Consider the following 72,089-nt stretch of genomic DNA (forward strand, 5'->3'; position numbering starts at 1 on the left):
ACCTATTTCTTCTTAAGCCATAGTGCTAGGGGGCGTGTAAGTTGCTATTGATGCATTTACATGATCAGTTAGAATAAAAGCCTGACTGCGGTAAATTGAGAAGAGGCCGTATTTAACCGGTTACGTGTGACCATTTGCCAGCTATCACACTGTCGTCGCTGTTCTGGTTTTACTGGTTACGTGTGACCATTTGCCAGCTATCACACGTTCGTCGCTGTTCTGGTTTTACTGGTTACGTGTGACCATTTGCCAGCTATCACACGGTCGTCGCTGCTCTGTTCTTACCCTCTATGCTGTAAGTCTTCAATTATATATTTAATATCAGTGCATCATTGAATACCAATGAAGGGTTGTCTCTTATATGCTTTGAGCTTATTTTAAACTTTTTTAATTTAAAGTTTATGTATTTTTATATTATTTCTTACAAATTTCTTTGGGAGCTGGAGATTTAGATTCCTTTGGAAATGGGTCGCACGATTATATTTGACTCGGAACGTCCCTTTATAGTCTACGAGTGATACACGAATGCCGGATTTCAATCTTGACACGCTCCCTCTTTAAACATATAAAACGCAGCTCTGTACCTTTAAAACTGTTCAAGCAAACACCATTGTTGCACAGCATCGATTGTAGTTCAGACTAGCTTGTCCTCATGCTTGTCCTCATGTGTAACAAGTGTTTCATATTTTTATGGTTAATACTGTATCATTCCTCCATTGCTCAGTTGGTTAGCGCGTTAGTGTAGCGTAATGACCCAGAAGTCCAGCTTCCTCTCTGGCCGTACGTGGGAAGGTCCTCCAGCAGCCTGCGGATGGTCGTGGGTTTCCTCCGAGCTCTGTCCGATTTCCTCCCACCATAATGCTGGAAGCCGTCGTATAAGTGAAATATTCTTGAGTACGGCGTAAAACATCAATCAAATAAATAGATAAATCAATCAATACTGTATCCAATACTGTCATCTGTCTTCGTTTTTATGGCGAAAGAAAGGGTAGTTTGTAATTTGTTCTCGGCTCTAAGACGTCCTACAACAAAATGAGTAAGCCGAAATGTGAAGCGGAAGATACTTTTGATGGTAACATCTCACTGCAGCGAGACCATAATGCTCTTCACGTTGGTGTAATCATGTATCTAATTCCCTCTAATGGCATTTACTTTTCGTCTTCTTCACGCTGGTAATCCTGACGCTCTGCTTCATAACGATGTTTAATTCCACTAACTGGCAGGGCTAAGGACAATGCCTTGATCGTGCTGAATTAGATGACCACGTTGGATATCTAAACAGTGGCAATCTAAGCGCAACTGACTTACATGGTGACATACATCACCAACGTATTAACTAACATAGTACATGATTTGGATACTGCATAATTTCATCCTTGGTGTAGAACATTCCTTGCGTCCTGCTGTCATCACAGAAAACTGCTGACTTCAGGGAATGATTGGGTTTAATGTAAGCACTTAAAGTGCTTCTTCAGTGCATCGTATGACGTCACAAGTAGACAACCGATCAGATCAGATGTGAAGCACAAATACTGGTGAATTTTGACATGGCATAACTCGCATTCCTGAGAAGCCATAAAATGCCAGCCTATCATATTCTTTTATATTTAAGATTTGCCTTTCAGAAAAAATATATTTTTAGAAACTCTCATTTGTGAGTATCTTCAGATCGTTTGAATTTTATAGAACTACCATCGCCTGACTCCTTCCTGTGCCGCCCATGGGCTCCTTTGGCTTAGGCAAAGTCTGCATGTGATTAACTTTGCCTTTGTATGATGTCTGGTCCTTGTGAGTTGGAAATTACTCCAATCCGTCGTTTTACCGAGGACAAACGAGTTTTATTTATTTATTTGATTGGTGTTTTACGCCACACTCAGGAATATTTCATTTACACGACGGCGTTAAACAACTGATGTAGTGAGCTGGGACATTCTCCTGGATGAGGAAAAACAACCGATGTATTGAACTGGGACATTCCCCCAGATGAGGAACAACAACCGATGTAGTGAGCTGGGACATTCCCCCGGATGAGGAACAACAACCGATGTAGTGAGCTAGGCCATTCCCCCGGATGAGAAACAACAACTAATGTAGTGAGCTGGGACATTCCCCCGGATGAGGAACAACAACCGATGTAGTGAGCTAGGCCATTCCCCCGGATGAGAAACAACAACTAATGTAGTGAGCTGGGACATTCCCCCGGATGAGGAACAACAACCGATGTAGTGAGCTAGGCCATTCCCCCGGATGAGAAACAACAACTAATGTAGTGAGCTAGGACATTCCCCCAGATGAGGAACAACAACCGATGTAGTGAGCTGGGACATTATTTCGGATTAGGAAAACAAGAGATATAGTGAGCTGGGACATTCGCCTGGATGAGGAAAAACAAACGAAGGTAGTAAGATGGATCGTTCTTCTGGATAAGAAAAACATTTTTCCGAATAAGAAAAACAACCGATGTAGTAAGCTGGGACTCCCCCGGATGAGGAAAACAGTCGATGTAGTGAGCTGGGAAATTTTTCCGGATGAGAAAAACAATCGACCTTGAGAGCTGGGATATTCCCCTGGACGAGAAAAAACAACCGACGTAGAGAGCTGGGATATTCCTTCGGATAAGGAAAACAAAAGAGGTACCGACCTGGGACATTCCCCAGATGAGGAAACAATAGAGGTAGCGACCAAGGATATTCCCCGAGTGAGAAAAACAACCGAGGTAGTGAGCTAGGACATTTCCCTGAATGGGAGAAATAACAGATGTAGCGATCTGGGAATATTCTCTTGGATGAGGAAAAACAACCGATGTATTGAACTGGGACATTCTCCTGGATGAGGAAAAACAACCGATGTATTGAACTGGGACATTCTCCTGGATGAGGAAAAACAACCGATGTATTGAACGGGGACATTCTCCTGGATGAGGAAAACAACAGATGTATTGAACGGGGACATTCTCCTGGATGAGGAAAAACAACCGATGTATTGAACGGGGACATTCTCCTGGATGAGGAAAAACAACCGATGTATTGAACTGGGACATTCTCCTGGATGAGGAAAAACAACCGATGTATTGAACTGGGACATTCTCCTGGATGAGGAAAAACAACCGATGTATTGAACGGGGACATTCTCCTGGATGAGGAAAACAACAGATGTATTGAACGGGGACATTCTCCTGGATGAGGAAAAACAACCGATGTATTGAACGGGGACATTCTCCTGGATGAGGAAAAACAACCGATGTATTGAACTGGGACATTCTCCTGGATGGGGAAAAACAACCGATGTATTGAACGGGGACATTCTCCTGGATGAGGAAAACAACAGATGTATTGAACGGGGACATTCTCCTGGATGAGGAAAACAACAGATGTATTGATTGCGTTCAGCCACTGAGAATCTTCAATACCTCTGCAATGTTTGCTGGTTAACATTATGATATGCATGTACAACAACCGAAGTGGTTAACTGTGACATTCTCCCGGATGAGGAATCAGCATAGCAACCTTTGCCGGTTAACATTACGATATGCATGTACAACAACCGAAATGGTGAACTGAGTGAGTGAGTGAGTGCTTGGGGTTTAACGTCGTGCTCAACAATTTTTCAGTCATACGACGACGAAGGAATCCTTAGGGTGCATGTAGGTGTAATGTGCCTCCTTGCAGCAGGACGGATTTCCACCGCTCTTTTATCTAGTGCTGCTTCACTGTGTCGACTTACCGAAGGCAAGTAAGCCGCCCCGCCCGAGCCATTATACTGATACGGGTTGCACTATCCCCTTCATGCTGAACGCCAAGCAAGGAAGTTACAACTTCCTCTTTTAAAGTCTTAGGTGTGACTCGATCAAGGATTGATCCTGGATCTACCGGTCCCGAAGCGGACGCTCTACCAGCTGTGCTATCCGGGCCGGTAAATGGTGAACTGAGACATTCTCCTGGATGAGGAAGGAGTGTAGCAATCTTTGCCGGTTAACATTACGATATGCATGTACAACAACCGAAAAGGTGAACTGAGACATTCTCCTGGATGAGGAGACAGTATAGCAATGTTCGCCCGTACAAGATGTGATGTTTTATAGTCTATTTTTTAGAGATTCGCCTATATTCAGCGCTCTGTAAAATTCTCCCTACCAAAAATGCCTTTAGTCAGTGACACATAACAACCCAAGCTGTACACATGGATATGTTGGAAGTCCATATTCTTGCAAAGAAAATCAAATTCGAACACTTTTGTAATTTATAACGTTAAACTGTATAAGCTTAGTTTCGACACCAAGAGCTCACTGCCTCGGGTGACGTCATAATTATTTTTTAAAAAAACAGTGGCACGTTGGGTAATGGTAAGTTATTTGTTTTCTAATAGGTGCACCAACATGCGGTTAGAACAAACTCCACGCAGTAACACAAGGTACACTACACCCTCAGCGAATAGGCTACATTGTGTTTCAAACAAAATTTCCTAACATCCAGCTTTAAAGCCATACTACCATGAGATCATATACTGCAAGAGATAAAACAAAATTCATTTATTAACGTTATATTAAACGTGTTAACAATTTCAAATATGACAGTTTTAGAAACAGAGTTTACAGAAACACCGATAGCAGTTTAGGTAACTGGTGTCGACCTCCGTCAAAACATGTTGAACTCCGCCCAATAGCCAGCATGCCACTGATTTTTTTAATATTTATGACGTAACCCGAGGGAATGTGTTCTTGCCGTCGAAACCGGGCTTATGGACTTTAATTAGAAAAGGTATTCTAACTTCATTTTCCTTACAATAACATGGACGTTCAACATGGACGAGCTTATGTTGTTACGTTGAATGTGGGGGGCTCTCAGAAAGAAATAGACCACAGATGCATCGGATGGATGTAGGCTAGATTACTATCTGTCCACGTTTAAACTGAAAACTGTCTTTCTACATATGTACATGCATTGGCCCATGCGTATATACAGTTGGAATAAATTGGAACATATCTACAACTCCCAGAGATCGATGTGTTGTCGGTGGAGAAGTACGAAGCCTATATAATGGTTATACACCTTTGAGTTACTTGTGTACATAAATACAGACAGACAGATGTGTGATAATGGTTGGTACAAATGACGCCATGTGCACCAATTACATCGGACTAACGAGGTAAATATAGTGAACAGATATATGCACAGTGACGAGTCCAATCTTGCCTCTCACTTAAACGCACACACACTCAGATATAGTTGGTAGAGAGATAGAATAATCAATGACAATCGTTGTTACGGGCATACGCCGGGTGCAAGGCCAAGAGAAGGGGGCAAAGCCCATGGGCTGTATGTGTTCTGAACAGTGCGTCATTGGAACCATATCAACCCACAAGAGGCATTGATTTTTCTATGAGAGTCCCAAGCACGCGATTTAGCCGTAATCTCCGCAGGAGCACGAAATCTAGGGCTTTCTCGTTCCGTACAAACACAGAGGTTTCCGCTTCTGATAGCTGTATAAACGTCCATACGTATAACATAGCAGGTCCTTCTAGTGTAAACATGCAACAGTACTCATAGCATAATTAAGATGTTTATAACATCCCATGCATACATTCATTATTTTGTGCTTAACACATCATAGAGCCATAATCGTTGAGGGAAGCAAACCAAATAGAGAGGATTAAAGCACTCTCAGGCTCATGTCTAATGTAGATTGACAGAATTTTCACCTAAGCAGCAATACAACAATTTTTTTAGAATCTCTGTATAGAACTGTATATATCAAGTTCGAGTCCAGTTGATATACGGATGTTAGCTTCCTTCCCGTTTGGGCATAAAAGGATAATAAAATGAAAACCTATCGTTTTCGTTCCGCCTATAAATTACAATGTATACACCGGGCAAACTAAACTGGAAATTCGGGCGCTTTCGCCTTATAGGATCCAGTACACTGGGTAGCCGTGGCAGAATGGTGTGCCCATATACACGTGAGGATTTCCCCGACAAAAATAGACCTATACATACATGTATATCTATGGCAGCGTCTTCAAGGTAGCCATACATGAGCTGGTATAATGTAAACGAGTAAAAAGGGTATATATAATAAAAATATAACACAGCATAATGGTTTAAAAGACTGCAGGATAGAGAACAAAACCCAAGCAGTGACAACAGCGTGGTATGTCGGTAAACCAATGAAATATACGGCGTCTTGCCCATTTACCTCAGTTAGAATTCACAGGTTAGTCATTCTTTTGTACTGTTAGAGAATAAACATTGTCTTGTTATGTAAATAAACAGACTTTTCTGCGTCACAAGTTATCATCAAGGATACTCCGTCCAAGGCCTTCACAAAGTCCATGCATCCCAGAATGAGTATAGTATAAAAGATTCACAGCATCTGCGTGGAGAGGAAAAAATTGGTAGTTTGTGTTGGAATATTGCGTATGGCAACAGCACAGAACATATAGTCCTTTTCTTCAATCACATCATGTAAAATACTCCGGATTTATAGGCCTATATTTGAACTAGTTTGTGCTGTTTTAGTTTTTCTCTGCATACTTCTTGCAATACAGCTTTCTTTCGATCCATCGGGAATGTAGTTATATTCATCCGCAGTAGTATTAATAAAAAAAAAAAAATTTTAGGCCCATATACATAGCACGAGTCAATCCGCGAGCCTAATTTTACATATACATATAGTAATGACGTATGTCACACGTGCGCTGTGCATCATATACACAATTTAACATACAGCATGCCTGCAGAGGGGAGGTAGTGGGAAACCAAACACCCTATAGCAAAAACACAAACAAACATTTAACAATTTATTGAACAAACAACAAGACACGTGACGTCGCGATGGAATAAAAAAGAGACACACACATAAAGGAAAAATAAACGCAAATGTTACATGTAACATAAAATGTTATGCGAATACGTTTTACCAAATTTTAGTGAAACTTCTGCAGCATGACTGTCATTGCAGTAATTAAGCGCCAATCAATCAGTTAATGTCATTACATTCATGCGCAGAGCACTAGCTGGGTATCTCCTATCTGCATGTAAATATGGCATACATATAGCTCAAAGTTATTTTTTCCGAGTGTGGAGACGAAAACTAAATTTGACATACCGGCACTCCCTTTGTAGGGTAATTTAACTAAAAAAATAAATAAACTTATCTGGCGTTTGTGAATTAATACGGCTGGATACCAGCCATCTATTGGGCCTTAATTGGGCTTATAGCCTATCTTGAATAACCAGTAGCCTAGCGTAGCTATATAGGCTTATACACTAAAATGTTCATATATGTTCCTACTGTTGTTATTGTTATCAATATTATCAACACTTATTCGACCTGATCTGTGCATCGTTCTCTCACTGTAGTACTGCGCCACCGGCCTATACATATGTACACATGAACATTATAGGCCAATATTAATTTATTCATTTGATTGATGTTTTACGCCTTCCTCAAGAATATTTCACTTATTCGACGTGGTGGAAGGAAAACAGGCAGAGCCTGGGAGAAACCCACGACTATCCGCAGCTAGGCTGCTGGAACACCTTACCACGTAGGCCTCGGGCCGGAGGAGAAGCCAGCATGAGCTGGGCTTGAACTCACAGCGACTGCATTATTGAGGGGCTCCTAGATCACTGCGTCGCACTGATGTGATAACAACGTCGGCTGTGGAGGCTCCATATAGGCCGATATAACCTACACCGGTACAGCATGTAGGCCGCTATACGGCATACTGTTAGATCAGGAGTTTAGCTACATTGTAATCAACTTCTACTTATAGGGCTTTCTGAGGTGTCCATCCCAGTTCTTTGACAAATGACACAAAAACAAATAAATTATAGATAGGGTCAATAATAAATGACAGGGTCGTTAAATTATATGCATGTGACGTCGCTCGCACAGGTATTTAGACCTACTTTAGGCCTATTATTATCATATACATCCTATGCGTAGTATGAATCTGCCTACAAATAGGTCTATACATAGGCCTATGACTTCCGCGTAATTTCTGAACGGTATATAACTGATCTGTCCTTATACTGGACCATGCACCTGTGTGGTGAATTGTTGACGCGCCTGCCTCAAATAGCTCAGTCGTCTTTTCACTTGGCTGTTATTTCAGTGGCGTGACGTCACAGCTGTGACTAACAGTCGACACGTGTTCTCACTGAGGACCGGCATGCTGACCCGCACGTCACGTGTGAAGCGACAGCACTGCCTCTGCTAGCTGACAGGTGACAATCGCTATTACAACTGAACTCAGATTTATGGGTGAAAATCAAACTAAGCCACAAAATCACTATTTACATCGTATACATCATTATATAGATCACGGTGCTACTTCCTAATTAAGTAATGTGTAAATTAAACATTTTAATCAGCATATTTATCAAAAGAGACTGAGGATAAATGTCAAGACTGACAAGCACTCTGCATGACGTCCTCCGTGATTTCCAGCCGGCATCCCCAATCTTTGTACTCCCCTCGCGGAGGGATCCGACACAGCGGAAAACGTAGTTCTTGTCAAATCGAGTTATTCCCACGGTTTGGCCTGTATGGACACAATGGTCACGGGATTGGTGCAATAATTAACATTGAATTTGTTTAATTCGAAAATATGTGATTCATAACAACAGGAACAATTATTTCCTCACTTCACTCTTCGGCGTATTTAGTGACGAACTATTTTTTTATTCATCAACCCGGTGGCAGCCATATTGTGTACTTCGGGAGGTTTGGTCTGAAGAACTAAGCCACCGGTCAACCGGCAAGATAAACGAGTTGGCCACAAACGGTCATAGGCAAGGTTCTGTGAAAGGCAAGAGGACGTCAACATGGCGCAGATATTGCCTATTCGTTTTCAGGAGCATTTGCAGGTACGTATATTTGATGGCCATTTGCAGTTCCACGTCTGCGTACCCATGATTTTATATACACGCCCCTCAATAATTTCACGACATGGCTGACAGATGCTCAAGGATTATTTGCAGAAGTGATATGTTTCCCGGTTGTAAGACCTTGATAATCAAGATCTGTGCTAATCAGCCTAAGGTTATGTAATAGACCATATTCTGTTTGTATGGTTTTGTTAGTTCTCCCGAGCAACAACATCGATGATGTTGAGGCTTCTTTATGCTGTAAATCCCAAACCGGAAGCAGTGAATCTCTAGTTGTGGTCACCTGATTATGATGCCAAAACCGTCTAATTAACACATTTTGTATGTCAACTATGCCATCTTGATAGAAAATACATATTTATATATCGATGCTGGAGAAACTTCTCATATGTTAGGTACATTTTCTGTTACTGGTTGATTATTGAAGTAAACTGTAGATGCAGAGTTTACATGTAGGATAACTTTACACGACCAGTTGTGGTTCAAGACTGAAGTAATAAAAATTACGACCAAGCTATGAAGATTCTTGTGTATGGGATGTTAGCATTCCCACTCACATGTGTAATGTTGTCGGCACAAATGATGATGGTTTCCTTTATCAGCTATTCACTCATAATCAATTCACTCTGTGTGGGTGGGAGTAGGCGGTTATGGCTTAAAGCCACTGTTCTGGGAGATCACTGACTGACCATACTGGACTGAATGGCAAAAAAAAAAAAAATAGAGATTAAAAGCTGTCATGTTCATATTGGTTCTTAAATTTCTGGTAATCACTTTGCAGTGTACAGATTAGCCTTTTGTTTCTGTGTATGCATGTTATTACTGCTGAATGGGAGGGTCAAAGGTAGAGGGGGTGTGTTATCCTGAAAATTTCACTGTGAATAGACAACATTGAATTTTGTTTTATACCATCTGACTTGTAGTTTGCCTGCTAAATGTGGACTAGTCAATCGACTTGGCAACCAAAGTTTTAATTAGAAGTAGAGTATTAAAGCACTGAATATTAAATATAATGTCTATATGTAGTGACAAAATGGGCTGAAACATCACTTTAGACAGATCGGGTTTACTCCCGGATCTAGTGACACCCAAGTACAGTGTACCTTTAATCTGTGCTCCAGATAAATATCCAGGCCTGTGTCCTTGACAGTTCAAAGTTATCAAACTGTTTTTGGAACTATTTGTTATTGTAGTGAAATGATATTTAATATTGACTTGGGTGGTGATCCAGATGAAAATTTATTTCAGAATCATTCACAGATTTAAGAAAATAGGCAGATAAGAATTTTGGGGAATGTAGTGAGGACTGGTATGTGATCCTCGTTGGTGTGGATGTGTAAATGTCAGAATGATTTAAGTATCTAGCAAAGCGAGATGGTTTTCTTGGGCTGTAACCAGTTGCTTGCAGTCATGAACATACATATAACTGCCGTCTTATAAACACAGTTCATGCTTTCCCCTTGTGAAAACGAAGGCAAAAGTAAATTGCTTTTTGTGTGTGCGTGTAGGAAGATCTGCAGCAAACCTGCAGATGGTCAGCTTAGCTTGGTTTCCTCCAAATGTGCATTGAAATATTTTTGAGTATGGCATAAAATGCTAATCAAATAAATTCTCTGTGTGTCAGCTTTTGTTACGCCCATTACGTGCAGTGTAAAAAATGATTTGGAGGCATGATTTTACCACATTTACTGCTGTAAGTTGATAAGGCTAACTGTATACATGATAGAAAGAAGTGCTGTTTTAATAACAGGTGTCCAAAGGATTGTGTAACAGTTTACCTTATACTTCACAATAGTGTGAAGTCCAGTGCAGGCTGTTAACCTACATATAACACGCTGCTTTGGTGACAGGTTTCTCAGCACTTTATAGGCTACCTTGCACTATAATGAAATTACCTTGTGATCCAGTTTATATGGCTGCAGTCCGTCTAACACACAGGTCATGATTTTGACATTGAACAAAGTTCTATTAATGCAAAATGTATTTTGTCAAATATTTCGGTTTTGTTAGTTTAATATAAATGCAAGAGATTTTTTGTTACCTAAGGATTTCACTAGTATATTCTACGGTACACAAGTTTTCATGTTAGGAACACAAGCATTTCAACACTGCCCTAAGAGGTATATCCCGCGAAGCTGGCGTAATCACAGGCCTGAGCTGATCTACAGAGCTCGGTGCATGTTAATCATTTCCATAAGCAGAATTCAAGCAGCGTAGCTTCGTCCACTTTTTAAATAAAAGCCAGAATTAACTAATGGAACTTCACATGCTTCACATTCAAAATGGCAGACAACTGTCAACAATCACTTGACAGCGATATGTCTACTGAACCAAAAAATATAATGTTCACAGTTTTAATGTATGTCCTGCTAAATCAATGTATTAAGTGGAGGAAAGAGGAAAAAAAAATGTAGACGCCATTCTCAAACGTTTGAGTTCATCTCAACTCCCTCATGTCAGCATGCCGGTAAGCCAAATCTCACTCCCGGCAGTTTCACACTTCGCTTTATAGCCAATCAATAATTTGATTAAAGTTATCAACTTTTACTGAAGGTGTACAGATATTACTTGCTGTATAAGGTATGCCTGTCACAGGGAGCAAAATGTGTTCTGGATTGCTGACGAAGCCACACACACACACACGCAGAAGTAATGCTGCAACAACAACATCCCACATGCATTTGGAATGAAACTCGTTCTCAGGGAAATGAATCTAGTTACAAGCTCTTCAATTATTCATGGGAAAATCCATTTCTTTTGCTTTTAGTCACGTAATATTCAAAAGCTTAAGCCTAAAATGTCAAATAACACATCAAACGTCACATATCAAACGTAGGAAATGAAGCAAATGACATTTACATATGTTTCTTGGTAAAAAATCTTTATTCCTTTGCAGTTTTAGCTGTTCTCACATGAAAGTACACAACAGATTTTTGGGGACAAGAGTTGGGTCATGTTATATCGGATTGCGAGCTATATCGAGGCGTCTTATAGCAATGCTACACTGTACTTTCATTTGCTGATATTTGTGCACACAGACCATAAGCCAAATATATTTTAAGCCATGATAAAGCTTATTATTTGGTTCTGATTTGGACAAGTGTGTGAGTTATATTGCATCTGGTCAGGTCGTGTCAGTATTTCATCTCACCAATGCGGTCGCCATGAGTTCAAGTCCAGCTCATGCTGTTTTACTCTCTGGTCGTACATGGAAAGGTCCGCTTGCAACCAACAGATGGTCGTGGGTTTTCTCCAGGCTCTGCCCGGTTTCCTCCCACCATAATGCTGGATGCCGTTGTGTAAGTGAAATATTCTTGAGTACGGCGTAAAACACCAATCAAATAAATAAATCAAATAAATCCATATTTCATTGAAAAAAAAAGAAGAAAAACTATAAAACTTGATATGTATTCATAGCTTTGAAGTTTTTTGCAGAAGTTTGATCTTTGCTCCTGTGATTTTGAATGAAAAAATTAAAACTTGAGTCTGTGTTTATGAAATTGATGGAATGTTCGGTTTTTTTTACATTTCAGCTCCAAAATGTTGGAATCAATGCAGCCAACATTGGCTTCAGCACCCTCACAATGGAATCTGACAAATTCATATGTGTACGTGAGAAAGTGGGAGACTCCAACCAGGTGGTCATTATAGACATGAATGACCCAACCAACCCAGTGAGAAGACCAATCTCGGCTGACTCGGCTATCATGAACCCAGCCAGTAAAGTTATTGCTCTGAAAGGTAGATATTGGTCTTGAGATGGGCTGACTATGATAGTGGTGCACCGTGTGTGTGTAATATATTTTATGGTTGAAGCTTGAAATTCCCACTGGCCTCATTGACCATCAGGTGTTTATGCTAAGTTGTTTAACTTGCTCTAAAAATATATGGTAATATTTAGGGTCCCTGCATCAGGGGAAGCCTCCAATGTTCAATAGATGCACAGATTTCTTTTCATTTTTTATTTTTTTTGCTCATATACAAACTCAGCCAAAAAAGAAAAATGTTTTATTTTTTTTGGCCAGTCTGTCATCAGACATAGCCTGAATGATCTGTTACTGCAGGCACATTATCTTGCTGGTCGTGAAAGATAGGTCTTCGCAGTAGTAACTATAGCCAAGGTACATTACCCCATGTCCCCAGGTGAAATGGGCTCTTATGCAAAATAATGTGCCAGCTTGCAACGAAAATCTTTTTGAATATCAACCGATATTAATTTGTGCCTGTCAAGCTTTGACTTCCGTTCAACCAAATAATGTCTGATTTTGATAAAATTGCATGTTGAAACTGATTTCCATAAACATCGTATCAATTTTGAAGACCAGTCTCGTGTTTTGAATACCAACTTGATTTATACAAGAGTTTTGCATATTTGGCATGGGATATAAATTTCTGGATTTGCTGGTTTCAGTTTTGTTTTTTGTTTTTAAGACCTATCGTCTTGCTTGCAAAGCTCTTCAGGTCACTGTGGTAATTTCAGTATATTTTTACATGCATTATTGTGCAACACAAAAACGAAAATATTGTACAGATACTTAGAATTCGTTTAGTCTGCCAGCAACCTGCGGATGGTCGTGGGTTTCCCCCGGGGTCTGCCCGGTTTCCACCCACCATAATGCTGACCGTCGTCATATAAGTGAAATATTCTTGAGTACGGCGTAAGACACCAATCAAATAAATAAATAAATACATTTCGTTTACTGTTTCAGCTGGAAAGACATTACAAATTTTCAACATTGAGATGAAAAGCAAGATGAAGGCTCACACCATGCAGGATGAGGTACAGTTCTGGAAGTGGATTTCTGTGAACACTGTAGCCTTGGTGACAGATACAGCTGTCTATCATTGGAGCATGGAAGGTATGTGGTTTAAATCACATTGATATTTACTCACACTTTCCTAAGGGTTATTGTTGCAGATACTGTGGCTTTTGAACATGGGAGAATGTGTTCAGTCTTGTTGATTTCCCAATTCCTCATTGTTTGGAGAGGATATGGTGGATTGTTTCATGTTTGTGTTGATTGCTCTCTGTAAAAATATTAAAGCAGAATCATTGAAATTGTACTTAAATGTACGCCCTGGCAGCCATTGGTGAAGACCTATACCATCATGAAGATGCTGGAGAAGGTATTACTGTATAAATCTCTAGGTCTACCATGTTATTAATATGGGCAATTCAGTGGACAAGGTGCCTTGGTGCAAAATGTTAGATGTTTTGATTTGCACTTGGTTTCTTGAATGGCTAGGACATGCGTAAAATTGCTGACCAATACTGAGGCGGTAATTTTTTTGGTATTGCAGGAGACTCTCAGCCTCAGAAAATTTTTGACCGTCATTCCAGTCTCTCTGGCTGTCAGATCATTAACTATAGGGTAGATGCAAAGCAACAGTGGCTCCTGGTCATAGGGATATCAGCACAGGTAAGCATTCTACTGATTACAGGTGAGATGAAAATTGTATCATTTTTACAAGGTAAAACACGCTGTATACGCTGCCATGAAGTAATTGTAATGTAACTACTATAGAAAACAACCAGATTTGTTAGCTCCCTATGGCTTCCAGCACCTTGGACCATTTCTGTCAGTCGATCATAGGCCGTACGTGGGAAGGTCTGCCAGCAACCTGCGGATGGTCTGTCAGCAACCTGCGGAGGGTCATGGGTTTCCCCCCGGTCTCTGCCGGTTTCCACCCACCATAATAATGGCCGCCGTCATATAAGTGGAATATTCTTCAGTATGGCGTAAAACACCAATCAACAATCAAATAAATAAATAAATCAATCCATCATAGTTTTCTGAAAGTACTGTAGAGGTTCATTGTATCGATTTTCAACAGCATTACACCATTTTTGTTTTTGGACTATTACATCTTATTACACTTTTTGCCAAAACATCTTCTGATTGGGAATTGACACCTGGTACACCATGTTCTTTGCCTATCCAAGACAATTTATAGACTTATTTCAAGTTTCGGACTGTTTTTTCCATATTCGCAAAAGTTACATGTAGGGCATTATCCAGCTCTGAAGTGGACTTTGACATAAGTATTTTCCTGATTGTAACTGATATGGGCATATTTATTGCAGAAACAATACTTTCAGAATGCTTGTTCAGTAAAGGTGACATTTCAGTGCCAACATATTGCGCACAATAATCAGTTTGGTTGATTTTAAGCTTAAACATGCGCACACATCTTCTGATTAGTTTGTGCTCTGTGAACTTCATCTCTTGCCTTTTTTGTATGTTTGTAGCAAAATAGAGTAGTGGGAGCCATGCAGCTGTATTCAGTGGAGAGAAAAGTGAGTCAGCCAATTGAAGGTCATGCTGCGGCCTTTTCGCAGTTCAAGATGGAGGGAAATTCCCAGCCTTCCACCCTGTTCTGTTTCGCTGTGCGTGGCGCTCAAGGAGGAAAGGTTAGTGTTGAATGCTCACACCGAAAGAACACAGCAATTTAGGGCAGCAAATCTGTAAAGTAGTGCTCTGTTGTTCTGACGTTTTCACATAAGCCACAATTGCTTGCCCTAAATCTCATAATCTTGACTAAAGACCCTATGTTTAAGACTATTTCATGTGATCTTCTTGTGAACAGTTACACATAATCGAGGTTGGAGCCGCCCCTCAAGGAAACACCCCATTCCAGAAGAAGGCTGTGGATGTATTCTTCCCACCAGAGGCCCAGAATGACTTTCCTGTGGCCATGCAGGTGAGCCCTTGTTGAATGACCCTGGGTTAGGGAAAGTGGGAAAACCTTTTTTATTGATAATAGGGGTTGAAATTAGCAAATGTATGCATGCCCCATGTTATATTTCTTCAGCAGAGATGATTTTAGCAGTGGTAGGGTCATGGGATCAAGAGGCCAAGTGGTCAAGGAAGTTTTGGCCATCTACACCTTATGCCATATCTCATGTAGAGTTTTGCAGATATTGACAAAAAACCACCAGGGCCCAGTCTCACAAAGAAACATGTATGATAATCCCAAATATATGACAATAACGACAATGGTATGCTAATAGCGACGTACAAAATATCCTGACAAATGTACGATATAAAATGCTGGACGCTGCTTTGTGAAACTGGCTGCAGCATTCACTGTCCCCGTGGTATGCGTTTTGAAGCATGGTTTATGATAGGTGGTGTACTTTCCACGCTGACACGTGTTAAAGTAAGGGTGATGCATTCTAATCCTGTACATGTACCTTGGCTGCAATGATTGAATTCTTTTTTTTTTAATACATGGTTTAATTGTATGCTCAGTTTCTATGACATTGTCAATTCAATGTCAAATGCATGACTTTGATTGAGGTATGTATTCAGGTATCCTCTGGTGTATTCAACTCTTTGTCCGTGCATTTTTAAGTTCTTTGACCTCACTTCAGTTGAAGTGGCCTTATAAATCGGTAACATTGGCAAAGGTTGATGGTTTACTCCAGTCTCTCCAGTTTTCTCTGCCCGACAAAATGTCACCATTGTATGAGTGAAAATTCTTGTCTTTAACATTTAAAAACAAATAAATAACAGGTGAAGGTGAGTGTTTAGCGTTATGTGATCAGGTCATAAATTTAGCTGTTGTTCATTGTTTTCTGCGTAGGCAAGTTCAAAGCACGATGTGATTTACCTGATAACAAAGTACGGCTATATCCACCTGTATGACCTGGAGACGGGCATCTGTGTGTATATGAACAGGATTAGTGGAGAGACCATCTTTGTGACGGCTCCTCACGAGCCCACGGCCGGCATCATCGGGGTCAATAGGAAAGGCCAGGTGAGTGCTGGAGCAGATGTGCGCTTGGCACTGTGATAGACATACGAGCTTTAGGGAAACTCTCATTGTGAAAGTGAATCCTGTTGAAGACATAAAATCAAATTGAATGCTGTATTTGAGCCAAAAGATTTCACAAGAGGTGAGTTTTAAATTTTAGGTTGGTGTACATGTCATAAAATCAGTATGATATTGTTGTATCATTAAAACAAATCATACAGCACCTTTCTGGGGGTGAATAGAATTCTCATAATCAGCAAAATTAGTTGTTTATTAACGGGTGAAATTTTAGGTCCAGTAATGTATATTACGAGCTATTTAATGTTGATTGCCATGGCTCAGGATTTCTTTTGAAAGGAATCTTTGAAAAAATAAACACGTCAAGAATTCTACAAGGAAAGCTGCCCAAGAAATTAAATAAATTATTGTTAAAGAAGTACAGAAATGATAAGACCACATGTGTGAAATACAATACAGAAAAGAAGAGGTTAATTTGTCACATTGCATTTTTTTTGTATACATCCTGTGTCATACAGGGTTGTCATCTATGAGGACTGAGAGTACATTTATACATTGGTGTTGTGCAGGTGTTGTCAGTAAGTGTGGAGGAAGAGAACATTGTTCCATACATCACCAACACTCTGCAAAACCCAGACCTGGCTCTCAGAATGGCGTCGCGCAACAACTTACCTGGGGCTGAGGATCTGTTTGTGAGGAAGTTTAACAACCTCTTCCAGGCTGGCAACTATGCTGATGCGGCCAAAGTTGCTGCCAGTGCTCCCAAGGTAGGTTACTGTTAAGTTTGCCTGATCATTTTTGTGTTATGTATCAAAGCAAAAAGTGTGGGACTCTCCTATTTAACTTGTAAAATTGTTTCCTGGCTTTACTGTCCCAGAACAGAGCCATATATAGTTGCTGAAGCTCGTGTCAGGACCCGAAATTAATACTGGTCTGCTAGATCGTTTCCAGTGGAATTATGGTCAAGCGAGTAAAGGAGTGGTCCAGCTGTTTTTCAACATTTAACAGTGACCGTATTCAGTATTATTAACAATCGTCAAACATGTGGCCTCTACAAGATGAATTAGACGAAAATATATCAGTTTAAATGGTGTGAAGGTGTACTCCATCATACATGCATAACTGAAGGACCACCCCATATCGAGGAACGGTGGATCGCAAAGGATCTATGTTGGCCAGAGACATTTTCCAGTTAATTTTGACCATTTGATTGTCCTGCAAACGAAAACTGTTGCAGTCTAATGGCATGATATAACATGGGGCCGTCTGGAATTTTCAGGGCATCCTGCGTACCCCTCAGACCATCCAGAGATTTCAGATGTTGCCAGCCCAAGCTGGTCAGACGTCTCCTTTGCTCCAATACTTTGGCATTCTCCTGGACAAGGGTCAGCTGAACAAATACGAGTCCCTGGAGTTGTGCAGACCTGTCCTACAACAAGGACGCAAGCAACTCCTAGAGAAGTGGCTCAAGGAAGACAAGGTGAGACACGGCATTACATAAGGGGCTAACTCCTAACTCTCTTGTAAAGAGAAAAGCTAAGCTATCACTAAGAAGCATAGTTTTGCTATGTTTTAAAGTACTTCTGTAGAAAAAACTGTTGGTAGCCGAAATTTCGCTTTATAAACAATCATATTTCAGCTCAGTTTTGTTCAGTAAGAAAATGCGTCCCAAAATTATTCTTTTTGATTCAGAGAAGTTTGTGTAGTCAACTTAGTGATTTATGGTGCATGTAAGAATGCAGGTTGAAGAGGTTGTTGCATCTTGTTGATGAGTATGTTGAATCAAGGTAAATTTACCTGCATGATATTCTGTTCTAAAGCCTTGGAGTGTTAGTGAGTTCTTGTCGTCATCATTCATATCATTTCTTGTTTACAGCTGGAGTGCAGTGAGGAACTAGGAGACTTGGTCAAACCAACAGATCCCACACTAGCTCTGTCAGTCTACCTCCGTGCTAATGTGCCCAACAAGGTGAGCGATCTCATACATTAAACCTGATAGGGTAGATTTCTGAAATACATAATAATTAATTGGTGGTAATATCTTTTTCTTTTCTTGCATTTTCATATTTACCAAATTTCATCTGGCTTAAAATACAGGTTTCAGATTATTATTTATGATATGTTGATCCGATCATAGGTCTGTTTTGGAAAACCATTGAGTTCACTTCAGTCCACTGTCTTACTACGAAGTTATCAATTTACACTTATCAAGTGTAAATCTCACTTATTCCTGATTTCCTCCCACTATAATGCTAGCCGCTGTTATATAAGTGAAATATTCTTGAGTAAAACACCAATCATATAAATAAATAAATCTCCCATTGTAAATAAGGAAGTGTGTAATTCCAAAATTGTACTGATTAACAAAATCAGGCATATTGCTTCACATTGATTAGGAAAAGGGTCTTTGAGACTGTTTGATGATTATCCTGTAGATAAACCCCTGAACTTGTATTGACGACTTTGTGTGGTCTGTGTGGCTGTTGCAGGTCATCCAGTGTTTTGCCGAGACTGGTCAGTTCAACAAGATAGTGCTGTATGCCAAGAAGGTGGGCTTCACCCCTGACTTTGTGTTCCTGCTGAGGAATATCATGAGAATGAACCCAGAGCAAGGTCTGCAGTTTGCTCAGATGCTGGTACAAGATGATGAGCCACTTGCTGATCTCAACCAGGTATCCACTTTAATAGTGATTGAATAAATTAACCTCTATCATGCATTCTGTTTTTTTTTTCTTGAAATAGTCGTTGGTTACTAGAATCAGATTTGTATAGCATGCTGTAACCTGCATGAGTAAGCGGTCAGAGACACACAGGGGAATGATTTGAGTGAGAGGTGGGGGTGGTACCTGTTTCCATTAATTTCTATCTTTACTTGTCCAGTTTTATGGTAATGTCATGTTTTGTAAAATATCCACATCATCTATGTTATATTTAAAGTTTCTTTTGTTTTTTTTTTGGAATTCCTGGCTCTGTAATTTATTCATTTTCAAATTTAAACTTCTGAATTCTCTATTATGTCATTAATTTGGCTTTTCTGTGTGATTAACTAAACTATTGTCAATTTAAAATACTGTTAAACAAGAATTATCCCAGGAGTGAAAAGAAACTGTCAGTAGCAGTTTTGAGCTGTTGGCATGAAAGACACTCCTAAAAAAAACAGTTCTACAGACAAACACATGCCTAATTTGTGAGCATGCTAGTTTCGCGTAAGAACACACACACACATGGGAATAGGGTAATTTTTCATCCTTTTTTTTACATCTGTGTCCAAGTTAACTGTGAAGCCCAGCTTGTGTCACCTTCAAAATAATAAACTTCTAACATTTGTGATGGTTGAATGTTGTAGATAGTGGATGTGTTTATGGAATTCAACCTGATCCAGCAGTGTACCAGTTTCCTGCTCGATGCTCTGAAGAACAACCGACCAGCTGAAGCCCCTCTACAGACCAGGCTGCTGGAGATGAACCTTATGTCTGCTCCACAGGTAAGTGCCTGTCACCGTTGTCAGCAGAGTAAGTGGCCAGCTTGTAGTGGATAGATAAATGGCCTCATGAATGGTCGACCTGGCCCTGAGATCCCGATAAATGGCCTCATGAATGGTTAACCTGGCCCTGGGATCCCAATAAATGGCCTCATGAATGGTCAACTTGGCCCTGGGATCATGGAGATATCTTAGATTCAAGTCAAAATTTCAAATCTCTGTAAAATTATTTATGTAGCAAGGTCAAAATATTGTTTGACAACTTAATTTCTTAGTAAGTTTTTGTAAATCAAATTTCAGCTGAAATAAAGATTGAAATTTTGACTCTAGTGTAAAATCGCATTGTGATCTTGGGCCAGGTGTTCAATCCCGAATTGAGTCATACCTAAGGCTTAAACGTGGGTAATTTTGGAATGATAGGACTAGTACTGGTACTAGTATAATGTAATCGAATTTTCTTGTCTTTAGCCTACCATCGTCATATGACTGAAAAATTGTTAAGTACGACGTTAAACCCCAAGCACGCACTCACTCTTTAGCATACCATTCCAGTGAGGCAGCACTTTAAATATGATGTCACTTTAAAGAGAGACCATTAAAGTATGGTTGAAGGTGACATAATGTTCAGTCAGGGAAAGAAACAAACATCAGGGTAAGCTCAGGGAAAGTTTCTTATGAACATACGCCTGTTCTCACGAAACAAACAAGCTTTTGCTCAAGAAAAAATGCCAGTGCCTGTCTTGGGAAGAAGAAAGTTTCTAGCAGAGAAGGTTTTAACAGTTGGCATGTTCAAAGGAAGTAACCCTGTTATAGTGATAGCACTCCTGAAATGTGGTCAGTAAGAAGAGCTGATGGTGGTAGAATTGCAAAGTGAACCATATACATGTAATTATCATGTAAGGGTTGTACCAGAGCAGTCTGGATTGTCTTTGTCTTGCCTGTTTGAAACTACTTAAACTAATTTGTCACATTTTGTACAAATGTTGTATATTTGCAGGTTGCTGACGCTATCCTAGGAAATCAAATGTTCACTCACTATGACCGTGCCCACATTGCCCAGCTTTGTGAGAAGGCAGGATTGCTGCAGAGAGTGAGTACCATTACCACTTGGCTGTGTCACTACAGTCTGCTTAACCTTCCTTGTGAATCAGCATTCTATGAATATTCGGACAAATTGTTGGCAATATTGCTTGATAAATTTATCTTAAATCTTTGAAAACAAAATTTTTACATTCATGTGCACTGAGAATACAAAGATTATGTCTAATTTTGCCATTGCACTTGGGGGACTTTGAGGTGCTTGGGTGAAACTAATGTTGCATTTATTTTTCCAGGCCTTGGAGCATTACACAGACCTGTATGACATCAAGAGAGCTGTTGTTCACACACACCTACTCAACCCTGAGGTGAGTGCATAGACATGCATAAAAATTTCTCTACTCTTCTGCATTGAACACCAGTCAGTCTGCCAGTAACCTGCGGATGGTTGTGGGTTTTCCCTGGGCTCTGCCCAGTTTCCCTCCACCATAATTCTGGCCACCGTTTCATAAGTGAAATATTCGGGAGTACGGCGTAAAACACAAATCAGATAAATAAACGCCAAATCAATAAATAAATAGTCCTCAAGGGATGAAACTTGGACCTGTACTTGAGTTACATGACTGGTCATCCAGATTGTCTATCATTATCAGAAATTACATCTAACACTACAGTCAGATGGAACATAGATGGTAGATGTTCAAAACTATTATTCCTTATATCAGATTGGGAGCATTTTGCCAAATCTTCCTAAAATTGTGAACTGTCAATTGTGAGGGCAGATTTAAGAACATAAATTTGAGAGGTGATGAAGATGTTTTTGAAGACGTCTGTCAGGATTTTGTGTGTGGTTTTATGCTTGATATAGTGGCACTAGTATTGCTTCCAAGCTTATTTGAACTTGGGGGCCTCCGTGGCTCAGTCGGTTAGCGCGCTAGCGCAGCGTAATGACCCAGGAGCCTCTCACCAATGCGGTCGCTGTGAGTTCAAGACCAGCTCATGCTGCCTTCCTCTCAGGCCGTAAGTGGGAAGGTCTGGCTTCAACCTGCGGATGGTCGTGGGTTTCCCCCGGGCTGAGCCCGGTTTCCACCCACCATAATGCTGGCCGCCGTCGTATAAGTGAAATATTCTTGAGTACGGCGTAAAACACCAATCAAATAAATAAATAAATATTTGAACTTGACACCCAATGGCCATTACTGGATTCAAGTTATAATATCAGCAAGGTACATCACAAGAATTATGAACTTTCAGGAGCAATAAGACTTTCTCTGTTTTCAGTGGCTTGTGAACTACTTTGGCTCACTGTCAGTGGAGGACTCTCTGGAGTGTCTGAAAGCCATGTTACAGGCCAACATCCGACAGAACCTACAGGTGTGCGTACAGATTGCCACCAAATACCACGAGCAGCTGGGCACACAGGCACTCATTGATATCTTTGAGTCGTTCAAGTCTTTTGAAGGTAAGGTGGTACACTAGAATTGAGTGTTGATTGAATGTAGGTTTACTGCTGAATGATTAGATGTCTGATGACCACATGGCATGGAATTTAGTTATCATAAATACCTAAGATAAAGAACTATTTCATAATGATCAACCTCTGGTTTTCTCTCACCATATTGGTGGCCAAGATCATATAACTGAAATATCCTTGAATATGCAGAAAAACACCAGTTAAATAAATGAATAAACATAAAGACCAAGCCAATACGTCTTCCAAGGCTTTCACTTATACAGCAGGTTGCTGTTGTTGCTTTTAGGAATAAGAAATGAAAGTATTTATAATCATCTGAGAGAGAGATATAGTATCGCAGACATCTCTTGATTGGAGGCCCTGATAACAATCACACCTCTGAATAGCAGGAGTGAAAAGAAACTGTCAGTAGCAGTTTTGAGCTGTTGACATGAAAGACACTCCTAAAGAAAACCAGTTCTACAGACAAACACATGCCTGTTTGTGGACATGTTTGTTTCGCGTTTGAACTCACATGGACGAAAAGTTAGCAATGAGACCTGTCCGTCTTAACTTGCACTAGCCTAGGCTCTGCTCCAGGGGAGTCTCACATTTAGCTATAATAAAGTTAGATGGCCGTTTGCTGTGGGTGTTGATTGTCCCACTTCCAACATGTTCACAAGGAAGAAAAATGATCAAGGACAGGGACATCTGGATGTGTGGGCTGCATCAATGCATGGACAAAAAGTGAGGAGGTCCTTTGTACTGGGAATGTGGACTGTTGATTCATGAAGTTATCTTCTGGTAGGTATTTAATTCTTGCTGTTTTTGTTTTCTTGCTCGTCCAGGTTTGTTCTACTTCTTGGGTTCCATTGTGAACTTCAGTCAAGATGCAGATGTTCATTTCAAATACATCCAGGCAGCTTGTAAGACAGGTCAGATCAAGGAAGTGGAGAGGATTTGCCGGGAAAGTAACTGCTATGACCCAGAGAGAGTTAAGAACTTCCTCAAGGTAAGCAACTCTTCCAAGATTAAACAGCTGGAAAAACTGAAAAGGCGTGCAAAATGCATGGTTGTAACTGAACTGAAAGTTGTTATTGTGCTAATGTGGATTCATGTTGAGTGTGTGATGTTGCTTAACTGTTACATGTACATACTGAAAGCATGCAAACATTACAGCTTCCTTGGTGGATAGATAATTTGCAGAGTTACAAAGTTGTGAAGAAAGAGTTGCCAGCAGTCTTGAGCTGTTGACCTGAAAGAAACTCCTGCAGAAAAGTTGTTTTATAGACACATGTTTTCAATGAAAATGTCAATTTTGCGCCAGATTAGTCATTTTTTTTTCTGCAGTGCTAACATTCATTATATATTAATGGAATGATGGTGGATGTTTCCCTGTCCAGATGTAGTCACATGTGAATTCTGGCTGAACATGTGTACTACTCTCAAATATGTTGCCAGGTTATATGTTCATAGTAGTGCTGTTGAAATTGATGTCCTGAAAGATCTTTCTGTATCTTTGTTTCAGGAAGCCAAGCTGACAGACCAACTGCCGTTGATCATTGTGTGTGACCGATTTGATTTTGTACATGACCTGGTTCTTTACTTGTACAGAAACAGCCTTCAGAAGTACATAGAGATCTATGTACAGAAGGTAGGTACTAATTAATGTAATGGGGGTTTTCCTCCCACCATAATGCTGGCCGCCATCATATAAGTGAAATGTTCTTGACTACGGCGTAAAACCACCAATCAAGTAAATAAATAAATATAGTGGTAATGTCATCTGGGGCCAGTTGTTGAAAAGCGTATTAAAGTTAAGCCAGGCTTAAATCTTAATACCAGTCTCATCCTAATACAAAGTAAATGGCACATTAGTCTGGACTAACATTAAGACCGGGCTTAAGCCTTGGACAAGCTTTAAATTTTCTTGTGGAATTCAGGTTATATTTCTGTTTTGCCTAATGGTTAAGGAAGACCACATATAAAGCAATCACAATTTCATCACATTAACATTTTGGTCGCTAACTCATGTGTTCTTTCCAAGACCAGTGATTCTCCTCCTTATAGATATTGTAGGCCATTTGTGCCAAAACACACACTACGCCAATTGTACCACTCTTGTGATGCACCTTAAATGTTCCTGTTGCTAGGTGAACCCTGCTCGCTTGCCGGTGGTGGTTGGAGGCCTGCTAGATGTAGACTGTGCTGAGGATGTGATTAAACAGCTGATCATGGTGGTCAAGGGACAGTTCAATACAGATGAACTTGTTGAGGAGGTGGAAAAGAGAAACAGGTATGTCCTAGTGAGGTGTGCACTAAGGTGGTTACGATGTTCAGGTGCCATTTTAATTAAAAGGGTGTAACGTTGGTCAAAGTTACATTTGCGGTAGCATCACGGCCTCTTTCTTAATACAGCCCTCAGAGGACAGGTCTCTCTGATTTGGGCTCATCTCTCTGAGCTGTGTGTGCACTTTAAGAATGAGCAGGGATCATTTGGCCGAGAATGATTTGAAATCACTCTTGGACATGGAATTGACATAGAATTTAAGAGTGTACCACCTGCAGTGTTCTTCGGGACATGAAGTGGTGCACAGGTTTCTATGGTAACTCAATCTGGTTTAGTTGGAACTTGCTTTCCTCTTGTTATGGGTCCACACTAGTATCCTAGTGGGACACTTCTTAAGATTGGTCGGGTTATTATTCTTGGTTAAGTTGTAAAATTGCACTATCTCCAAAACGAGTAAAGGTGGAAAAACCAAACTTTGGAGTCTTTGGAATTTTATTGATAAGCTAAAAAAAATCCTCGCCTCCAGAACGGCTAAAACCTGTCGAGATAAACTTTTCATTTAGAGTTTTTATGTAGATCACCCTACCCATATTGTGAAAACTTTTAGTTTGGTATGCAAATAAGGCATACCAATGAAGTTGGCTCAAAAGTAGGTGACTTTAAAACTGCTTAAAGTCATGATACAGATTAAACACACTATCTGGTGCCCATTGACGTCACAATTACAAATTTGCGAGAATTCTCTTGTACTTTTCATGTTTTCATGTTTCGAACAAACAACCAACAAAAATTTGACAGACTGTCCTGTTTAAATAACACGAGAGCTTGAAACCATTGACTGCAGTTTACCGTGGGAACGGTCATCAGTTTAGCAACAGTGTATTCTCTCTGTCTTCTGCTGTCATGCACCAACTTCACAACAATTAACCAACTTCTTCCTGTCTTTTGTCCAGAATCCAGTACATTCATTAACATTTCTTTTCATGGTTTTTACCATTATCAGGAACTGTATAGACATCAGGCTACCAGAAGTGGTCTAGTTGCGTGGATCCCGGCAACGCTGTTGGGTAACAGCTTAATTAATATTGCCTATACTTTGAGCTTACTCTGTGAGAGAGAATGTGCGTGTCACATTTGTGGGTAGATTTGTAAGCGAGTTAGCAAGCAATGTGTAGGATCAAATTATGGTATAATTTCAGGAGTTGCAGTCCTACACGGTATTCAGGCACTTATAACACATGCTATCAGCCTAGTACTTCATCCTCAATTTGTTAGCGCGAGCCTCTCACCAGTGCGGCCGCTGTGAGTTCAAGACCAGCTCATGGGGGCTTCCTCTACGGCTGTAAGTGGGAAGGTCTGCCAGCAGCCTGCAGATGGTTGTGGGTTTCCCCCGCGTTCCGGCCCACCATAATACTGGCCGCCGTTGTATAAGTGAAATATTCTTGAGTGCTGCGTAAAACACCAGTCAAATAAATAAAATAAATAGTACTTCATCGTTACATTATAATGTTGTAGGGGCCTCCGTGGCTCAGTTGGTTAGCGCGCTAGCGCAGCGTAATGACCCAGAAGTCTCTCACCAATGCGGTCGCTGTGAGTTCAAGTCTAGCTCATGCTGGCTTGCACTCCGGCCGTAAGTGGGAAGGTCTGGCAGCAACCTGCGGATGATCGTGGGTTTCCCCCGGGCTCTGCCCGGTTTCCTCCCACCATAATGCTGGCCGCCGTCGTATAAGTGAAATATTCTTGAGTACGGTGTAAAACACCAATCAAATAAATAAATAAATATAATGTTGTACTGTATACAGTTGTTGTTCATCCACAGGTTGAAGCTGCTCTTACCCTGGCTAGAGATGAGGATCCATGAAGGTGTGAACGAACCAGCTACTCACAATGCTCTTGCCAAAATTTACATCGACAGCAACAACAACCCAGAGAGATTCCTGAGGTAGGAAAGCTGGTTGGTCCATCTTGAACTAAACCTTGATGCAATATTTCAAGGTGGTTAAAAAAGACTAAAAAAAAACAGCATGCTGTGCCCTGTAAAGACCAAGTTTTGGACACCCAAATTGAGTATACTTACAGTGTAACTCGGTCTTTGCCGTTAGATTTTTGACTGAAAATACTCATTTTTTTGTATTTGTAGGTACAAAATTCATTTTTGAGCTCAAACCAAATATTGGCTTGCAACGATTGACATGTATGAATCCCTGTAGTTATTAAGCATCACATTTACCTGAATGATGAATCAGGGAAAATTGTAAGATAGCAGTTTGTGACATTGGTTAAAGTAGCACTGGCTAAGGTAAGTATAGGTAACAAAAGTCCAGATAAGTCAATATTTTTCTCCTGAAACGGACGAAAGCTTTTATAAAGCTGACTGATTAAGTAATTCAATTGCAGTGTTTGATTATAATTAAGTATGTCTTAGTATATATTTGTATGTGTTGATTGTGTGATTTCAGGGAGAACCAGTTCTACGACAGCCGCACTGTGGGGAAATACTGTGAGAAGAGAGATCCTCACCTGGCCTGTGTGGCCTATGAGAGGGGACAGTGTGACCAGGAACTCATCAATGTAAGATTATGGTAACACCAAACATGTAGTGTATGAATTTGTAAAGGTTGTGTATATTGTTTTACTGTGATCAGTTCATTAGTACGTCAGTTCTGACGATTTCTCAACCGGTTTTAGATTTACAAGTAACAGGCATCTAGGTTTAGTGTGTCCCGGTTTAGGTAAATATCATTTGTATCTGAATATAAATAATTGATGTGGAAAAGCTGCATTTCATCAGTAAGAAGAGCTCAGTTTATGAAGTAAAAATTAAGATTAGTCATGGTTTTTAAAAGCCAACTTCATCGTCACAAAGTGTGTTAAATTTGAATGCCGACTGTATGTTATATGTGTACATTTATATTCACAGCATCTTGAACCATTAATAGTGATGTATCCCAAGACCTTCTAGTTTCATATTTCAGTATTGTCATTCTTTCTTCTTCCTCTGTATCTCTATCCTGTCTATAGGTTGGTTTCTGTCTTCATGTGAAATGTTCTTGGAAGATAACATGGAACATACACATGATAAAAGGTGTACTGTCTGATATGTTACATGTTAATCTTTACCTCCTGTCTTTGTTTCCTTTTCTCAGGTGTGCAATGAAAACTCGCTGTTCAAGTCTGAGGCACGTTACCTGGTGCGTCGCCGTGACCCAGACCTGTGGGCGATGGTGCTGGGAGATGATAATGAGTATAAGAGACAGCTGATTGACCAGGTGAGCATATAAATGCTCAGGAGAGGGTTGAGCCAGTCATTCCATGTTAACAACGGACTGTGTGCTCATAACACAAGTGTTATTCATCTGATTTTTTGCATTTTTAGAGAAAATCGCTAAATTCTCTCAGAACGTCTTCCTGTGTACATGTATGTAGTAAGAATAGTGTTCAGTATGGTCGTTGCTCCAATCTGACATTGGAAGACCCAAGCAACATAGTAAAATGATACGTACTGGTCTCCCGATTTTTTCATTTCCCATGGTGGGTGTTCCCCAAGTTAATGTCTGATTGGTTCATAAAAAAAAAAAAAAAATCAAACATTTTTATTTTTACATAAATTTGGCAAACCTCTTTAGTGCTGTAACCTAGTTGCTGCCTGGTTTCCACCATTTATAGAAATTACCTATTGAAACAATCCTTGAAACTCCTCGTGGGTGAACTAGCTTAGTATTTTTATGTATCCTTAATTATTTTTAATTACTGATCGGCCCGGGTACTTGCTCTCTGAATTACTTAAAAGCCCTTGTAATTTATTCTGAACAAATGAAAAAGCCCACTCTGATCAGTCCTTGTACTTGTGTCCTGCGACTGGTTGATCAAGCCTATGTTTATGTCTCTCAGGTTGTCCAGACTGCCCTGTCAGAGACACAGGACCCAGAAGACATTTCCGTGACAGTGAAGGCCTTCATGACTGCAGACCTACCCAATGAATTGATAGAACTGCTGGAGAAGATTGTTCTCGAGAACTCTGTCTTCAGCGATCACAGGTTTGTTATTAAGGTTTATCACTCACAGGCTTATTCTAGTTAGTGAACCCAGACTTGAAAGTCTGTATCTTACAATGTGATCAAAGAACCCAGACTTGAAAGTCTGTATCTTACAATGTGATCAAAGAACCCAGACTTGAAAGTCTGTATCTTACAATGTGATCAAAGAACCCAGACTTGAAAGTCTGTATCTTACAATGTGATCAGAGAACCCAGACTTGAAAGTCTGTATCTTACAATGTGATCAGAGAACCTGGATGTTTAGGTGATTCCCCCTTCAAAGATTTCCTAATCTCACATTATCAGAAGAGTACTTTGATGAGAGCACAAAGTACTCCATTTTATAAAGCTCTTCGATATACTGTGATGCTCACGATTCTGGAACACAATGTTGCAGAGTCTTTCTAATTCTTTTTTGTACTTGCATAATGTGAAAAAGAAAAAACAAATGTGGTTTCTGTTAGTCTAGACTTAATCATGTCCCTACTGCAGTTTGGGTAATTGAAACTAAATTAATCAATCACTGATTTGCGAAAAAATCTTGTTTGCTTGGTCCAGTATGTCTGATAATTTATGTTGCTTTCTAAACTTGACTGTTGACAGGAACTTACAGAACTTGTTGATCTTGACCGCTATCAAGGCTGACCGTACCCGGGTGATGGAGTACATCAACAGACTGGACAACTACGATGCTCCCGACATCGCAAACATTGCCATTAGTAACGAGCTGTATGAAGAGGCATTTGCCATCTTCAGGAAGTTTGAGGTCAACACATCAGCTATCCAGGTACGATCGGTGTTATATCCTATCTGAATATTCAGGAAAAGTGAGGTTTATGAGATTGATGAGCAAGCTTTAAAAAGTGACTAAAGTGGAGTTCACCACTGGTTAACAAAGGAGATTAGAAGTGATGTGTGAGGAAGTTTCGGAATACTTTACAGTGCGTAGTACTTTCACACTCAAATTTCCATATTTGAAGGTCAGAGAGTATTAATGGGATACATTTCCTGCCTAATCAAGTCAGTTCCAAACTGTCTAAAATCACATTTTCCTTGCTTTATGTGCACAAGTGTACAGAGTCTATGATGTGTTACAGGAAATACCCCATTATGGTATGGTTCTATCGAGAAACATGGCTGATTTTTACAAAAGAATCGTTTTCCTAACAAAAATTTCCAACATTTATAGTAAATTGTCTTGAGTACAACGTAAGTGGATGAAATATAACAGAAATGTGTGAAATTTGCTTAAAAACTGTACAACGTTCATTAGAAAATTATTGTAATTTGGCCATGCATATTGTTGTCTTTGATAAAGTTTGAGACCCAGATCAACAAAAGCTTCAATCTGATGAAAAGTCCTCATACGTGCAATTTGCTTCAGGTGTTGATAGAACATGTGGGTAACCTGGACAGAGCCTACGAGTTTGCAGAGCGCTGCAATGACCCAGCTGTATGGAGTCAACTGGGAAAGGCTCAGCTGAACGGTGGACTCGTCAAAGAGGCCATCGACTCATTCATCAAGGCCGATGATCCCTCACAGTACATGGAGGTGGTCAGTGTGGCATCCAACAGCAGTGAGTATCCAAGGGAAGACAACCCAGTTAGAGAGGCAGTCCGCTATTTTATTGTATGGTTCTCAGCCCAGAACTCCAGATCGTTGTGAAGTGCTGTTTTAGTAGCGCTGTAAAGGTGGAAATGCTTTAACGGAAAAAGAGAGTGAAAATGTTTTTAAGTTTGTATTCTTTCATGCCAGTTCACTTTCACTTTATGAATCAAATTTTGACCTCGAACAACCTGAAAATATAAGCTCTGGTGTATAAGTGTCTTTATCATTTGATGTCTTGAGGTAGAATTTTCTCCTGTGATTTTTGGGGCAATTTGAGGGGTTCCATTGTCAAATAGTATATTGAAATGTTCTATAACATGTAATGCCTTACTTTGTTCACAGACAACTGGGAAGACTTGGTGAAATACCTCCAAATGGCCCGGAAGAAGGCCAGAGAAACATTTATAGAGACAGAACTTGTGTACGCATATGCTAAGACAAATAGGCTGGCTGATTTAGAGGAATTCATTTCGGGTCCGAATCATGCAAACATTACTCAGGTAGGTGCTGTCAATCATAGCTAGAGCGTGGCTAAATTTGGTGTGATAGTAAGGCAAATTGTATTTCCTGCATTCGCAGATTGAAATTTAAGTGCATTGTTCGTTATTTTATGAAGACTCGATTGTAACGGACATCAAAATTGGAGTTATAAAAATTCAGACTAAACATATGTAGTGCTTTACACATCTTTTACCCAATGCCTCTACCTCACGCCGCTACATGTTTGTGCTATGTTCAGGTTGCAGACAGATGCTTCGATGACAAGATGTTTGAGGCCGCCCGACTCCTGTACAACAACGTCTCAAACTATGCCCGCTTGGCCATCACTCTAGTCCACCTGGGAGAATACCAGGCCGCAGTTGACTCCGCCAGGAAGGCCAATAGCACAAAAACCTGGAAGGAGGTAAGGATGTGGCACAGGTGGTGAAAAGTGTCCTGGGTCTGTACCAGATTCTCAATCCTTGGTGACCCACATTAAGATTATCACCTTTGATTAGTCTTGCGAAGCAAATGTCCATTTGAAAAAGTGTAGGCTAGGTGATTTTATGATTGCATTCTTCTCTTTTTTTTTTTTTTGCCTTAGTGTTGTATAAAAATTCCTTGCCTTAGTGTTGTATAATTCCAGTATGTGATCTATCTTGGCCACTGGGACGTGTCTAAACTGTTTTACGTTAACAGTGCTTCCTCTTTCATATGTTTTACTCGTGTAATCTGTGTTTACAGGTGTGCTTTGCATGTGTGGATAATGAGGAGTTTCGTCTGGCCCAGATGTGTGGCCTTCACATTGTGGTTCATGCTGACGAGTTAGAGGAGCTCATCAACTATTACCAAGACAGGGGATACTTTGAAGAACTTATCCAACTTTTAGAGGCTGCATTAGGTAAGCTCATAGAGGGAGTTCATCGCTTTCTTTAGTTTATTTTGGAACCAGCTGCTGTAAAGGGGAGAGTTGATGACTTCATTGTTTTTGGAAGAAACGTGTAAAGAATTTTTCAAGAACAAAGACATCTAAATAACAAAGTGGGTATGTTTTGGGAGTCGTCAGCCATTCCCATAGAATTTTAAATTACATTGCCGGATACCAGTTTTCATAAATTTTCCAGTTTCACAAATTCATATTTATATATATATATATATATATATATATATATATATGTGTGTATATATCAGATGATCCCTTCGAAGACATTTTATGTCTATATTATCCTCTTAACTAGCTATATTACACCTAAGTATTATCCTTTAACAAATCCAGGGGGGCCTCTGTGGCACAGTTGGTTAGCGCGCTAGCGCAGCGTAATGACCCAGGAGTCTCTCACCAATGCGGTCGCTGTGATTTCAAGTCCAGCTCATGCTGGCTTCCTCTCCGGCCGTACGTGGAAAGGTTTGACAGCAACCTGCGGATGGTCATGGGTTTCCCCCGGGCTCTGCGTGGTTTCCACCCGCCATAAAGCTGGCCGCTGTCGTATAAGTGAAATATTCTTGAGTACGGCGTAAAACACCAATCAAATAAATAAATCAAATAACAAATCCAGCATAAGTAAGAGCTATGCTATATTTGGTTCTGTTTGCCAGGTTTGGAGAGGGCACACATGGGCATGTTTACAGAATTAGCTATTCTATATTCCAAGTATAAACCCGAGAAGATGAGAGAACATCTGGAGCTCTTTTGGTCAAGAGTCAACATTCCAAAGGTGAGCAAAACTGAAATGACATAGGTGTACTGCCATCACACACTTCTGCTTCAATGTGCTCAAGTTTTAAATGTTCAGTTTTCATATAATTGAGGTGCCAGTAATGGCAAATTGGTAAAGTGCCTGTCTTTTTGTTCACTAGGACACACGAGACCCAAGTTCAGTTGCATTCTTGGATAGGGAATTTCCAAGATTTGTCCGATAATAACTTGTCAGTGGTGTTTCCGTGTGTGGTCTTACATGGAGTTTGCTATTCTTTTACCAGTGTCACATGAGAGTTATTTAGGAAAATGAGGGACTACTTCATATGAAGTATGATAAGATAGAGTTTAGATGCCTGGAAATATCAGTGCACCTTAAAATATGTGCAGGATAGCTTCGACAAGTGGTATGTGTTTTGTGTTATCAGGTGCTGCGTGCAGCAGAGCAAGCTCACCTATGGATGGAGCTGGTGTTCCTGTATGACAAGTACGAGGAGTTTGACAATGCCATCCTCACCATGATGAGTCACCCAACAGAGGCATGGAGAGAGAACCAGTTCAAGGACATCATCACCAAAGTGGCCAACATTGAGCTCTACTACAAGGCCCTCCAGTTCTACCTGGACTTCAAACCTCTGCTCATTAACGAGCTCCTGTTAGTACTCACCCCACGCCTGGACCACACCCGTGCAGTCAATTATTTCACAAAGGTGAAACAGATCTCCTTGGTGAAACCATACCTGAGGGCGGTGCAAAAGAACAACAACAAGGCCATCAACGAGGCCCTCAACTCGCTGTTGATCGAGGAGGAGGACTATCAGGGACTCCGTGCATCAATCGACGCATATGACAACTTTGACAACATAGCCTTGGCACAGAGCCTAGAAAAACATGAGCTGTTAGAATTCCGACGCATTGCAGCATACCTGTATAAAGGTAACAACAGGTGGAAGCAGTCTGTGGACCTGTGTAAAAAAGATAAATTATATAAGGTGAGTGGAGAACCCGGCTTAATGGTGTGCACATTGCGAGCTCCACAGAGTTACAATTGATTTAACACAAACGCTTTGCCCAGCATAAAGAATTAAAGGATGTATTTCCATGTTTAACTCATAAATATTGCATTTCTGTGGTAATACCCTACAGAATATTGCATGTGATCATGCAGTTAGTTGGTGGGTTTTCCCCTTTGGTTTACTCCACTCTTTACCATATTGTTGTGAAATGATCTTTATGTGGGTGTTTCATATAAAGTAATACAGACAACCAAGTTTACTCTACCTTTTCAAAACTTGTAGACAAGCCATTTGTGAATGTTTGGAACGGGTGCAAGGTTACGTTTTTTGAAGCAGTACTTATTGTCATTGTTTCCTATACAGGATGCTATGCAGTATGCGGGCGAGTCTCGGAACATCGATATTGCTGAGGACCTGATAGCATGGTTCCTGGAACAGAAGAACTTTGAGTGTTTCGCAGCCTGTTTATTCCAGTGTTACGACCTCCTCCGACCAGATGTCATCTTGGAGTTAGCTTGGCGACATAATATCATGGATTTTGCTATGCCATACATGATCCAAGTTATGAGAGAATATATTTCAAAGGTATTGTTGTAGAATGCTTTCATCCAAGTTATTGTGATGCAGAATGTTATAACGTTCCAGTACATTGTATTGTTACCCGTACTAAAAATTATCTGTTCTTAGGAGTGATTAATAAATGAAGCTATGAAATCTACCTTTTCTAAATGATCAAGCAACTCCTGTTCTTGAGCTGGGATGTTGTGTGGAAATATGGTATAAATTGGGGAAAAAAGTAATATGATGAAACAGAGAACAGATCAGGCTAAACTGACATATTTAGATGTATTTGTAGACAACATGCATCCCTATGAATAGGTGAGTATTATGTACAATTTTCCCCTGTTATCAAGGTTGAAGAATGTAGTGAGGTTTCTGGGATCTCACCTGAGTATTCTGTTTCCCTTGTTTACAGGTTGATAAGTTAGAACAGTCAGAAGCTGTTAGAAGCGAAGAAGAGCAGAAAGCAGAAGAGAGACCTTTAGTATTTAGTAAGTATCACCTCATTTTTTGTCCTGGGTTTTAGTATTTGTCTCCTTGAAATGTATACACTCTGCATGAACCAAGTAAAGGTTGTGGGCTTCAGGAGTGAGAGGCTTCACTGTTTTCATTTCACCTTAAGACATTTTTTTGTATGCATGTGGTTTATTTGCCGTGTGAAACAGCAGTTTAAGTGTTATGGTTCATGTAAAGTACTTCCATTTCTGTATTTTACATTCACCATTCTGTAATATTTCTTTTCCAGATGAACCACAGTTAATGTTAACAGCAGGGCCTGCAGGTGTTATGCCCCCTCCCCCTGGAGCCTATGCCCCTGGGTACGGCCCTGGAATGCCCCCAGGTGCAGGTGCCATGCCTGGCTACGGCTTTGGCATGTAACTTTGTCTGCGAGGAACTGACCCACCTGTGAAGAGGGGAGAGAGGAGAGAGCTCAACTACAGAAACTCGTTCAGCTGAGGGACATTTTGATAGAGAAGCCTGTATAAGGCCTAGTATGATGTATAGGTTAAAGAGTTCCCCTAGCCTACTACTTCAGTGTGTACGTGACTGTCTGTGTATGATAGCAGGAACACTAGATGGACTGGTATGATTGGATACCAGTCACTGAGGCACTTTATCTGTGTATCTGTGGTAACACAAAAGTTCACAGAGTTGATGTGGTACTGTAATGTAAGTTCAAGTTTGTCAGTCAGGGAGATTTGTGTGTACATTTGGAAGAGTTGTATAGCAATTACTGGCCGGCCTCTCAATCCGACCCTGACGAGATGTATAGAGAATTCTGAGGGTTGAGAGAGTGTGATGGAAGAAGTGTGACATGATCGACCTCCGCTGACCAGCTCCTTAATGGCACACCCTATTGACAGGAGGCTCTGTTAATGTGCTGGCAGGGGTAGGGATGCTGCTCACTGGTGTTTTCTCTTGTAAAGTAACAGAATTCAATACAGGCTATATGGTGGACCAATTTGTAGTAGCAGGTGTTTTGTGAGGCTTGGCAAACTTCTGTTCAGCTCCTCTACAAATTCAGGGGAGATAAGTGTGATGGGTGAAGGGAAGAAAACCTGAGTGGTGCAGAATAAAGCCCAAGTGGCATCGAAACACTGCTGCCACGTAGACGGGAATCTTGGGTGGGTAGAAATTTAATGGACAGGAGTCTTAATTATTTATTTGGTTACCCATTTTGCTTGTACATACTAAAGCGGTTGGCATTAAGATTTACCTACTGCTTAGAAATCCCCCAACCAGGCTGTTTGTCACTGACGGAGGGATTGGCGACCAACAGTTCACAAGTGCTTAGCTTTTCCTTATCCTTGCCTTCACACCAGGCTGTGGTGTGCTCAGTTAGCCTCCTTAAATTTTCTGCTTCAGTGCATATGTACCCTGTAAGCAAATGATAGGTTGATTGGAGCTCGACAGATTATACCTGCTTCATTTCCAATTTTTAAATTGTCATCATGTAAATTACTTGAAGTTTGGAAGTTAAATTCTATTTGAGTATTATTTAAGCCCTCTTACAGTATGTATGTTCATATCACTCAGTACCCGTATGGCAGACTGGAACATTTAAGACTGGTTCCTGATTGAAAAAAAAAATATGTAACAAGGGATAGTGCATCATTTGCTAATACCATCTGTAGCTTAACTCAACTTATTAGGGGTGTACAGGACTGCATGTGGACAGTCTAGCTTTCTTTATGGTGCAGCTCCATCCTCAACATTTGTCCCCAGTCATTTAGGGGTCTTCCTTAAAAAAACTCGTAACCAGAAAGATAGTGTAATCAAGAATCAAAGCAGTCCTATCCTTAGTTGGTAAATTAAGTTGTTAAATTTGAAGCGAAAGGATGGAAACTTTGAATTTTGTGGGGTTTTTTTTTACGGATGACCCCTGAAACTGCACTAATGTCGAGGTAACTGCCGTTATAAATAGATATACGTATTACAAATCTACATATACATACATATATATATGCATATATATATATATATATATACAGTGTTTTATCTTCTGTTCGGCGTAGCTATAACTGTATGTCCATCGTTAGATAGTAATGAACAAATGTGTACACTGCAATCTGTAACATGTTTAACACCTATAATAAACACGCTGACAGAATCAGAACGTGTTTGAGACCTTTAATCATTGCTATTGGCACGGGGGTTATTACTGTTTTGCCGGCGGTAATACGTAACGACTTCATTGACCGAGAAGACGAAAATGCTGAGTTGTCTCCCTTCGTAGTCGGGAATTCGTACATTGGCTGTGCACTCTCGTTCGGGGATATACTGGACATGATACATGGCCTACTTTCACAGGAACCAGGACTTGTTGAGAATCTAACCATGTGGAACTTTCTACATTGGCATGTATAAATGCAATTGATTTTGAAATGTTAATCAACTCACAAAACCTCGCTGGAAAGTGTATTGTCGCCATGGACATCTGCGCCTGACTAGAAAATCACGTGAATGGATTTATGCGGGCATACACGTATACGATTCGTCTTTGTCATGTACGTATAATGAAGATAATAGAAACTTTACTTTTGAGTAATTTACTTTACAACCATTCGTGTTACTGGCTAGGTGCACTGGCTGACGTACTGCTTTTCTGTCTTGGGTGCCAGCAATGTAAATGAGGCCTATATTCTGCTTTCCAAATACCACTTCTCAATGTAAATTTTCTTCAGAATGAAAGGACGGACACGATAAAACATCCAATCAAATAAACATCTTTAAAACTTGATTTCGCCTTACATGTATTTCAAGCCCAATGAGTTTGGTCCAGTTCAATCCATGGACAAGATTCATCTGCCTAGACATTGCTCTCTCCTGCGGCCTTACATGAATTTCACTGGGAACTTACAGGAAGCTTGTGTTGGCCGTCACGTGAATGTATGACGCATGTTGCACTTGAAAAAGTTATCCTCTGACGGTGTCCTCTACCCATAAAATTTACCAACATCGTGTAAATTAAAAAATTCTTGCGCATGGCCTTATACAGTGTAATTAGGGCGGTGTAGCTATAGCTGTAGACCTACTTATACATGATTATGGTGTCCAGTCTTCACTGGAATATATTCGACTACACGCTTAAGACGTCGTTCCCAAAGTTAGTCGGCAGGACGAAAGGGCCCGTCATTACCGTTTAAAATTTTAATATTTAACTATGTTCTGTATTATATTTAATACACAGCTACCAGTTTTACATCAAATACACCTCTTTTGATCCTCTTTTTTTTTTTTTCACTTAAGATTGAAGTGGACACCATCTGACTCCAGGGAGCGCTACGATCGAATCGCCTACTAGCTCACACAGGCAATGCGACAAGTTCTGTAACCTGTTTACTCACTAGATATTTGTTACTGCCCGCTGTGTGAGTTAGATAAGAGACTCATGTGGGTATAGGTGTAATCATGTTAATCACTGGATATTTGTTACTGTGTACAGATGAACTGGCACTCATGGCTAGGAACATTTACAAGGTACATGAAAAGGAACACTTGCTGTGTGAGTTAGATAAGAGACTCATGTGGGTATAGGAGTAATTATGTTACTCACTAGATATTTGTTACTGCCCGCTGTGTGAGTTAGATAAGAGACTCATGTTGGTATAGGTGTAATTGTGTTACTCACTGGATATTTGTTACTGCCCGCTGTGTGAGTTAGATAAGAGACTCATGTGGGTATAGGAGTAATTATGTTACTCACTAGATATTTGTTACTGCCCGCTGTGTGAGTTAGATAAGAGACTCATGTGGGTATAGGTGTAATTGTGTTACTCACTGGATATTTGTTACTGCCCGCTGTGTGAGTTAGATAAGAGACTCATGTGGGTATAGGAGTAATTATGTTACTCACTAGATATTTGTTACTGCCCGCTGTGTGAGTTAGATAAGAGACTCATGTTGGTATAGGTGTAATTGTGTTACTCACTGGATATTTGTTACTGCCCGCTGTGTGAGTTAGATAAGAGACTCATGTGGGTATAGGTGTAATTGTGTTACTCACTGGATATTTGTTACTGCCCGCTGTGTGAGTTAGATAAGAGACTCATGTGGGTATAGGTGTAATTGTGTTACTCACTGGATATTTGTTACTGCCCGCTGTGTGAGTTAGATAAGAGACTCATGTGGGTATAGGTGTAATTGTGTTACTCACTGGATATTTGTTACTGCCCGCTGTGTGAGTTAGATAAGAGACTCATGTGGGTATAGGTGTAATTGTGTTACTCACTGGATATTTGTTACTGCCCGCTGTGTGAGTTAGATAAGAGACTCATGTGGGTATAGGTGTAATTGTGTTACTCACTGGATATTTGTTACTGCCCGCTGTGTGAGTTAGATAAGAGACTCATGTGGGTATAGGTGTAATTGTGTTACTCACTGGATATTTGTTACTGCCCGCTGTGTGAGTTAGATAAGAGACTCATGTGGGTATAGGTGTAATTGTGTTACTCACTGGATATTTGTTACTGCCCGCTGTGTGAGTTAGATAAGAGACTCATGTGGGTATAGGAGTAATTATGTTACTCACTGGATATTTGTTACTGTGTACAGATGAACTGGCACTCATGGCTAGGAACATTTACAAGGTACATGAAAAGGAACACTTCAACGAAGATCATCTTTTTGAGTTGCAAATAAAGAAAAACAAATTCATATTTGAATGAAGGAAATGACGTCGATAAACTTTTTCTCACCAGCTCATTTTTTTTTATTTCAACTCCAGTTAGGTATTATATATAAACTAGATCTCAAATAAAAATACTCCTCCCAGGCCTTTTCAGATATTTTGAGTGCGGCCTAAAACACCAGTCAAATCAAATACACCAAAAACGGCGCCTCCACATCCAGGTTTTCCAGAATAAATGCACCGACTTCAGTAGGCATTGACTGAAATATGAGCTTTGGGCTATACACGCAAAAGGCAAATGGGTTTTTGTGCAAAGCAGATCGAGCAGTCAATGTGATCAGCAACACCAATAACAAATATTGACTACCAGGTTACATTCTATCACTCATTCAGAAGTCAAATATATAATAGCTTACACGTAAAGTTAAAATAACATGCAGTTTAATCCAAGTCAATAGCAATCCATATATACACGTAGCTATATAATTATATATTACAATACGGGGACCGTTATATAGAAGTAACGGTGTATTGGACAAGGAAAGTTGGGATACGCGCTATGAGACAATGGATGTATGTTTGAGAACATTGGATAACCAGAACATAACAGGAAAGACGCGGGCCAAGTGACTTATGAATATAGTCACACGTCCACACTCAAAAAATATTCTGTTATTTTTAACAGTCTGATTATTGTCTGAGAAATGCTAGAACGCATTACGCTATTACATGTCCAACATAATACTGTGTCCTATTCAATATAACGTCCTATTAGTCCAATACTGTATTTACGATGAATTTACAGAATATTCAGTTGCAACATTAGCAAAATACATTCTGCCATCACTCAGACTTTCTTAGATTAGTTTTTTGAGAGCAGGAACCAGACTGTATCCATTAGGAAAGACGGAGATACATACACATTGACTGATTCAGAGATGGCGGCGCGCACCAGAGTTCATAATACAGGGGAAACACATAGTGTGACAACAGTCTATTTCTTTTAGCCGGTCGTCTATATTCAGCTGTCTATAAAATCAGTCATACTTGCCACCAAAATTGCCTTCTGTCGGTAACACGTAACAGCACAATCTCTACATATGGATATGTTTGAAGGTCATATTCTTGCAAGGAAAATTAAGCTAGAGCAATTTTTCTAAATCATAAAGTCTATAAGCTCTGTTTCGACGGTAAGAAGCCGTTGCCTCGTGTGACGTGAAAATTATTCAACCTGTTTTGACTGAGGGCGACACTAGTTACCTAAACTGCTATCGACTTTACTGTAAACCCTGTGTCTGACACTGCCATATTTGTAATTGTTTACACGTTTTAGTATAATATAACCGAAATAAATGAATTTTATTTTATCTCTTGTAGTGTATAATCGCACGGCAGTATGGTTTTAGAGATGGTTGTCGGGAAATTAAAGCGATATGATCTATTCTCAGAGACAGTAGTGTAGGCTCTGTCATTGCGTGTAGTTTGGTTTACGCGTCTGTTGGTGGAGCCACTGTAAACCTAATTACCCTCCACGCCCCTTATCCAACATGCAAGTTGCTTTTGAATAATTATAACGTCACCCGAGGCATTGAGTTCTTGGTGTTGAAACTAGGCTTATGGAGTTGATGCGACGTCAAGGTTCTCGAACTTAGCGTACTCCAAAGCCTCGCAAGGATTCCAGATTAAAAGTTGATTCAAGAGTTACTGAACACGTCAAAGCAAAATGGCTGCGGTCGCTTTGGTCTTTCCCATCCCCGTTCGTAAGTAACTCAGGTTTTATCAATATTTGTTGTCTTATCTTCCAATGATATAACTGGGGCAATATGTATATATTATAGAGATGTTGAACTACAGACGAATTAAAAAAATATCGGAAAATTCATGCAAGCCTTCATCGTTAGCACAGGTAAAGTTAGAAACGTCTTGGCAATCGATCATTCAGCCATCGATAGAAGCACACTGCAGGATGCAATTTGTACTTGAGAGCAATGCCTGCATATTCTCTCTTGCAATACATGCAAATTCTTTCTTGCAATACACACAAATTCTCTCTGGCAATACATGCAAGAACAGAAGCTTTCTGTCACGAAGTCATGCATTGTCTATATTGTATTCTGAACATGTATGAAACATTCTGGGAAAAAGATAAAACATTATGAGTGAAAGTAAGTCAGAGGAAAAGTGGCATCCAAATTCCTGAGCCTAAAACCGAATCAACTCCCTTGCTTTTTGCCCTCTCCACATCGCAGTACACAGCACAATGTTCTGGTGGAAAATGGCTGACGAGTTCGCAGCATTTCGCTTGGAGGCAGATTCGCATACACTTTACCTTCTCCGTGTCAGTAAACAGCTCATCTGGTCTGGCTCTCAGTTTCGGATTGAACACTCTGTTGATATGCTTGATACCTTAATAATGGGAAAAATGAAGTTTCACTGAAACAAAATCCTGGCCATTTGAAACACATCTATTCAATATTAAGTCTACCATACAGATCTGATGATTTAGAAATGCTATCGCTCGTTCCCCCAGTTATGTAGCGAATGAACTTTACGGTCGAACGATGGCGCATTGAACAACAGAATGTAAACGTTGGGCAATGTGATGGGCTACAGAAAGAAATGTGATGTAGATATATATTAAAACAATTGAGCATTAGTCGACGTGGTTACAGAGCCATTCAATGCTGCAATAGGGGCAATGAAGTGATACAGCAATGCGACGGAGCTTTGAAGCCATGGAGCAATGAGATGGGGTTTTTAAGCGACAGAGCCTTGCGATGGGGCAATGAATTGATGGAATACCACAATGGCACGATGAAGCCATGGAACAATTTTGTTAGGCGATGCAGCGATGGAAGTATGCAGTGTGCATAGGAAGCGATGGGGCCTGTACTTTATGCACCGTGACTCACTTTTTATGCAATTTTTTCATGTGACTCTCCAGTGCATCTTTTTGATATCTTTGATTATTTCATTGGAGTTTGACGCCGTACTAAAGAATATTTCAGGTATACGACAAAAAATATTACCAGAAAAATCATGACACGTTTAAAATTAAGAGGATAGAACTTACTTTTAAATATATGTTGATTCCAGCGACTTGAGGGCGCTTCTGAAATCATCAAAATTCCACATTAATGATTGATACACATCAAATTAACATTCTGAGCTAAATGCCCCTGATGTAACACCGCACTGAAAAAGAAACATTTAATTTAACAGTCTTACTTTGTTTGAATACAACCTGTCTTCCAGTCAAATGACGCGGACAGCTGAGGTCACACGTTGGAAATCTCTACAGTAACCAGCCTAAGGTCGGTGGTTTTGTCCTGGGTACGCTTTGTTACTCTGATTGAAAAACCAGAAAAGTGAGATGATTTAAACCAATTCCATTTGGAGACTGACCTCACTAAATTCTTACCTGTCATTAATGTGGCTGGTGTTAAGTTGATCATCTGATCCTCCACTGCGTTCGTGTTCATGGAAATCTGATCTGGAAAGAACAAAAGCACAAAGCCCTAACCTTTATACTTAAAACAGACATAATAATGGCATCGGAGAGTGATGTACGCACTCGCACATTGCTGTGCACGAACACTGTCCGTCTGTGTACACTGTGTGCACCACTGTCATTCTGTGTACACCACTGTCCGTGAAATCATTCCGCTGTCACTGACTGTGTACCACTGTCCGTGTAATCATTCCGCTGTCATTGACTGTACACCTGTCACTGACTGTACACCACTGTCCGTGTAATCATTCCGCTGTCATTGACTGTACACCTGTCACTGACTGTACACTGCTGTCCGTGTAATTATTCCGCTGTCATTGACTGTACACCTGTCACTGACTGTACACCGCTGTCCGTGTAATTATTCCGCTATCACTGACTGTACACCTGTCACTGACTGTACAGCACTGTCCGTGTAATCATTCCGCTGTCATTGACGGTACACCTGTCACTGACTGTACACCGCTGTCTGTGTAATCATTCCGCTGTCACTGACTGTACACCTGTCACTGACTGTACACCACTGTCCGTGTAATTATTCCGCTGTCACTGACTGTACACCTGTCACTGACTGTACACCGCTGTCCGTGTAATTATTCCGCTATCACTGACTGTACACCTGTCACTGACTGTACACCACTGTCCGTGTAATCATTCCGCTGTCATTGACGGTACACCTGTCACTGACTGTACACCACTGTCCGTGTAATCATTCCGTTGTCACTGACGGTACACCACTGTCCGTGTAATCATTCCGCTGTCATTGACTGTACACCTGTCACTAACTGTACACCACTGTCCGTGTAATCATTCCGCTGTCACTGACAGTACACCACTGTCCGTGTAATCATTCCGCTGTCATTGACTGTACACCTGTCACTAACTGTACAGCACTGTCCGTGTAATCATTCCGCTGTCACTGACGGTACACCACTGTCCGTGTAATCATTCCGCTGTCATTGACGGTACACCTGTCACTGACTGTACACCGCTGTCCGTGTAATCATTCCGCTGTCACTGACGGTACACCACTGTCTGTGTAATCATTCCGCTGTCATTGACGGTACACCTGTCACTGACTGTACACCGCTGTCCGTGTAATCATTCCGCTGTCACTGACGGTACACCACTGTCTGTGTAATCATTCCGCTGTCATTGACGGTACACCTGTCACTGACTGTACACCGCTGTCCGTGTAATCATTCCGCTGTCACTGACGGTACACCACTGTCTGTGTAATCATTTCGTTGTCATTGACGGTACACCTGTCACTGACTGTACACCGCTGTCTGTGTAATCATTCCGCTGTCATTGACTGTACACCTGTCACTGACTGTACACTGCTGTCTGTGTAATTATTCCGCTGTCATTGACGGTACACCTGTCACTGACTGTACACTGCTGTCCGTGTAATCATTCCGCTGTCACTGACGGTACACCACTGTCCGTGTAATCATTCCGCTGTCACTGACGGTACACCACTGTCTGTGTAATTATTCCGTCGTGACAGCGTGAAGTAATCTGATCGATACAAGGTGAGATTTTTTTGGTTGTTTTCATTTGGAGACTGACCTCGGAAAGTTCTTACCTGTTTTCAATACAGCTGGTGGCGAGTTGGTCATATGATCTTCGACTCCTGCGTTCGTGCTTACGGGAATGGAATCTGAAGCGACAAAAGCACGTAGGCACTAATTTTATACTACAACCAGACATAAAATGACACTTAGTGAGCAGTTAACCGTAGAGTTGAGATGTAATGTAACCACTAGCCTTTTCTCTACTGGCCAAGTTTTCTTCACCTTTTATCTTGTAGAATATTGTGACACGGGTATAACTGAACGGACAGTGATGTGCATACACTGACAGTGGCATAATTACACGAACAGTGGTGTACACACACGGGCAGTGGCATAATTACTCGGACAGTGGTGTGCATACACGGACAGTGGCATAATTACACGAACAGTGGTTTACACACACGGATAGTGGCATAATTACACGGACAGTGGTATGCATACACGGACAGCGGTGTGCATACACGGAAAGAGGCATGATCACACGAACAGTGGTGTGGTTACACCGATTGTACACACACGGACAGAGACATGATTACACGAAAAGTGGCATGATGACACGGACAGTGGTATGATTTGTACACACACGGACAGCATTGTACTTACAAAAAACAGAGGCATGATCACAATGACAGTGTTATGATTGCACGGAAAGAGTTGTACACACGCGGATAGTTGGAGGATTCCATGATCACTGGTATACAAAAATAGTGTACTTGTTGCGTGCGGATGAGATATAATTTCTGGATATCCTGCACAAGTGTATTTGTTGTGTTGGGCTGTGGCGTTTTCTAGTAGTATCCTGCACCAGGGTCCTTGTCCTGGGTGGGTGGGTGCGGTGTTATTTCGTGTTATCATTCTCAAGATGGGTGAGGTGTTATTTAATATTTCTAGACAAAAGTTTTGGGCAATCAAACTGATAACCAGTTAAAGAAAAGTAAGATCTGTGTGGGTGGGGTGTTATTTCCTAGACAGTGATGTATCCACTGACAATGCTGTACACACACGCAGATAACGGTATGACTACACAGACATTACACAGACAGTGGTGTACACACTGAACAACTCTGTACACGCACGCAGATAACGGTAAGACCATAAAGACATTACACAGACAGTGGTGTACACACTGACAATGCTGTACACACACGCAGATAACGGTAAGACTATAAAGACATTACACAGACAGTGGTGTACACACTGACAATGCTGTACACACACGCAGATAGCGGTATGACTACACAGACATTACACAGACAGTGGTGTACACACTGACAATGCTGTACACACACGCAGATAGCGGTATGACTACACAGACATTACACAGACAGTGGTGTAAACACTGACAATGCTGTACACACACGCAGATAGCCGTATGGCTACACAGACTACACATAGACAGTGTTGTACACACAAGAACGGCGAAACGATTGCACAGACAGTGTAGTACACACACTGACATCGAAATGATCACACAGAACGTGTTGTTCACACATGGACAGCGGAATGATTACATACACAGTGATTACACCAGAATGATATGTGTTCACGATAACAGTGGTCTACGGTCGCGGACAGTGGTGTTCCCATTGACAATAATGTACACAGAAGGACAACGATATTCTGGCTCTCCTTCCCAAGTGTACTTGGTTTGTGACGTCTTATTTCCTATTTCTGCAGAAAGAGTTTGAGCTTTTACCAGTGTAATATTATCTGATAATCCATTACAGTCAGATGATTTGGTATTGCTCCTTCAGAGACTGGCCTGAGAAACTTCTTACCTGTCCTTAATACTGCCGGTGACATGATGATCGTCTGGACCTCGACTTCAGTCGATTTCACGGGGATGTGATCTGATACAGATGAAAAAATGGTGACACTTGATGACTGTTAGTAGTGGACTGTTAGCCGAAATGCAGTAATAACAAGAACAACCTCTAACTCAGAAACACAGACTACCTGTCTCTACGAATAGCCTACATGGGTTAACTGTCCTAACATCATCTCTCAATCCGGTATGATTACACGGAAATTGGGATGACTGCACGGAAATTGGTATGATTACACGGAAATTGGTATGATTGCACGGAAATTGGTATGATTGCACGGACAATAGTGTATACACACGGACAATGGTGTGATTACACGAACAGTGGTGTCATTATACGGACAATGGTGTACATGTACACACACGAACAGTGGTACCATTATATAGAAAATGGTGTACATGTACACACACGAACACTGGTGTTATTATACGTGCAATGGCGTACATGTACACACACGAACAGTGGTGTCATTATACTGACAATGGTGTACATGTACACACACGAACAGTGGTGCCATTAAACAGAAAATGGTGCACATGTACACACATGAACAGTGGTGTCATTATACTGACAAAAGTGTACACGTACACACAAGAACAGTGGTGTCATTATACGGACAAAGGTGTACATGTACACACACGAACAGTGGTGCCATTATATAGAAAATGGTGTACATGTACACACACGAACAGTGGTGTCATTATACTGACAATGGTGTACATGTACACACACGAACAGTGGTGTCATTATACGGACAATTGTGCACACACACACGGATAATTCTATAATTACACAGGCAGTCGTACACCCAGGTAGCTGTTGTGTGTGGGCATGGTGCTTTTTCCCTATTTCTATAGAAACTGGCGGCCTTTTACCAGTGTAATTGATAAGTCACTGAATTTATTTATTTATTTGATTGGTGTTTTACGCCGTACTCAAGAACATTTCACTTATACGACGGCGGCCAGCATTATGGTGGGTGGAAACCGGGCACAGCCCGGGGGAAACCCACGACCATCCGCAGGTTGCTGTCAGACCTTCCCACATACGGCCGGAGAGGAAGCCAGCATGAGCTGGACTTGAACTCACAGCGACCGCATTGGTGAGAGGCTCCTGGGTCATTACGTTGCGCTAGCGCGCTAACCGACTGAGCCACGGAGGCCCCTGATAAGTCACTGAAGAAAAAGGAGATGATTTGGTACTGTCTGTTGTGCGTGCGTATTGTGTAATATCGGGGTTATTAAGGGCAAGTATCCTTGTTTTGTGTGCGTGCCAGGGCTCTTACTAACATAATTTTGTTAACGAATTAAAGAACAGTCCTTTAAAGACTGATCTCACATATTTTTACCTGTGTTTAACGCAGCTGGTGGCATGTTGGTCGTCTGGACCTCGACTGGGATCGCACCCACGGGAATGTGATCTGAAATGACAAAAGCATGTGACTTCCTGCTAAAAATATTGTTGACATAACAATGGTGACAATGGACAACTCTGTGATTACACGGCCGGTTGTAAAGGATGTGGACAGCTGTATGATTATGAGGACACCGGTGTACACGCACGGACAACCGTATGATTACAAGGGCAACGGTGTGCATACGCGAATGGCGGTATGGTTACATGGACAATGGTGTACACACACGGACACTGGTGTACACACACGGACAGTGTAATGATTACCAGTGTAACGGTGTACAAACTCCTAATGGTGTAACGCACACGGGCAGCGGTATGGTTCCACGGGGTGTGGTGTAACCACTGCAACGGCTTGCACACACGGACAGTGGTATGATTACATGGACAGTGGTGTAGACAAGCCGGCAGTGGTATGATTACACGGGGCGTGGTTTAACCACTGGCAACTGTGTACGCACACGGTATGATTACATGGGTAACAGCACGCATCCACAGTGGTATGGTTACACGGACAATGATGTAAAGAAAATGGGCAGTGGTATGAGTGGTATGATTACGCGTGCTGTTGTATGATTACACCGGCAGTAGTGTACATACAAGGACAGAGTTATGATTAAACGGACACTGTTGTACACATGCGGGCAGTGGTGTACATACACGAGGAGAGTGGTTTGCGGACGAACAGGGGTATAATTACACAGAGAGTAATTAACTATAGCGACATGAGAGAGTTTATACACCACAGATAGGGTGGTACACCACGGACAGGGTTGTAAGCCACGGACAGGTTTGTACACCACCGGCAGGTTTGTACACCACGTACAATTTTTTACACCACGGACAGGTTTGTACAACACGGACATGTTTGTACACAACGGACAGGGTTGTACACCACGGGAAGGTTTGTACGCCGCGGCCAGGGTTCTACACCACGGACGGTGTTGTACACCACCGGCAGTTTTGTACACCACGGACAGTTTTGTACATCACGGACAGGGTTGTACACCACGGACAGGTTTGTACAACACGGACCCACGGACAGGTTTGTACAACAAGGACCCACGGACAGGTTTGTACAACACGGACGGGGTTGTACACCACGGACAGGGTTATACACCACGTATAGGGTTGTACACCACGGACAGGGTTATACACAAAGGACAGGGTTGTATATCACGGACAGGTTTGTACACCACGGACAGGTTTGTACACCACAGGCAGGTTTGTACACCACGGACAGGTTTGTACACCACGGGCAGGGTTGTACACCATGGACAGGGTTGTATACCAACCTTGGATTTGTATTGTTTTCGCGTTACGCAGTCAAAGCGTCAATTTCTGACATTTTACACTTCATACTTCCATGTGTTGAGTTGTTTTATAGCTTGGAAAAATTCAAATAAGATTCTGACATGTTTTTCGATGTCAATTTCAGCAGTATCATCAGGCGGACAGTTTTGTGACTGCATGGACAATTTTTTACTTGAGTCTTTCTGCACGAATCCTGGAATCGAACTGCCAGTCTCACTGATAACCCATTAATGAGTTTCAAGGTGAGCATTTGGTTCTACCTCACAAAGCTCTAACCTCTCTTTATATAGACATATTGTCGACCGCGAAAAATTATGCTGTTATTTTAGACGTCATCGATGGAGTTGAGAATTCCAGATGTCTTCCGACATGTATGTGACTCTGAGTGATCAATGGCATGTTCCTTACTATTTGAGGTTTCCTTTCAACCATCAGTTCACTCAAGTCGCTATAGTTAAAAATATGGCCGATGATTGACTTTTTTGATTGGGTTAACTCTCCTTGTTATCTGGCCGGCGGAAGACGTACTTCAGTGAACTTCTAAATGCCAGGCACGTTATTGTGTTGTAATTATGCGACCTACCATGTAACTTCAGATCTATTGTAGAGGTCGTTGGGAATTACGAATGCTTTATAATACATTATCAGGAGAAAGAAAGATCGTATGTACTCATGTGTGTATGTATGCTTGGGGTTTAGAGTTGGTCTACTTGACAATTTTCCTGTTATAAGGCTATGAGGAGTTATTAGGGAAAAGAAGATTGTATTTGGTTTACTAGACTTCTAGACGTTGTATTGTGGGAATCTTTACGCTGCCTCATTTGCATCTTATCGGGCGGAGAGCTTAGACCACTGACGGCATTCCGTTCATAATTCTCTTAATTGACATTTTTCGGAAAATACAGATCCAATATATATATATATATATATATTTTTTAGTTGATTTTTTAGTTGATTGTTTTACGCTGTACTCAAGAATATTTCACTTATACGACGGCGGCCAGCATTATGGTGGGTGGAAACCGGGCAGAGCCCGGGGGAAACCCACGACCATCTGCAGGTTACTGCAAGACCTTCAAACGTACGGCCGTAGAGGAAGTCAGCATGAGCTGGACTTGAACTCATAGCGACCGCATTGGTGAGAGGCTCCTGGGTCACAACGCTGCGCTATCGCGCTAAACAACTGAGCCACGGAGGCCCCTGAGATCCAATATAAGAAAATACTAATTTAGCTATTAGTCAAATGCAACTCATTTTTGAATTTAGCTGAACCAACTCAAAAATTCTGAATTTCTGGGCGGTATGTCCCTTTAATGTGGCTGATGACAAGTTTGTCATCTGATCTTAGGCTGTAGTCGTATTCACGAGAATGTGATCTGAAGCGACAAACACACATCTTCGTGATAATCTCATCTTCCTATCAGCAAGGTTGGTATGCGCTATAGGCCTCTTAGTCACTCTTTCTTTACTGTAAACGTAAAAGCCTTCGGAAATTTAGGCCTCTCTTTGAACAGCCAATGGCATTGTGACCGGACTTCCCCCGGGGCATGTTCAGCCAGTCTGTGATCGTCCCTTATAAGTGTGTATTTCCTTGTTTCAAAGGAAATAAACTTACGTTCGGATGCGATTTATTGCTTGACACAACAATATGCAACAGCAATAAGCAGAGCTATGCAGGGTGACTGATGTGCCTTTACTGAAACGAGCGGGCAGCGGAATGTCACTGTGCTGTCAGGGAACTCCAGTGACAGCGAAAGATACCGAACAGCCGATCGATATAGCCTTGGTTGTGGTTGTTCTTTCACCACTGATTTCTGTCAAGCCTATTTTGCCTCGAAATGACCGTTCCCCTGATAACCTTTAACACGTCGATATGCAGGGGTTATTTCTTGTATCCTGTATCCTAGCTGTAATATGTACGTTGTTGTTGTTAAGAAACTTCGTACGGTACTGTAGGCCTACTGCTGCAGCAGGGAAGACGTCACATAACAAGGAGAGGCGCTTGTGACCCCACCCCATGTTGTTTTGTACTCCTGTCAATGCAAATAACTAAGGTGGAATCTGATTGGATCATAAATCACGCACATTTATGCAGGAAAGTTCAGGGCTTTGACGAGTTAACATGGTTGAGTAGGCCTAAATCAAGATGGATGATATCAGACATTGCTAGCTTGATTAAATGAAGATGGATGATCCTAAAGTGACATTTAACACACGATTTGTAATTTGGGCAAAAGCTTAGCTTAAATGTGGGCACACATATGACGGTAGGCCTATAAGCTTGGATCACTATATATTCGCTATTTTTATTTGGACTGGCGCTCGCATTGTCATGGCTTACTGTCATTCAACCAGCCCATGCTGGCTTCCTCTCCGGCCGTATGTGGGAAGGTCTGACAGCAACCTGCGGATGGTCGTGGGTTTGCCCTGGGCTCAGCCCGGTTTCCTCCCACCATAATGGTGGCCGCCGTCGTATAAGTGAAATATTCATGAGTACGGCGTAAAACACCAATCTAATAAATCGAATAAATACTGGCATTCTGTTTTCATTCATGTCGGTCTGTTGGCTAAGTCGGTGTCTGTTGTATCCACCAGGTCCTGGTCTGTTTTGTCGGCCAGATCCAAGTCTGTTTTGTCGGATAGGTCCCGGACTGTTTTTTTTTTTTTTTGGGTAGGCCCCAGACTGTTTTGTCCGATAGGTCCCGGTCTTTTTTGTCGGCTAAATCCCGGTCTTTTTTTTTTTTTTTTTTGTCGGGTAGATCACGGTCACGGTCGGTTTTGTTGGCTAGATTCCGTTTTGTGTTGTCAGATAGGTCCCGTTCTGTGTTGTCTGCTGGATTCCTGCCTGTTTTGTCTGATGGGCTAGATCCCGGTATGTTTTGTCGGCTAGATCCGGGTCGGATAGGCCCCGTTCGGTGTTGTCTGATATGTCCCGGTCTCTGTTGTCAGCTAAATCCCGGCCCGACTTTTTTTTCCTCGGCTAGATCCTGTCAGTTTCGTCGGCTAGACCCCGGTCTGTTTTGACGGCTATGTCCCAGTCAGTTTTGTCGCTTAGGTCCATGTATGTGATGCCATTTAGAACCCCTTCTAATTTTTTCGTTTAGATCCCGGTCTGTTTTGTCGGTCAAGCCCTGAACTAGGTACCGTTGTGTTCTGTCGGCTAGGTGACCATCTGTTGTGTCGATTAGGCCCCGGTCATTTTTGTCGGTTAGGTTTCGGCCTGTTTCTCGTGTAAAACCCTGGTTTGTTTTGTCCTGTAGTACCCGGATTGTTTCTTCCATTACGTTTGTTGTGTCGGTTATATCCCGGCCTGTTTTGTCGGTTACAGGTTGAGGTTTTTAAGGCCGGGACCTAGTTATTATTTATTTATTTGATTGGTGTTTTACGCCGTACTCAAGAATATTTCACTTATACGACGGCGGCCAGCATTATGGTGGGAGGAAACCGGGCTGAGCCCAGGGCAAACCCACGACCATCCGCAGGTTGCTGTCAGACCTTCCCACGTACAGCCGGAGTTACTAGTAAAAATCTAAAAGCATGTTGCTTACCATACTGACATATATAGGCAAACGATTTGGAGCAGTCTTCCTTGGTCATGATAGGAGTTACAGTTGCGTAAACGCCCATGGAATCAACAGTCTTCTTGAGAACCATACACTTTGGTTTCACAGTAAACCACCCTACTATTGTGTTTAAAGAGTCTATCATATTTCCAGAGCCGCCCCAGGTAGCAACGGGAGTACCTATGAAGAAAAAAAAGCAAAACAAAACAAAAAGAGAAAAACAACAATAACGACAGGATAGTAACATAAATGCGTGTTTCCCTAGGCATAGATTCCTATGCGATTGATTGGAAAGCTCAGCAAGGCAAGGGCGGTTCTCCGAGATGGTCATATGCTTCGATTGGCAAGAGGTCGTATTGCCCTCCTGCGTGTGGCCATTTGTCAACTATTAGATTGTGATCGTCGCTGCTCTGCTTTTACTCTCCCAGGAGTAAGTCCTTCATATTAAGCTGTTCGTCTTCAACGACTTGTGTGATATGGAATACTTGTCCATACGAGATAGGTGTAAAGAGAGAAGAGAAAGAGAAAAAAATTTTTAAATAAGGTCACGACTTTTAACTGTCAACATAACTGACTAATCATGTGATTTGCCATCGAACAGCCACATATTTATTTACAATGACGTGTTTGTTGTTAAAAATCTACGAATATATATACTTGAAGATAAGAGTAAAGCGTGATGTATATATATATATATATATATATATATATATATATATATATATATATATATATATATATATATATATATATATATATATATATATATATATATAAGCAGAATTTTTCTGAAACAAAAAAACAAGTTCAGATTTTCTAGTTCAGCTTTTATATATCGTGACTGAATCAAGCAGATGTATGGAATGTGAATGACAAGCTTTGCAGTTCCACGCGCATCTCATGCTAAAAAACCTACATGCCACTGATTTGTTTTGATGATAATCACACGACATGCTGTGAATCGTGCTTAATCGTGATCTTCATTGATTGCCATATGTCTTACATTTTAATTGTTTAATAAACAGATACTACCGTCAGTCCACTGGTATTTGCCATCAAGCACTTGTGCGCCAGCCCAAAAGGTTTCTACTCCCTCTAGTAAAACTTGTGCTGCGCGGGAATTTGTTTCCAACCAGTCCACCGTTACCCTTGGGATGTCCAGAACATGATATGCCAACGCCTCTGTGTCTGCTTTGATCAGCTGCCCATCCCTCTCTCTACAATCACGGTCGGCATTTGACCATGTTCGCTCCTCATACATTATTTTGTAACAGAGATCCTTATAAGAACGTCCTCGAAAGGCATTACACCAGTCTTTCATGGCTTTCATGTCAACGTGGATGTCTGCAAATCAATTAAAACATGAATTTGCAAGTTCGTATATAATTTTGTTTATGATTTGACTTAAGTAATGTCACTGAAATGTGCAGATGAGTCTTACAAGCCCGCAATTATCATGCCCAAAATATGCAGATGGGACTTAAAGACAGCAGTTGCCATGCCTAAAAGGTGCAGATGAGGCTCACAAGACAGCAATTATCATGCCTAAAATGTGCAGATGGGACTTAAAGACAGCAGTTGCCATGCCTAAAATGTGCAAATGAGACTTACAAGCCCGCAATTATCATGCCCAAAATATGCAGATGGGACTTAAAGACAGCAGTTGCCATGCCTAAATGTGCAGATGGGACTTACAAGACAGCAATTATCATGCCTAAAATGTGGAGATGGGACTCACAAGACAGCAGTTGCCATGCCTAAAATGTGCAGATGAGACTTACAAGCCCGCAATTATCATGCCCAAAATATGCAGATGGGACTTACAAGACAGCAGTTGCCATGCCTAAAATGTGCAGATGGGACTTACAAGACAGCAATTATCATGTTCAAAATGTGGAGATGGGACTCACAAGACAGCAGTTATCATGTTCAAAATGTGGAGATGGGACTTACAAGACAGCAGTTATCATGTTCTAAATGAGCAGATGGGACTCGCAAGACAGCAGTTATCATATTCAAAATGTGCAGATGGGATTTACAAGACAGCAATTATCATGCCTAAAATGTGGAGATGGGACTCACAAGACAGCGGTTATCATGTTCAAAATGTGCAGATGGGATTTACAAGACAGCAATTATCATGCCTATAAATGTGGAGATGAGACTTACAAGCCCGCAATTATCATGCATAAAATGTGGAGATGGGACTCACAAGACAGCGGTTATCATGTTCAAAATGTGCAGATGGGATTTACAAGACAGCAATTATCATGCCTAAAATGTGGAGATGGGACTCACAAGACAGCGGTTATCATGTTCAAAATGTGCAGATAGGAATTACAAGACAGCAATTATCATGCCTAAAATGTGGAGATGGGACTCACAAGACAGCGGTTATCATGTTCGAAATGTGGAGATCGGACTTACAAGATAGCAGTTATCATGCCTAAAATGTGGAGATGGGACTCACAAGACAGCAGCTATCATGCCTAAGATGTGGAGATGGGACTTACAAGACAGCAGTTATCATGTTCAAAATGTGGAGATCGGTTACCATTTCCCAAATTTACCTACTTAACAACAGCAGTCACTATCCCTGAAATGTACAAAATGGTTGTGCAGACAAGACAGCAGTCACTAGTCCTGAAAAATACAAAATTGTTTGGCTGACATAACAGCTGTCACTATTCCTGAAATGTACAAAGATGTGTGGCTTACAAGACAGCAGGCACTACTCCAGAGATGTACAGAATTGCTAGGCTGACAAGACACCAGACGTTACTCCAGAGATGTACAAAACTCCTAGGCTGACAAAACAGCAGACACTACTCCAGAGATGTACAGAACTGCTTGGCTTACAAGACAGCAGACACTACTCCAGAGATGTACAGAATGGCTTGGCTGACAAGACAGCAGACACTACTCCAGAGATGTACAGAATTGCTTGGCTGACAAAACAGCAGACACTAGTCCAGAGATGTACAGAAATGCTTGGCTAAAAAGACAGCAGGCACTACTCCAGAGATGTGCAGAATTGCTTGGCTGACAAGACAGCAGTCACTAGTCCTGAAAAATACAAAATTGTTTGGCTGACATAACAGCTGTCACTATTCCTGAAATGTACAAAGATGTGTGGCTTACAAGACAGCAGGCACTACTCCAGAGATGTACAGAATTGCTAGGCTGACAAGACACCAGACGTTACTCCAGAGATGTACAGAACTCCTAGGCTGACAAAACAGCAGACACTACTCCAGAGATGTACAGAACTGCTTGGCTTACAAGACCGCAGACACTACTCCAGAGATGTACAGAATGGCTTGGCTGACAAGACAGCAGACACTACTCCAGAGATGTACAGAATTGCTTGGCTGACAAAACAGCAGACACTACTCCAGAGATGTACAGAAATGCTTGGCTAAAAAGACAGCAGGCACTACTCCAGAGATGTGCAGAATTGCTTGGCTGACAAAACAGCAGAAGCTAGTCCAGAGATGTACAGAATTGCTTGGCTGACAAGACACCAGACACTACTCCAGAGATGTACAGAATTGCTTGGCTGACAAAACAGCAGACACTACTCCAGAGATGTACAGAACTGCTTGGCTGACAAGACAGCAGACACTACTCCAGAGATGTACAGAACTGCTTGGCTGACAAGACAGCAGACACTACTCCAGAGATGTACAGAGCTGCTAGGCTGACAAGACAGCAGAAATCACTCCAGAGATGTACAGAGTTGCTTGGCTGACAAAACAGCAGACACCACTCCAGAGATGTACAGAACTGCTTGGCTGACAAAACAGCAGACACTACTCCAGAGATGTACAGAACTGCTTGGCTGACAAGACCGCAGACATTACTCCAGAGATGTACAGAACTGCTTGGCTGACAAGACAGCAGACACTAGTCCAGAGATGTACAGAATTGCTTGGCTGACAAAACAGCAGACACTACTCCAGAGATGTTCAGAATTGCTTGGCTAAAAAGACAGCAGACACTACTCCAGAGATGTGCAGAATTGCTTGGCTGACAAGACACCAGACACTAGTCCAGAGATGTACAGAATTGCTTGGCTGACAAGACAGCAGACACTACTCCAGAGATGTACAGAATTGCTTGGTTGACAAGACAGCAGACACTACTCCAGAGATGTACAGAACTGCTTGACTGACAAGACAGCAGACACTACTCCAGAGATGTACAGAACTGCTTGGCTGACAAGACAGCAGACACTACTCCAGAGATGTACAGAACTGCTTGACTGACAAGACAGCAGACACTACTCCAGAGATGTACAGAATTGCTTGGCTGACAAGACAGCAGACAATACTCCAGAGATGTACAGAACTGCTTGGCTTACAAGTCAAAAGATCAAGAAATAATTGTATTAAGGTTAAAATTTACGAAATGTTTATACTCTGTATACTACGATTCTCACAAAGACAATATAACTGCGTCCCCAACTGCCGCAGTGTTCACCAAAACAGGTCATCGTTACATTATCGTAAAAAAACCCACATGTTTTCGTAAGTCCTACTATTTACATAGATTACCATATTTATGTCAAAATTAGCAACACCATTTACCAACACTGTCTAAGCATGCTGGTGCAAACGAATTGCACACGCCTTTTGGCAGACCTATATATACCTGTGTTGAAATGAATACGAGTAATAATTAATAATTAATAATTAATAAGTGATATTCTTACAGTTTAATCCTTTTCGTTTACAAGACAGTATATTGATAACCTTTTAGCTATAAACAATTCTCATATTGTCCATGCAATGTATGCTCCTTATTTGGATTTGAAAGTGGCAGGAGATGGTTTAGACAGTTCATATTATTTTGTATATTTATATGTAAAAGGATGAACACTGCCTCGCTTCCCGCCTTTTTATAGTAAAACTGAAAAAGTTTGAAATTTTGCAAATATATCCCTAATTGAACATGAAGGATAACACTATAAAACTGTTCTACTGGACAATGTATATTACTTACTGACGTTGCGGAGACAACCTCTCGCATTCAGGCTGACGGCGATAGGTTGTCGCCGCAACGCCAGTAAATATCATACATTGTCCAATAGAACAGTGTTAGAGTGTTATGTTTTATAGTATACTAACCTGGATGTCTGAGAATCTACATTCTTAATTGAACATGGTTTATCTCGATTTATGAGATCGTGTGCAAAATGCGATGATTTCAAACTTCATGGTAAGTTAAAGTGAAAGAAAGCTAAAATGTGAAGTAAGGTTCATTATACAGACAACTTAAACTATGTGTAAAAATTCATTTATTTACTCTCTTTTTTTTTTAGATTTTTTTATAGAGTGTTAAAAGGCATTCAAATAACTCTGACGTCACATTACCATTTTCCCCGATGTTCACCAGAAGGAAGGAATTTTTTAGAACATCATTTAAGCAATCTTTTACACATCGGTTAAAAGAGTTGTTACAATATTTAGTGTCGTTATTGAAGTTGGAAACACTTCCCGAGACATCAGAGTTCCTCAACTCTGACAGTATGGCCCATAAAACCAAGGATACTCCTCCAAACGCATTCACTCTAAGTTTCTAAAATTTTATAATAAATATGTAAGCCTCATTGACTAGTATGGACAGAGCGCTCAGGAACTGGCGAAATGTTTTAAATAATTTCGGTTGTTTATTAAGCGTATTTATTACATCAGCATGGTACAGTTAAGGACGATGCAATCAAAACGCAATTGAACAACTAATACTAGTATTTGACACGAGTTTGAAATCACCATTTGAAGTTGATGACAGCTTATTGTTTCTCATTTATTTGGAAATTAGTTTTACCATTGTCGACTTGGAACCCCTGTTCATGGTCTACAAGTGGTACTTGAATGTCGGAATTAAACCGAAGTAAAATTTCAAAAAAAAACAACCAATAAATAAACAAATATTTCTTCGTAAGTCGAGATCTCACATAACGGAATAGCTCTGATCTTTGCCGCCTTGCTTGGAATGGCGCTGATGGTTTCATCATATTTTATGATGACAAGTTTAGAAACAACACAAACACTCCATGAAATTGTTATAAAAACGCAAATTGTAATATTTAATTTAAAAAGCCAATCTAACAGTGTTTTTTTCATAATAATTATTACAAAGTGCAACTCTGGAAAATTTCCTCTAAAGATGACCTTGCCTAACCTGAAAGATGTCATGAATGAGAATAGAAGCGATAACTTAAGACAACACTCATGTCTGATTGATTGACTTAATTCAGACCATATTTTGTATTTATAAATAAATTAGTTATTATTTAAGCTCATTCAAAATTTGGTACGTACTTAATGTTTATTTTGAATAACCCTAATGTTTGAAAAAATACTTTTTTTGGCCTACAGCGTTACTGCTAATGATATAACATGTAATAATTTATTACAAAAACCACTCTTAGAGTCGCAAATTGTAATAATTATAAGAAATTGTGTTTTATTACAAATTGCGTTAGCGTCTGGAACGCAATTTGTAATAACGTAATATGTAACAAACGTGTTTCATCATTTTTCTTCTTTATCATATCTGTCAGTTACCATGTCTATATTATGAACATTTACAATAAATGCTCACGCAAGACTACAACACTGAGAATAAAACCAGAGTATAAAACACTGTGTGATAGCTGACAGACCCACTCATCGTAACCGCTGAAATTCGGCCTTTTAGCAATCTTCCGAAATTAGGGTTTTGTTATAACTGCGTATTCTCATACTTAAATGTTAGACATTAACTTACGGACCCTACCACACCATAAACACAGAAATTGTTACATATTGTGTAAACGTCTGGGTCGCAATTAATGATAAGGCAAAAAATATGTAACGAGTATGTTCTTAAAGGAAGTTATCGTCATTTTTTTTTTCATTCATGACATCTGCCTGTTCAGAGATCGACATTTTTCTAGTGTCTTCTTGACAGGAATAAGTTATACCAGAAAACCAATCTGGAACTTGCAATTTGTAATAGTTTATTACAATAATCTACTCTCGAAGTATACCATCACAAAATGCAACGAAAACGCAATTTGTAATAATTAATACAAAAAGCAACTTTGAGTGTTGCTTTTTGTAATAATTCATGACAAATTGTGTTTTTAATTTATTTACAAATTGCAATGTTACGCAGCTTTGTAAACCAGGCAGTTTTAGGTAGTACATCCGGTGTCCCCCTCCTTTGAAAACCACCACTTTCGTATTATTGAAAAAGTATCTCGTTAAACCTTAATCAAATAAATAATTTTGCTGTATTTCTCTTTAGACCCTTAAGGGAAGGGGGGCTGTTTGCTTGTACATGTACGTCTTGCAAATGTCTGTCTTGTATATGTCTGTCTTGTATATGTATTAATATCAATACAGGTAAACATCTAATGAAGATGAAGGTGTTTCAAATAAAAACTGTTGTTTTCACTGCACCACTTGATTTATTTTTTTTGATTGGTGTTTTACGACGTATGTATGAGCTGGACTCGAATTCACAGCCACTGAGGCCCCTTTTTACCACAATAAGATTCATATGCGATACCAGGAGTATTTACTGATGAAGCTTTGGGTTTTATTTCTGTTTGATTACACCGATAGTACAGTTTCTGCCTGATCCCCCTCTGCTCAGTGTAACGCATACTCCACAATGCCACCATTAACACCTTCCATTACAACCGTAAGTCACTAAGAGGTCGAGTTGATTAAGCTACATAATTTATACGGTGAGTTTATAAGTAGTATAGCTTGTAAGGAATAACATCTAAAATTCTTAACTTCCTACCCAGAGTATTCCACCCGGAAGTCCAACTGCATGACAGCAAACGCAACAAGGTCTAATTACTTCTAGATATGTATATATACATGTATATGTACTTACCATCGTAACAGTAAATTACATGTAAAGATGACAGGAAAATGCAAGTATCCCAATAATGCGGTCTCATTTCGCCGACCCGCTGTCTCTTCTGTTAGGAAAACTTCCAACCCTAGGCTGAGAACAAATACATGTCGAGTCTATTTTCGGGCTATGGATAATTGATGATGGCATGCACTGCGTCCCAGCTTAATTGCAGAAAACACACGTGCAGGGCACACCTACTGAGTCCTCATGGTCATATGACTGAAACATTGTTAAGTGCGGCGTAAAACCCCAAGCATACATACCTAAGCCTACAAACACACGTACACACACACGTACACACATACGCACAGGGATTACCTGGGCGAACAATGCTATGTTTACATGCTGGTTAGCCATAGATATGAGAGTTGGTAAACAAGTTGTTGTCAAGTTACGGCGGTCCAAACGTTGTGGCTTCAATCTGTAAACAAGGCTTCAATGAAGGCACATGTATAACTCAATATTCTGTTCCGTATTAGTCAGAATAGCTGTCATCATAAGATGTTTGGGGGAAATGGAAAAGTAGTACGAATGACTCCACTCCGAATACCTACACACATGGGCTCAGACTTCTCTGATTGAACAGTAGGCCTTTGTTAAGTAAGTGGCGATCTTTCTTACACCTGACAAAAAGCTTTGCACACACGTTGTATGTACATCATTCTATTCAACGGAAGGCAAAGGGATCCCCTACGATCTGCAATAAGTTAAAAGGAAAACTATAGGCGAGGTTTTTTTTTTTTTGGTTGTTGCATCTGTATATTTATTTCAATTACTCACACTTTTCATTGTATATATGTTTGTCGGTTTCAAGTATGGTCTAGTCAGCCGATCTCTCATCTGCCACAGCGAGCGTGACACTTGCACAAGTATTCTATCATGTTAGCCAGTGTGGGATGAATTCTGTGTAAACAAAATTTGAGAAATCTTATGCACGTTTATTATGTGAATTTCAAGAATATTCGACTTATACTATTTTTAAAAAAAGCAGGAAGCAACAGTCGGCCAGTGCAGTGAAGTGAAGTTCAATTGTTCGATTTTGCTTTGGTTTCAAAACGAAGATGATATCAGTAGTGATGTCGCTAACAAAGCAGTAAACACTAAAAACAAGTGTTTCGATTATAAACACATTTCTGTTTGTTTTCTATGTTTAGTACTTGAGATATGTGCCTATTATAGTAAACGTGTAAAATCTTAACGTAGTAGTGTGGTGGATACTTTCAGCAAACACAAATAATCCAGTAAAAATGTCTTTGTGTTAAAAAAGAAAAACATACTGTGACATAGTCATTTGGGGTTTTTTGTTTATACTCGTTATCCATATAACGGATATCCCCTGTCCTTGATTGCTCCCGGTACAGGTTAGCTATGACGCGTTTGGGATACGTCATGTTATGGTGCTGTTTGTGTGACGTCACTCCTCGCCACTCTATCGTCTGCAGCTATTCTGAAAGGAGTGATTTATATTATTTTACTGCCGAGTTCTAAGCGATATCTCGCAATATAGTAGAAACCATATTGTTTACACGATTCGTCCATATAATAATGAGCTTTAGTCAGTGTTCGTTAGCGTTTATATATATTCCTAATAAGCTGCATTTGTGGGTTATTTATAACAGTTAAGGTGACAACGTTTGGCTTGTGCTAGGTAAAGTTGGCTGCCACCGAATAACATGGCTACAGCTAGCGGAAAGTTCAAACCGGTGCGCATATGTGTGTATGGGTGATCATCACATGTTCAGTGTCATTTACCTATTTCTGCATCGTAACGTTATGTTATTCTGTAGACTTTTCTATTGCTTTCAGCGAGATAAATGGCTCGTTCTATGTTGAATTTTGTTATGGCTTGGTATTACCACTATTGCACATGTAATTTTCAATGCAGCTATGTGACGATATGTTTCACTGAATTGTTGTACAATTGTACCAGACTTCGATATATCTGTTAATTCAGCTGTCGTGATTCATATCAAAATTGCCCGATTAGGATTTCTAGTCTCTATTACTATTTACTGGTTACATTGCTTTACACAATTAATGTTTGTGAATTTAGGTAGACACAGATGTCTTGACTGTGTGATGAACCGGTATTCTGGGCTGGATACACCGTGTATCTCCTGGTGTGTTCCTGGTCAACAGGGGTAATTAAGTTTATCATGCTTTGTCTGATAATTTCTTTATCATATCTTTTGCAACAATATTGTTATACTTTAATGTGTTCGGCTTTGTAGTTTGCGTTTAGAAAATATATTGGTGCGCACACTTTGCAAAGTGTTTACTGTGTATACGAGACTATGTATACTAGTAACTACTCCACTGCTAACTAGTTGTCGCCTCGACAACTCTAGGAAATTTTAAAGTTTCTTCTAACAATAAACAATACAATACTTTCAGTGTTGTTACAAGTGAGTCTTTGACAGCATTTGCATTAAAAGAAGTTGAGCCTCACTTACATTTGCCAAAACGTACTTATTTATAAGCACAAGCTTCTTGGTTCAAGACAGATCTAGGCTCATGATGTACATTGGAATGAGCCCCAGCATTAAAACGTGTTGTTTGAAGAGGGATTTCGCTCTCCATGGTTGGCCCAGATGGTGTAGACCCAGCAGCACACTCCCCTGCTGCAAGGGATCCAGGCCGACTTAGCTCCCTAGCTCTGAATGAAGCAGGACAACCTTCATCAACGGGCGTGATGCTATCCAGACTTGGTTGTTCAACTGGATGCAAGGTTATATCAGGCTTTTCAGGTAGAACATACAGGCTCAAATCATCATCACTCTCGCCTTCAACTGAATCTTGCTTCTCTGGCTTCAATTCATATGAGTCCTGGAAAGGACTGGAGATAGATGAAGGGGTGTCGTGACACTAAAAGTCTGGCATCCAGAATGTCCTGTCTGCTCACCGTCTTTGTGGATCCATCTCCAACTAATGGACGAACCATGTACACATGCAACTGTGGATCTGGACGACCAACAATCTTTTAGGGCATGCCATTCCACACATCCTGAACTTATGACGATCTCGGTGTCCCCTATTCCGAAGGAATACCCTGGTTCCAACAGGCAGGTCGGTATTCGAAACCTTGCGGTCGTGAAACATTTTCCTATGAAGTGCTTCTTTCTCTGTTCGCGTTGCAGCAAGGTTAAAGGACTCCATCAGTTTAGAACAGTGTTCATTTACCCACTCCTCTATGCTGTTGTATGACTCGTCTTCGTTCGATCCCAACAACACTGTCTATCGGTAGTTTCGGCTCTCGGCCGAAGAAAAGGTAAAAAAAGGTTGACGAATGCGGAGTGCTGTTATAGGTGTACACCACTTCTGGTAGATACTTTGGCCACAGACGTTTCTTTGCAGGCGGTAGGGATCGCAACAAATCGTGCATGGTACGATTGAATCTTTCACACTGCCCGTTTCCTTGCGGATGATATGGCGTAGTCCTGCTTTTTTGTGACGTCATAAACTCTACACAGCTCTCGCACAACCTCACTTTCGAAGTTTCTCCCATGGTCACTGTGAATCTTTAATGGTACGCCGAACCGAACAAACCAGTCCTTCACCAGTACTTCGGAAACTGTTTTGGCTTTTTGGTCACGAGTGGGAACCGCTTGTGTGAACTTGGTAAAAGCGTCAGTCATTACCAAGACGTTCTCAACACCATAGGACTTCTCAAGGACAATGAAGTTCATTGCTAAGACTTTTAAGGGCCTTTTCGCAAGGAGTGACCTCATTGTAGACCTTACAGTCTTACCAGGTTTAGATAGAATGCGTCTTTCACATGCACCAACATGGACAGCGACATCTCTGGCCATTCCAACCCAGTAGCACCTTGTGTGCAGCAGTCCGAGAACTCGCTCCGTCCCTTGATGACCTGACTCGTCATGCACCTCTACCAGTACTCGCTTCTTTAAAGACTGTGGTAGGATCAGCAATTCATATGTTCGGCCGTAAATCATCACTTTACGATAGAGGACACCATCTTTCTCCAAGACTCTGCTCCCTGAACATAACAGTTTTCGAACTTCCTTCGGCACCCTTTTCAGTTCAACTGGCGTGGGGGAGTATTTACTATTCCAGTAGTAGTGCAAACGACTAATAGCCGAATCACATGGCTGTAGCCTCTTGAGTTCGCTCTGTGGAATGGATGGAAGTGAAGATATGGCAGGAGGGGATACATTGCGGACCTGGAATTCCTCACACGACGTCTCTTCTATGGTGTTTTTAAGCCAAGACCATAGACTGCTGTGAAAAGCAGTCATCGTGAGAATTTACTAGTACCTCTTCAATCCGCACTTCTTCACTGTGTTCACGCTTCCTAGATTCAGTGGCTCCCAACTTTGCTGTGGTGTTGATGTAACCAAGTGGATTATTGTCTGTGAAGACTATGAAATCTGTACCAAGCAACATGTCCCTGAACTTTTCTGTGATCGCTATTTTTAAGGTAAGTAATTCGAGTTTCCGGCTGCTGTAGTTTTCAATTACTTTCTCATTGGGCCTAAGACTCCTGCTCGCATACGCTATTACAACATCTCTGTCATCTTATCTCTATGAAAGTACGGCACCTAGACCTTGCAAGCTGGCGTCTATGAATGGTTTTCCAAAGTTCGGGTGCCCAAGAATAGGTGCCATGCAGAGTTTTCCGTTCAATTCCTCAAACGGCGTTGTACACTCACTGGTCCATCGAAGATGGAAAGGTCTATCTAATGGCTTCTGGCTTACTCGGTTTCCCTTCCGCTTCTTGGGTTGACTTCCAGACAGAAGAGCGTGCAAAGGCCCCGCAATCTTGGCATAGCTAGGTATGAAACGCCGATAATAGCCTGATAACCCGTAAGCTCTTGTCTCTACTGGCCCCAATCATTCCTGTGCTCTGTCTCTAATGTCGAAGAATCCCATTTCTTTCCACTCCACATTCAGTCTACGGATCTCTCGTTGCAGGACTTTGCCATGGACTGCCTGTGTCAGACAGCTCTTAAAGGTACAGTCTCTATTCTTTCCAAAGGATGGATTAAGGCTACCAATCCGGTCGTACAGTTTTACAAAATTTAAAGAGCAATCCAGCAAACTTTCGTTTTTTTCCTGTTTGTAGAACATTTTCTCCAGTTGACCAAGTGTATTGCCATCTCCAAATACGTAATGTCTCCAGTATATTATGAGGACTTCCATTTGCATCGAGGCCTCGCCCTAGTATCTCCTGACGAGTTTACCTGCCAGGTGATCGATGACGAAAGTAGCTGCACCTTCAGAAGCTAGTCTTTGGCTGGCCTGATGACCGCGCACATCTGCAACCCACTCCATCTGTGGTAGTTTCACATGCTGATCCGGGTTTATCTCGAAATTGATCCAGCTTTCTCGCAGATGGATACTGAACCAGTCTCTCGCGCTCAAGTCCATAACCATGAGAATGAAAAAACCCTTGGCGATTAGTCTCCCTGCTGTCAACACCTGTACCACCAAGCATAGAGTTGGCATAGGAACCTTGGCGTTCAGCTTCCTGGCGCTTTAATTTCTCTTCTTCAAGCTGTACCTGGAGCTCTTTAAGCTTAGCCTCCATTTCAGAGGCCATGATATAATAAAGCGTTCATAAATTTATCAACAATAATCAATAGTGAGCATACCACTTTACAACACATAATGTGAGATCGATACACAACAGCCTTACAACAAGATCACTATATAATACCAATGATCTTAGTACGTCGAGCAGTTAGAAAGTCTGAGACATACATATAAAACCTGGCCATACATTATGTACATAACACTGATCAATTGCATACAAAAATCAAACTATTAGGAAAAGGATAACTTCCTGCTTGTTTCCATAGCAACAGTGACAGTCCACACTTGTCTTACGAACGTAAGTCTCGGTCAAAACATCCACTAGCGGCCCTTCAGCAGACTATGAACAGTGTCCCTGAGTAGCACTGATCGTGGTTCAGAAGTCGCTACACCTCTTCAACAGGGGCTGTGTTACGGGACCCCACACGTACTACCAAAATGTGGCGCGGGAAATGAATGAAACATGAACATAAACACAGAATATGACATAAGTAATAAAGATATGTTCATTTCAAACATATGCAATAAACAGTTCGTGTATATACAATAATGACTATGAACAATCGCTCTGGGCTAAAGATACTTAAATATGCATTATTCTCTAATCTACACTAATTTTTTATTGCATATGTTTGAAATGAACATATCTTTGTAACATTACTTAGGTCACATTCTGTGTTTATGTTCATGGGGTTATTCACGGCACTAGTGAATAAAATTATACACGTGAAGACCTCGCCACCACAAGTTGTGTGTGTGTTTCATTTATTTCCCACGTCACAATATACATGTAAATTGACTCTGCTGGAGCATTACAGATGTTTCTGTCTGAGTGATACTGATGTCATTGTCTGAGTGATACTGATGTCTCTGTCTGAGTGATACTGATGTCTCTGTCTGAGTGATACTGGTGTCTCTGTCCGAGTGATACTGATGTCTCTGTCTGAGTGATACTGATGTCTCTGTCTGAGCGATACTTATGTCTCTGTCTGAGTGATACTGGTGTCTCTGTCCGAGTGATACTGATGTTTCTTTCTGAGAGATACTTATGTCTCTGTCTGAGCGATACTGATGTCTCTGTCTGAGAGATAATGATGTCTCTGTCTGAGTGATACTAATGTCTCTGAGCGATACTGATGTCTCTGTCTGAGTGATACTAATATCTCTGTCTTAGGGATACTGATGTCTCTGTCTGAGTGATACTAATATCTCTGTCTGAGTGATACTGATGTCTCTGTCTGAGTGATACTAATATCTCTGTCTTAGGGATACTGATGTCTCTGTCTAGATAACACTAATGTCTCTGTCTGGGCACTGGTGTCTCTCTCTAAGTGATAGTGATGTCTCTCTCTCTGAGTGATACTGATGTATCTGTCTCAGTGGCACTGATGTATTTATCTCAGTGGCACTGATGTCTACCTGAGTAATACTGATGTGTCTGCCTGAGTAGTACTGGTGTCTCTGTCTGAGTGATACTGATGTCTTTGTCTGAGCGATACTGATGTCTCTGTCTGAGTGACACTGATGTCTCTGTCTGAGTGATACTGATGTCTCGGTCCGAGTAGTACTAATGTCTCTGTTTGAGGGACACTGATGTTTCTGTTTCAGTGACACTGGTATCTCTGTAAGGGTTACACTGATGTCTCTGTCTGAGAGATACTGATGTCTCTGTCGGCGTAGCACTGATGTGTCTCTCTGAGTGACACTGATGTCTCTGTCTGAGTGATACTGATATCTCTCTCTAAGTGATACTGATGTCTCTCTCTAAGTGATACTGATGTCTGTCTGAGTGGCACTGATGTCTCTGTCTGAGTGGCACTGATATATGTGTCTGAGTGGCACTGTTGTCTCTGTCTGAGTGATACTGATGGCTCTGACCGAGTAGTACTGATGTCTCTGTCTGTGTGGTACTCATGTCTCTGTCTGAGCAATACTAATGTCTCTGTCTGAACGATACTGATGTCTATGTCTGAGCGATACTGATATCTCTGTCTGAGTGATACTGTTGTCTCTGTCTGAGTGATACTGGTGTCTCTGTCTGAGAGACACTGATGTCTCTGTCTGAGTGATACTGATGTCTCTGTCTGAGTGATACTGATGTCTCTGTCTGAGTGATACTGATGTCTCTGAGCGATACTGATTTCTCTGTCTGAGTGATACTTATATCTCTCTCTAAGTGATAGTGTCGTGTTTTACGGTGTGAGAAACTTCATTAGTAACTTGTCAAGCCTGTTTGTGTAGCCCGGGGATACTTGGGTTTCCTCACTCATAAAACTGACAACCTTAGTATAAGTAAAAAAAATGACATCCAACAACAGTTAAATAGATAAATGTACTGAACCGTATTTGACTAGCAGAGAACAAACAGAATCAACATACTGGTATAGTATGGCATTTCCGAGCTATAATAAACCTTATTTGATAGTTATCTTGTAGTACAGGTGGAAAAAAACTGATCGAGACGAGAATAAATCTTGAGGATATCAATGGCCTGTCCCGAGAATGTAACAGACATGACACACTGAAGAATCCTAAAGCTTTTTGCCCTTTCCATTGCTTTTATGACGATCAGGTCAATGCCCGTTGGGGTTGTCAGGTCAGATATGAATAACCTCTTTCCTATCATGATGCCATCCCCAGACTGACACAAATCTGATATGCCCCATGTTTAGTTAAGTGTTTATCATCGACGCTTCTGGCACTTCTAAACGTCTAAAACAAAACCTTTCAGGTAATGCGATTTTTAATGAGAATGATTTGCCATTTGACTGAGGTGTCAGAGTGTTCAGTATGATACAGTATAGACTATAATCACCCCTGTTGGGATATATATGCTTAAGTGGCATAGTTTCTGAAACAGTTAGTTTTGAAGGCCATGGAACTAGTTTGGATAACTTAACACAAAGATATGAGGTCCATTGACTGGTAACATTGCAACATGTACATTTGAAATGTGGAATCTCCCAGCTAAATCCTTTAATAACAGACCACGCCTGAAGCGCATCAACACTTAAAAATTCATTTATTAATCATGAAACACCACTGCCCTACAGACATGGAAATATTCTAATTTAAAGATATCAGACTGCTGATAAGCAAAATATGAAAGAGTAAAGTTCAGTGGATAACTGTAAACGATAGCGGAGGCTGACTAAGTTTGATTACATATGGAGTTTTACACATATGGCCCACACAATGCTTTAATATGAATAATAGTTTTAATGTTATTGCACCTTATACGCAACAATACATATTACATGGTTTAGATATCAGTTAGCCCCAGGTGGCTACTTCAACCCTTCTCTTTATCTTGAGCTGGCGACGTTTTATGGCCACTGGGGTAACCAGTGATAAACCATACACCGATCCATGCCATGTCCGAAAAGTCGTTTCTAACCAATGGCTGTGGTCCAAAACAGGTGTCAACTCTGTCTCTTGCCTCTCAGCTCGCCCGCACACGCAGTATCTCACATATATTGTCAAGGTATATGTTAGACAAGCTAAAATTTACTATGGCAAATCTATACAGATTATATACAGTATTCTACCAATGAAAGCTCAACGCTATTTACTTCAGGTAACAGCATTTCGTACAATTACATTGAGGAAAGAAGGCACATAGTTATCAGTTTAGCTTCGTAATAAATGCCTATTAAACACACTGTCATATATTCACGGTATAATTCGTAAGGTAAAACGTCAAACACCAACATCAAACGGAAAAGGATATTATTATACGCATTTAACGGCATACAGTAGGCTGATTGTTAGCAATGAATATTTTAGCTTGGCCTATTTCATCGGCTACAATACAGCTTCAACCGCATAGCGGTGAAGCCTTTGCGTCCTTTCGCAGACGGTCTGTCACTGTCAGCAGGTTGGCAATCGACCTGAGCTGCCGAGGAACGACTTCCCATGTAGTTCCAAGGTGTCCTTTTGATTGGTTACCTGAACTTTCACTGACAGACTATTGAATTGCAATGAAGATCACTGCATTTTGTGTACCTAATTATGCTCAAGCCATAGTGCATGGTGTTGCGAGGGGCGAGGTAAATTGACAAGAGGCCGTATTTCATCGGTTATACCCTCACTGGTCACGTTTACTGTCCTTGCTGTACGTGTTTAGTTATATTATCCAATGAAAAAATAGAAATTATGCGTTCGGGACTACTTTTATGGTGAATGTTAAAAGAAATGCCAGGCTGGAGCTCACTTATTCTCCCTTGGCAGCGTTTTCTTGGTACCATACGGTCAAGTTTTTTGGGCGACAGGACTGGCATAAATTTTATCTTTATAAAAATATAAAACTTAGCAATTGTTCTTTACAGGAAATTAAGCGCTTGATAATGTAGGCTTAATGCATTGTACTCATAAAAACAAGCTCAGTTGTCAACAACTTTTATGTATATTATTGTCTTTCTTTTGTCTCACTTTCTTTGACAGTGGTGCAGGGGGAGGAAGTAAAATCGTGGAAGAAATTTAATACTTTACAAAATGCCTAGAAAATATTGTAATATAGCTGTTGTGTTTCTCATTATAAATACTTCAAATAATGTTATCTAAAATTATGTAGCAAGTTGAAAACAGTCACTACGCGATATCATTTTAAAATGTTGGCCCTGACTTTTTGTATCATTTCAGCAATGTTCCAGAGTGTGTACAAAATGGAATTTGGATTCAGACAATTCAAACGATGGAGAGAACATGATTTTTTACGCACAAGTTCTTGGGTAAATACAAAAGACCCGCAAAAAATGACGTCAGAAGGAAATCACTTGGCTACTGTAGAGGGCTAAGTGATTGTCGCTAATCACAATTCCGGTCTGATGACATTTAAAGCCTATCGGTATTTATCGCTGGAATTTAGATATACGATGTTGACAAAGTGACAAAGTGTCTTAAGTGTCTAATATCTCAACTACATACAAGTCCTATTCTACATCAGTACCATCTAATAGCTGTGCGTGTTGTATTCACCATGTGGTCGTTGTATTACCCATATTACCCATGGAAGCAAACATTCGTATACCAGCAGTCAACCAAGATGGACGTCCCGGATCCATAATCGCAAGGTCAAATCCCAAAACGACCTTTAACACAAACTAAGAAAGTATATAAAGTATGAAAATGCGACTGACTCATACAAAGAGAAGCAGGTAACAGTTTTCATTGAAGTAGGAAACACGCTGGGCTTCAGATGGCGGGAATATTCCTCAGAATGCGAGACAGTACACACACCCTTCTGATAGGGCTTTTCATCTTTACACATTTTGATAATAGTTTTAAAAAGAATTATAAATATATTCTCATCTCAAGAACAAGATATATGTTTCGTGCTCTAATACTTTGATCAAACTACTTTTATAAAATATAAATATTCTTTTTAAACCAAGATTCATTCGTTTTTTAAGAAACCAGAAATACATGTATTCTATTTTGAACCGATTTCTTTTAAATTGAAAGCATTTACAACAGGAGCACCCAGGACTCTTGAAACACTGGTTGACTAAACTTTACCTTGACATTACATGCAAAAATGACAAACACAACGCAAAGTATAGTCCGACATGTCATTAACTGATACAGAAGGCATGTGACATTTAATGCCTTAACACCCACTCAGGCCTGATGTTACAGGGCATAATTAATATAGGATATGAACTTTACAAAAACACGGCCTGGCAACACCTCGGTTAGGGTCGCTACAAAAATAGACCTGCAGCAAGGTTGGAAACCGTTTTTACAATATTTGCCCAGACAGTTGTATTTTAATTGCTGTTGTCAGATGTTTGTGAACAAGGAACTATTTTAAATGAACATGATTGGACAATTGAGAATGATATGCCGTGGGTTAAAGCTGTTATATCCAGTTCAGTATCCCAATTATACGAATGTTATAATTGAATGCCTACGGCTCCTCTATGTATTGGTAATAAGTATTTATGAAAGCAGT

At 40.7% G+C, this 72,089-nt stretch overlaps 1 protein-coding gene across 1 annotated transcript; it reads left to right on the forward strand.

Moving 5' to 3' along the window:
- The first annotated feature begins 8,689 nt into the window (after positions 1-8,689).
- LOC135477256 (clathrin heavy chain 1) lies at positions 8,690-36,794 on the forward strand. The gene is made up of 32 exons (XM_064757440.1): positions 8,690-8,870; positions 12,425-12,632; positions 13,601-13,750; positions 14,193-14,311; positions 15,142-15,303; positions 15,480-15,593; positions 16,479-16,652; positions 17,237-17,434; positions 17,947-18,147; positions 18,544-18,636; positions 19,157-19,339; positions 20,014-20,151; positions 21,146-21,238; positions 21,483-21,554; positions 22,468-22,648; positions 23,488-23,651; positions 24,168-24,293; positions 24,793-24,935; positions 26,749-26,871; positions 27,389-27,500; positions 28,076-28,198; positions 28,821-28,966; positions 29,570-29,753; positions 30,351-30,543; positions 30,918-31,075; positions 31,315-31,479; positions 31,800-31,956; positions 32,652-32,770; positions 33,180-33,743; positions 34,131-34,352; positions 34,744-34,819; positions 35,074-36,794. Exons 1-32 carry the CDS (start codon positions 8,829-8,831, stop codon positions 35,205-35,207), a joined length of 5,037 nt encoding a protein of 1,678 aa, XP_064613510.1. The 5' UTR covers positions 8,690-8,828; the 3' UTR covers positions 35,208-36,794.
- Positions 36,795-72,089: the final 35,295 nt, after the last annotated feature.

This window comes from Liolophura sinensis, chromosome 10 (genome assembly GCF_032854445.1).
Source record: "Liolophura sinensis isolate JHLJ2023 chromosome 10, CUHK_Ljap_v2, whole genome shotgun sequence".
Classification (NCBI taxonomy): Eukaryota; Metazoa; Mollusca; class Polyplacophora; order Chitonida; family Chitonidae; genus Liolophura; species Liolophura sinensis.

What these genes read in the sequence shown, in the direction of transcription:
- LOC135477256 (XM_064757440.1), top strand. Translation starts at nt 8,829, where the DNA reads ATGGCGCAGATATTGCCTATTCGTTTTCAGGAGCATTTGCAG. An exon ending in ACCTTATGTCTGCTCCACAG is followed by an intron (nt 20,152 to 21,145) that starts GTAAGTGCCTGT and finishes GTATATTTGCAG; the next exon opens with GTTGCTGACGCTATCCTAGG. An exon ending in GAGTTAAGAACTTCCTCAAG is followed by an intron (nt 23,652 to 24,167) that starts GTAAGCAACTCT and finishes TCTTTGTTTCAG; the next exon opens with GAAGCCAAGCTGACAGACCA.